Source organism: Buteo buteo, chromosome 12 (genome assembly GCF_964188355.1).
Source record: "Buteo buteo chromosome 12, bButBut1.hap1.1, whole genome shotgun sequence".
Lineage (NCBI taxonomy): Eukaryota > Metazoa > Chordata > Aves > Accipitriformes > Accipitridae > Buteo > Buteo buteo.
The window spans coordinates 6,866,889-6,937,370 of NC_134182.1; the positions used below are offsets into that span (position 1 = coordinate 6,866,889).

Sequence of the window (70,482 nt, forward strand, 5' to 3'; positions counted from 1 at the left end):
AACAGCTTTACTCCACACAACCCTGGCAGACAGCATTCATTACTAGAGCTGAGTAAGTTATGAATAATGTGATTTATTCTATAATTTTTGGCTCTCTGTTTAAGATGCCAAAGCAGATAATACATCTCTATTAATCCTCTTTCGAAATCTTCAGACAAATTTACTGCTGTGTTCAGAGCTCACTCAGAAACTCCTGAAAGAAGTTAGCAGCAAATAAGCTCTGTAGGGGTCTTAGCATAGAGGTGAAATCTGTTCACTGCCTACATATTTTCTTCTATGTAACTCAATCATTATCTGCAAGAGCTATCAAAAAGTACACCATATAACTAATTTCCAGACTGGTCCATCAGAATCCAAGTTTCAGGTGAAAAATTAAAACCAAGTTTTTATAGAACATAATTTCAGCAGTAAATTTCTTCACAGGAACTTCCATCAGCAATTGGAGGAGTGAATATAAAAAAAAAATAATTAGTAAGTTTCAGATGTGTGCTCCTGTCCAAGTACTGCTTTTATGAAGTATTGTAACAAACAAAAATGGTACAAAAGTGTCTTTTTGATTGGAGTGTACAAACTGAAACTGATCACACATGGACTAAGCTCTCAAACATGCTGGAGGGTGTGACTGAAACAGAAAGGTAGTCAACCAAAAAGTGAACACCTACAAACCAAGAAACCAGATAACAGAGTGTAAATGGGTTTAAAAAAAACAAGGAGAAAAAAACCCCACACCAAACCCAGAACACACCAAAAAAAAAAAAAACCAAACCACCACACCCCACCACTTATACCATACTAACAAAACATGAAAATCAGAAATGCTTCCAAATTCGGCATTAAGTCGAGTAAAAAAGGAATCTAAACAGCAACAAAACTGCTTTTTCTTAGCACTGTAGCTTAGTTAGGGAGCTCAGTCCAGCTCCAGACTCTACCCGGTAATATACTCACCAAACCTGCTTTCACATGGAGCAGACAGAAATTTTACACTCTTAAAAAAACCCTCACATATACACTACTTCAGCCAAGGTAGTATCCCCAGTGTTCCCTAGATCTGCTCTAAGTGTTTAGGCCACATATTGAAGAGGAAAAAAAGAAGGGAAGGCCGATGATTTTTTAATCAAATACAACCCACATGTAATATTTAAAAATCAAGACTAAAAGCAGGCATCATTTAATGTATTTTAATAGCAAACTTACAGGAACAGCACAGAAGACAGACAACATTAAAAACATGTACTTGCATGTAGGACAACTCAGTTAGAAAAGTATAGTGAATGGATGGAATCTACTGTATGATAAAAATGCTACAAACACCATTTAGTTGCCATTGATAAGAAATTTACTTGTTTAAAAAAATCCAAATGCTGGCATTGTCCAGAAAAATTTGACAGGTTTATTTATAATTTTTTTTATAAAGTTGAATTGTTGAAACTTGTTCACTGAAACATTTTTTTGACCGCATTGATGTTTTATGTCCCCTCGTTTATATTAAAAATCCACACACAAATGAAAATGGAAAAGAACTTGCCAATACCCAATTCTGTCCCCTATTTTTCCATTTGCAACCATATACTTAGGTACCTTTTAACCCCATGGAAAAAATATCTAACGTTCATTACTACCAATAACAGGAAGAAGATTTTGCTTCGAGAATGACAAACCCATCATAGTGAAGTTTAGGCACGCTCTCCACGTATGCGGCGTGCTAGCTGGATATCTTTTGGCATGATTGTGACACGTTTGGCATGGATAGCACACAGGTTGGTATCTTCAAACAGGCCAACCAAGTAGGCTTCACTTGCCTCCTAGTGTAGAAGAAAAGAGTTAAGAACACTTTCACTCTCTGAGCACTGGGAAAAAAAAAAAAAATAATTCAAAGTACAATGTAACATGGCATTAAGTTTAGGCTTCTATCTTTATTACTCACAAACATAAAAAGCTTTAGATTCTCAAAAAATAAAAGCCTCAATTTTCTTATAAACCACCAAATAATCTACATCAAATTTGCGTACTACTGCCATTTGGTGAAAACATCCTCCAGAACACAACTGAACGAATACTCTGGCAGGACTCTCACAAGATACGGGGTTATCTTATCAAAAGGTTAGTACGTTTAGAAACTTCTCTTTTCAAAGGCCAGGTTACACGATTTGAGTGACTCGTCTGCTGCCTCTTCCAGACCAAGAGCTACTGAGCATCAGGTGAAATTGGCAGGTGCTAGAGAAAAGCAGAGCAGATGTTCCTCCACAACGCAGAGTTTGGGCACACAGCTCCTTGCCACAGGATACCGAAGAGGTGGCTTAATTCAAGAGTTAACAGAAAAAAGGTACTGAGAATTATTAGAAATAAGAGAACAACTCCTTTAGCTCAGGAACTCCTTGAATCACCAAAAATGGGACAGCAGTCAGAGAATTCCCATCAGACACTTCTAGTCCTACACCTTCTTCCTGCCTACTTGGGGCACACAGCACAACCCCTCACTACCACAGAATGTTCTCACCTCAGATCTATGAAAATCACGGGGTCAGCACTTTGGAGTGATAGGACAAGCCCTGTCCTGGGAAAACCACAGCCCTGACCACAGTGTTTTCCCTGTTCCTGAACGACTGCAGACAGGATTCTGGGTTAGACAGATGCTCAGTTGGACCTAATTATTCTTCTGGCTCACGTTAAGTTAGCTGCTCTTAAGCCCTGCACAGCCATGGTAACTGTTTACACATTTTTGGGTTGACACAGAATTCTAACACCTAATAATCTCCTAGGAAGCATCTCAGCATGCCGGCATCAGACCAGCACGCGGACCAGGCCACAGCACACAGCTGGGGTGAGAAGGCAGGAATGATGGGGCTCGCTTATAGAAAGGAGGTTGAGGTCCCCCTTTCTAGAATACAGACAAGAGAACAGCTTGTGTGAACCATTTCATTACCAGGAACCACAAAATCAACTTACTAAGTTCAAAGTTCCTCTTTGAAAACATAGATTATCTAACAAGAAGAAAGAAAAATATTTACTACAGCAGATGAGGACTGTATTAACTCATTTCATATGCAGTAGGACATGGGTACCCCTAACACAGTTTTGCTAAATCACTACATGAAAAGTTAAGACACCTCACCAAATAAGCCATGCTGACGCAAACAACGTGGTACTAAAGGGGTTAAAAGTTTGGGGCTTTTTTCTTTTTTTTTTTTTGCAAACATGCAAGCAGGAAGCACTAGGAATAGTACGTGAACAAGTTCTATACCAACAACTCCTTAATGCAAAACCAAGAACGTTCAAACCAGCCTTCTGAAAATGTACTAACTACTGACCAAATTTTAATAAGCAGTTCCTGCTAAAGAGACACATAGGTAAACCTCAGAATTTAACAACCACCACATTCACTTACAGCAGTAAAGACAGAACAACAACTAAAAGCAAAAGCAGCAACTTTGCAAATGCACACAGTCACCTTTTGAAGCTAAGCATGTGCTCAAGTTTAGAGGATCTCATGGCATATGGCTTGGACCTTATCAAGTGGAAGTCATTAACTAGAAAAAGACCATTTTGCCTGCATATCAGATATTCTACAGTTACAGAGAGGTTCTGGAACAATGGTTCAACAGCTAAAAGAACAGCAAAGACCTGTCTTTAATTGGGAGTGTCTTTCTAGCATAAGAGGGAAATGTTCCCATGACAAGAACAGAGTCTTGGAGGGGACCTAACTTAGATACCGGAATTTGGGCCAGAAAAAGCAATTGGTATTTCACCCTCAATATACTCTAAATAAGTTATTTAACCAATATATTAAAAAAAAAGTGTTTAGCACCAACTACATCATACGGAAGCACTTATTTCCCTAACCATGTTTAGATGTGGCTCATCAAGCTGTTTTTCTATAAAGAGCCTTTTTTCTATAAAGAGCCTTTGAGGATACCAAGACCTCCATTTAGACACACGAGAACAAGCTTTATACGATGCTTTCCTCTCAGACCACATAGCTTTCAGAGGCAAAGCCTCTAACACAGCTCAAGGATAGAGGAAACAGATTTATCTTAAGGGTCTTAATAAGATGCACTGTCCTGCCAAGTGCAACTACTTGAGGGGTGGGGGCTGTTAAAAAAAACCAAACAACAAAAAACAAAAAAAGCAACACCCCCCCTCCCCAAACCACACTTGGAGCCTTTGTAAGGAGCTGCTGACCTGTCACTGCGTTATTTTAGCCTATGGTATCTATAGGGCATCACCAGGTCCACTCGGAGGAAGGGAAGGCTATGGGGCACATCTCCCCATATCAGCCCCGCCTCCCCAGGAGGGGCCACGCCCACCGCAGCAGCCCACCAATCAGGCACAGCTGGGGCTAACCCTAGAAACAGCCTGGCCAATGGGGGCGGGAGGCGGGGCCCTCCCGTACCTTCAGTCTCCAGGTTTTGGGGTTTTTTTAGGGAGTGTGGGGGTCTCGCCTTCCCCCAGGACCCCCCCCCCCCCCCCCCCGCAGGGTGCTCCCTCCCCTGGGCGAGGCTCACCTGCAAAGCACCGATGGCAGCGCTCTGGAAGCGCAGATCTGTTTTGAAGTCCTGAGCAATTTCACGCACCAGGCGCTGGAAGGGAAGTTTGCGGATCAAAAGTTCGGTCGACTTTTGATAGCGCCTGATTTCACGGAGAGCCACGGTACCCGGCCTTTTAATTTTAAGGAATAATAAAAAAAAAAAGAATAAAGAATTAGTATTCAAAACATGTTCTACACCACCTTAAGAATACGGGTTCATCTACTAAACTAAGCACCACATGCATTCTGTTTCCACTAGAAGAGCCCCAGCGTTTACAATACAAAACCAGTTTCACTGGCAAAGGGTCCCTGGTTTCTCACTATCGATCTGTGCAAACTTCCGCTGGCCCCAGCAGGGATCCCTCAGGCCCCAATTTCACCAAGGGGAGAGGTGGACAGCACACATCAGCTAACCGATGCTAACACATCTCGGGGTGGACGTGGCAAACCGCAACGCTGCCTTGAGTTTGGTGGTTCGGCTGTAACGCAGGTGCCCTCCTAGCCGTCGGCCTGACAGCAAGCACAGTTTTAGGGGGTTCTTCCCCAGGACGCTGTCAGTATTCACAGAACTAACAGAATTTGTATTCTGTGTTGTATTATCAGTACAAAGTATCTGGCGTACTTCCCGGTGTTAGTTTTGGTGTCAGAAGGACAAATTCAGCTTAACGATGCACTTTTGCAGACTCAAAGTCCATCGGTGAAATTAATACCACGTTTATTTCTGTGGAAACTTGGTATTTTTTCCTACTCCAGCTTTACTACCTTCCTCCCAGTCGAATACTTCTGCCTCACACCTGCAGCAAGAAGACTTTTAGATTTTAAACCCGCTTCACCTTCCCAGTCCACTTTTTCCCCGTGGAACACGTACACCCAGCCCGTGAGCTGTTACTGTTCCGCAGCAAGCAAGGACGGGAAAACTCCATCACTAGAGGACCGTCCAAAAGATCCGCCGCCCGTTCCAGCCTATATCCTCGCGCCAATATAGAGACAAACGCCTCTATTCGGGACGACCAAGCGCAGGGCAGGACCGTTCGGGGAGGCCCCGCGCATCCGTGGGCAGGTCGCGCCCTCGCGTGGCAGATCACCGCCCCTGCACGGCCGCCACCGCCGGCACGGCGCGGAGGACGGATCTAGACCTTCACAAGTCAATTAAGATACGCCGGTAACAATAAAACTTCGCGGCGGCGCGACCCTGCTGCAGCATTTCAATAACCAGAAGTAAAAAATAAAATTAAATTTAAAAAAAAAAACAAAACAAAACAAAACGCAGAGGCGCGTTCGCTGTAAGGCGGGCTGGGTTTTTTTTTTGTTTGGTTTTTTTTTTTTTTTTTAGGCACCGGTACCAAAACGCCCGAAAAGGGGCTAATGATAAACCCCGGGTCGATGCCTGCGCTGGACACTTACGGTAAATTTTTTTTTTTTTTTTTTTTTTTTTTTTGCGGCAGGCGGGGACCCACGCGTGCGGCCCCGGGGAACGGGCGGAGAGGGAGCGCAGCGCGGCGGGGAGAAACCCCCCCCCGGCCCCGCGGGGAGGGGCGGTTTGGGGGTGGGGGGGGAGGTTGCGCTCCCGGTACCGGCCCGTCGCCGCCTCTGCGCGGCGCTGCGCGTACCTGTAACGGTGCGGCTTCTTCACCCCGCCAGTAGAGGGCGCGCTCTTGCGGGCGGCTTTGGTGGCGAGCTGCTTGCGGGGCGCCTTGCCGCCGGTGGACTTGCGGGCGGTCTGCTTGGTGCGGGCCATGCTCCTGCCGACGTCGCTGCCTTACACCTGCCGGAGGGGAGGGAAGAGGGGTCGGCCGACCCGTTCGGCGCACGCCCCCGCCGACACCTGCCCGCCCACCCCGCACCGGACCCCCCTCCGCGGGCGGGAGGGCGGCCCCGCTGCCCCGCGCAAGGAGTCCCCTGCCCGCGGCCGCTGAACGGCGGGGCGAGCCGTTAGCCTCGGAGCCCGCGGCCGCCTAACGCCTCCGATCGCCAACGGAAAAAAAAAAAAAATTTAAAAAAATAAAAATAAAAAATTCGAAATTAAACGCCTGCCCATAGCGAAATATTAAAATACAGGGGTTTTGCCCACGAATTCAATAGTGAGGCGGCGGCGACTGAAGCCGAGCAAGCCGCCCGCCAAGCAGGCGCGGAGAAGCGGCTGCCGCCTCCCCCCGCCTCCCTCCGCCGGCCGCCCGTCACCTGCGAAGTGTTTGCAAAATAACCGCCCGGCAAACATCGGGGGGCTGGCAGCCGACCCGCCGCTTCCACCCGACGAAAACCTCCTCCGAAACTGCGGAGCGGCTGAAAGCGGAGGAACGGCCCCCGCCAGCCCTCCGCCGGGCAGCCCGGCCCTCGCCGCCGCCCGCCTGCGCTCCCCGACCCACGGCAACGGCAGGCAAATCGGCATTGACGGCGCAAAAGGGAAAGGGTCCGGATAAAGTGCGAGAAAGCAACAAACTTTTTTTTTTTTTGGGGGGGGTGGTGGTGGTGGTTTTTGGGTGCCGTCTTTCTCTTTCTGTGTAACTGCTTCCCCAAAGCTGCCTGGCTCCCAAGCGCCTCTCACAGGCAAACTCATCTCCCAGACCCAGAACAAAATGGAAACAATCACGAAATGCAGCCCTAGTCCTTTTGCAAAGGAGGAAAAAATAAATTGCAAAAAATTACGCCGAAAAAATCGCAAGGAACTCCAAACCATGTGGGTGCAGATGAAGGGGGAGGCAGCGGAAAAGTTTGCGCTCGAAAACCAAAAAATCGCTTTGGGTTTGGGTCGTTCCTTCGGCGGATTTCTTTCCCTTTTTATTGTTTTTTATGCAATAGGAAAAAAAATATGGTCGGTGACCAGAGAAAAGAGACAAGATGGTGAAGCTGAGCAACAACTGTGGGGAGCAGGGGAAGGAAGGCAGGAGAGTTACCCTGGGCTGGCGAGCGGCTCCTCTTTGCGGCCGCTTCCCAGCCCCGATCCGGGGGGATGTCGGGCTGAGGAGGCAGCTAAGGGGCCGGGGAGGCTGCTGGTGGGGGTCTGGAGCGGGGGCGAGGGGAGCAGAGGGGGGCAACGACCGCGCGAAGCGGGGCCGGGGGGTGCCGGCGGAAGGGAGCCGCTCCGGCTGCGCCGGGAAAGGCGGCGCGGGGAAGGGAGGACCCGAACCGCCGCCGCCTCCCGAGACCCCCAAAAGTTTTGTGGGGAGGGTCGGGGGGAGGGCGGCGGGGTGCCGCCGGGGGGCGGCGGGGCGCTTTGGGGGGTGGGGGGGGCGGCGGGCGCGGCGCCAGACTTACCCCGTCCGCTGGGCGAGCGCGGCTGCCGTGCGGGAGGGAGGGGAGGGCGGGCGGGCGGGCGGGCGCGAGGAGGAGCCGAGGCTGCTGCTGCTGCTGCTGCCGCTGCTGCTGCTGCTGCTGGCGGCGGCGGCGGCTCGGAGCACAATTGAAAGATGGCTGACTCGGGAGGGCCGGCCCGCCGCTCGGCCACGCCCCCGCCCGCTTCTCCCCGCCCCGGTCCCGCCCGCCCGCCAATGGAGCACAATGGAGGGAAGGCGCGGCCCCGCCCGCGGCTCCGCCCCCCTCCCTCGGCGCCGTGTGTACAAACACAAAAGACACGCCGCGCGCGCGAGGGGGATTCCCTCCCCCCGCCTTCCCCCCCCACACACACACACACGCACCGCACCGGGCCGGGGGCGCGCGAGGCCACGGCGGGGCCAACGGCCGCTCAACGCCGCGGGCGGGAGCCGAGCCGAGCCGAGCCGAGCCGGGCGGCCTCCCCCCCCCCCACGCCCCGCGCCGACCCCGGGCCCAGCAGCGCCCTCCCGCCCCGCAGCCCCCAGCGGCTGGCACGCCCGGTCCCCGCGCCGGTCGTACCCGCCGGGTGGGCGGCAGGCATAGCAGGGGGGCCCGCAAAGCAAGCCCCAAGGGGAGCAGGGCACGGGGCTGCCCGCAGCCGGCGGGGAGGTGGGCCAGCGCTGCCGGGAGAGCTAGGCCTAGCTCTTGCCCCCACCAAAGTACAAGGCACCTCGTCACCCCCCCACAGTCCGTCTTACTGGTTTGGGGCGGGTGGCTTTGGGTTTTGGGGTTGTTTCTTCTTTACGCAGAAGCAACGCCAAAATTCTCCCAGTAAGCAGGCCCGCCAGAGCTAACCTGGCGAGGATCTGCCATGCTGTATTCCTCGTTCTGCAAAATAAGAGCCGAGCGGTGGTGGGGGGGGGGGTGCCGGGGTCACTTCTGACTTGGAAACCAGCTGCAGACACGGTGGTTCACGAGGAAAATCGGAGGTTTGGGAAGGAAGAGGAGTCTCGTTCCCTGTATCGGTGCTGTCAAACTCTTGCAAGTTTGAAATGCAGTTGTTAGAAAGGCAACTAAGTTTAGCACTGTCATCGCCGACAGATCCCATCCAGTTGTATTAGCTGCCATGTTGTTTAATGAGAAAATTCACTCTTACTTTAGTTTCTGTTAATGTCAGAAACGAAATGCCCTATGGGAAAGTAACCTCTACTCCAATATGACTGAACAGTCACTTGCAATTTTCTTAACTACATTTCAACGCCAGAGTCAAATTCTGTACTCATGCAAACCGGTGCCACCATCTTGTCTGCCACTTAGGCATAAGAAGGAGCTGTATTTGATTTGCAAAGTTTTTATTATGGATGATGATGCAATGCAGTTCTGTGCAGAGACATCCAAGCTACCTCCAGCAGCAGAAGCAGTTTAGCCATGCGAGCAGGGCAATTTGCTTGGGGCTAATCAAACCTGATGAGGAAAAGAGCGTTATCGTGGGCAGAACCCCCTGCTAAAATAGATACAGGCTGCTTTGGTGCTCAGATAAACACAACAGGCTGCTGTGCTACGCAGACTGGCGTAGACATACACCTCTGACCCTATGGTGAGTTTATGACAGGTGGCTGCCAGGAAAAAGAAACTACAAAGGATTTTAGTTATACTTACAGAAGAACTAGTGGAGTAATTTACCTGCCGATGGTATTTTATGAGAGGACAGCACCTCACCGGGCAGCCAGAAAGAGAACTCAAAGCCGTGCGGTATTACACGGTGGAGTATTCGCAAACGCTCCGTAAACTCCACAAGCCGGGCACGGGAATTGGCAGCAATTCCCAGCGTAACCCACGCACCCGGTAACGAGCCGCTGGCCGAGTGAAAAGCCGGCAGCGCTGCTTCCCAGCCGCAAGCAGCTGCCCGGAGATTAATAATTGACGGGTTACCCCTGTCAGCTCCAGCTCCGAAAGCGCTCGGACGCCAGGAGGGAGCCACCCCGCTCTCGCCGCTCCCCGGCGACTCCCCACGTCCGCTCTCACGCAGCCGGGAGCTGTCCCCGCCGCGCCCACCGGCCGCGGCCCTTCCCCGGCTGCCCCGGCGGGACCGAGCCCCGAGGTGACCTGCGGCGAACCGGGGGGAGGGGAGGGGCGGGAGCTGCGCTCCGCCCCGCCCCCCTGACGCTGACGGACGCGGCTGGCAGCCAGACGCGCTCCGCTCCAGCGCCCGCCCGGCTGGCTCGCCGCCGCTATTGGCGGAAGCGCCCTGGAATTCCATGACGTCGCGGCGGGGGCGGGGCGGGGCGCGGGGGGCTGTCCCCGGCGCTCGGGCCCCCTTCCCCCGCGGGGAGCCCGGCCCGGCGGCGGGGCCCACAGCGAGCGGAGGCGGTCTCCGCCGGGAAACGGGGGACCGGGCAGGTCTCTCTGTCTGTCTCCCCCCACTAGGGCCCCGCCGCCGGTAGTTCTGACCCATTTGAAATGCTCGAGAAATACCGCAGGCAGCGCCGCGGTGCTCTACTGCCCGTTACCTGCCTGCACGGAGACCCACGGAAAGCCCAGATAGGGAAAAACTGTTCTAATATCATCAGCTTTTCCACCCGCCTTCCATCCTTGCCGATTAACGCCATTAAAAACCTCTTTTCCGGGGCTATGGGAACAGGCACGACCCCGCGGCAGCCCTTCAAGCTTTACCACAAATGCTGTTTGTGTGCCAACAGGACGCCACAGAAAGAGCTGGCCCAACGCTAAAAAGACTCCAGACCTTCTTCTTCTTCCACTGGCAGGGCCGATAAGCATGGCTCCTCCTTTCCGAAGGCCTTTATCTCTGCAGACCACAGGGATCTTCCACCCTTCGGCGTCTGCGAGCGGCCGTGAAGAAATCTAGCCTAATGAGATTCCACCGGTTTAACCGACAATAACATGCCAACGACAACTGCAGTACTTCATCCTCACCCAGCGTAACCACTGCTGCTGCCAACATGTCCAGGCTGCTACGGGAAATAAGATTAGGATGGAAAACAGCTGGTCCAGATTGGAGCCAAAGAAGGCTCAAGTGATGCTGGATAGAAAAGAGGAACGCTCGAATCGGAAGTTACCCGAGATGTTTTTAGCACCTTTCACAGAAAGCACACAGCCCTCATTCAGCAAAAAAGAGGCAGATTTCCACCGCTCACACTCATTTTGGCTGTCCAAGTAGCACGCATTTTCCAAAATACTCTCTTTCACCTTCACCTTGTTGGGAAACACTCTCTCTCGTCTTGCCCAGGAGACTCTGGGCAGAGGAAGGCAGGCATTTTTCATATTGGGCTGGATTATTTGCAACTCACTGTATCAAGCTAAAAATACTGTTCCAAACTTGTTACTGGGAAAAAAAGAGTTGCTTTGGAGCAAATGCTTCAAGCTCAAGTCCTCTGAATAGCTCCTAGCCAGCTCCAAACGCCAGCATAAGGCACTGGCTCTGTTGGCCAAAGAGCCATCGGATCAACCCCAGTAACATCACAGACTGCATGAAGATCTATAAACAACTGCAGCAGCTATTGCAACAGCACAGATTACAAGCCCCAGAACAAAACACAGCAGAGCAGATGAAGTGTGCCTTTTCTGAGGTTAGCCAGACAAAGGAGAATAAGTGAGTCTGGAGTATGCAACATTGCAGGTATCTTTCAGAAACATTTGAAGAAGGTTTTCCACTACAAGAGACATTCACAGTTTTTCACCAAACTTCAAATGGTCTCCAATCAAAGAAGTAGTACTTCCTTCTTACCCCCCCACAAAGCACAAGCTAAAAATCCAAATTACTTAAGTCTAGTTCCAACTCAACAAATAGAGAGAGGTCCCCTCCTATTACCCAGGGAAAGTTGGGGGTGTTACTCATTTTACGCAAAAAGCTACTCAGACATTTGGGTGAGGGAAGGAGTATAAAAGACTAGCTTTATTTATCTACAACACTCGACTCCTACTTCCACGTATCTCCTCCCAGACCCAATTCTCTCTTCCTGTTCTCCTTCAGATCCATCTCTCTTCTCTCACTCACCAAACCTCCAACCACCCTTTGCACTCAAGCTCTGCGTCCTCGCTCCTATTCCCTGTCCCAGCTCTCAGCCATTTTATGATTTCATATTCCCTACACACCCTCCTTGATTCAATGTATTTGCTCAGGCAGTTTCATTTTTCACCACCTTTCTCCTTGACCCTATCCCCATCTTTCATTGTCTTGATTTTCCACCTTCCCTGAGTTTTTCAGCCAATCCCAGCCCCATGCCTGCTTGGTTTCCTTCTGCAGCTCCCAGGCTGGACAGCCTTTCCTAGCCAATTCCAATCTCCATCCTTAACAGTCCAGTCCAGTGTCATTTCATCCTCACTCCAGTCCTGGCTAGCCTGCCACCCAGTTTCTGGCTGCAGCTGCTATACGGTTACAACTTCTCCTGGAAATGAAAGAAAAATCTAAGTACAAAATGCTGGCAAGTTTTTAAACTATGTTCCTCTTAAGATGTATTTTGGTAGAATGAAAACATTTGTAACCTTAACTTTGTATTAATGGTATATTTTGGTGTGGATTTAAATGTATTCCTAAATAATCATCTCCATAAAAGATGAAAATAAACAATTTCCAATGTTTTTACTAGAATGTTACTAAGGGTAGGAATCATTGGCACTTAGAAAGGAAAGTACAAGTCATTTAAAACCTCAACATTATTTACAATAATTTTGTCTCTGTGTAAATAATTTTCTTTTATTATTTATTTTGAAGTTTTCTATGTCATGAATTCAGAGGCCACAGAAGTTATAGCACTGTAATAGCAGCCACTGTAATGCATAGTGCTTTGATAGGCTGGATTGCCTATTATTCCTGTGGTGGTTTAACCCCAGCCAGCAACTAAGTACCACGCAGCTGCTCACTCATTTCCCTCCCACCCAGTGGGATGGGGGAGAGAATCAGGGGAAAAAAGTAAAACTCGTGGGTTGAGATAAGAACAGTTTAAGAGAACAGAAAGGAAGAAAATAATAATGGTAATAACAACAATAACAAAATTACAATAATAATAATAATAAAAGGATTGGAATATACAACACAAGTGATGCACAATGCAATTGCTCACCACTCGCTGACTGATGCCCAGTTAGCTCCTAAGCAGTGATCTGCCCCACCTGGCCAACTCCCCCCAGTTTACATACTGGGCATGACGTCACACGGTATGGAATACCCCTTTGGCCAGTTTGGGTCAGCTCTCCTGGCTGTGTCCCCTCCCAACTTCTTGTGCCCCTCCAGCCTTCTTGCTGGCTGGGCATGAGAAGCTGAAAAATCCTTGACTTAGTCTAAACACTACTTAGCGACAACTGAAAATATCAGTGTGTTATCAACATTCTTCTCATACTGAACCCAAAACGTAACACTATACCAGCTACTAGAAAGAAAATTAACTCTATCCCAGCCAAAACCAGGACAACACCACATAGCATAAATAATAAAAATGGTAGGTACGTGCACTCTCTGTCAATATATAGGCAAAAAATACACCCGTCAAAACTAGCAGCTGTATAGTACACTTATGTTTAGAGATTGGCACCTACTGCAAATACAGATAAGAAGTTGTGTAATAGTAGTAGACACAGCTTTTTCCTCCCTTTCATCTATTTTCATTGGATCTTTTAATCATGTATTTTGCCTTTTGCAGTTCTCTAAAATATTTCACATATATTAGACTTTATGGCCCCTCTGTTCAAAGAAAGCACTTAAACGTGTTTACTTTTAAGCACCTCTCAGGCTCCATTGACTTCAATGGAAGATACATAGTCTTAAATTTACACACGTGCTAGTGTCTCCCTGAAGATTGATCCCTAAGAAAAGTAACCCTGTTTAAACAATAAGGAAAGAGTACACGTGCCACATGAAAAAATTCTTGGAATTCCTTGGTTCTTCAGAAGAGCTTAAGAGACAGCTACTTTAAAATGAAAAATTATCAGTCCAGTCAAAGGTGGTACTTCTCACATTTTGAGCATCATGTATGCGCAGGGGATTCAGAACAATCTATTCTGGAGACAAACTGCATTTTTCAAATGTCTCATAACCCAACAGCGGTAAATCTGTTTGGGTTTTCTTCCTCCAACTTTTTTTTTTTTGTTTTTTGTTTTTTTAAATTTACACTGTTTCAATGAAAAGTTTCTCCCAAAAGGAAGTCCAAGGACAAAGTTCTAAAAGAGTGAAAATAAGCCTACAATAGCTCAGAGAATAAAATTCAGGACTCCTCGATTTTGCTTTTCTTTTTGGATCATCACTAATTTTTAGCAGGCCTGATGAGTTTGACTCGGCCTCCACCGTACCTGCCTGCTTTTATATATGGACTCCTGGCTCTAATTCTCTATGTATCATCCAGGATTCTCTTATTATAATCTCATTTGTATTGCCTATTTTTAACATACATGCACTGCTGGAACTCATCTCTCATCCTTCTAATGAGGTCCTACAGAACATGAAAGACTAAATAACATTACATAAAATAGCGCTAATTCTTTCTTTTCCATGGTCTAGTGAGTTTCTTCTGGTGGAAAGAGTGCCACACAAAAAACCTGTAAGAGCGCCCTGTTATGACATCCCAAAGTTCCACTCCTATTCCTATCTTGTTTGCTTATTTGTTTACTTATAATAGCCTTTTAAATATGCTTAATATTTTAGTATCTTTTTTATTAAAAAAAAAAGAAGTCCATTGCCTTTTAAAGACTGGAAGTTAAAAATATCTTTAATTGCCTGATACTCAGCTAAGAACAGTTCCAGGTACATAAGATGCCTTGTAGCTGTAACCACAGTCTCCATGTTTTCTTATCAGCTTTGTAGGGCTTGCATACAACAGTTCATTATCTTAAGGTGGAAACAGGACTTGAAATATTACACCAGAAAAGCAGTATTCCTATTATACTGACACTATATAAATCTTAAACAGAAACAGAGGTAGCTTTTTAAACAGCTGTACTCTATTTTATATTATGTTTTCATTTTGCATGACTCACGTGCTTAATATTGGATAATTATATTCTTATTTGCTTCAATGTAAGGGGATGATAAAGGAAAGTAACAATAAAAATAGCACTACCTGTTTACACAGTCACGGACCTCCCCTCGTCAAGAGAACTTCAGCTTCTTAGTGACTTCTCCAAGGTTATGCCTTTTCTTCTTCCATTTCTCAGGACGGTATTATGCTATTTTTCTTAAACAGATACTACCAGTTTGGAGTGCACTACAGGGTTAACTGAAACAGAAACTGAGTCCTAGCACAAGATAGGGAACAGGGTACAACAGATAATTGTGAGGTTATTGTACAGCCGTGTCAAAGACTGGAAATTGTATGATATGACAAGGAGTATCTGTGATTTTTAGATAAAATACGATCAAATGTCATAATGTATTTCAGAGACATGCTGCGAAATTTAATTCTAAAAACATGTCTTAAGGCATTGGGTGAAAGGTCTGGTAGACAAATAAAAAGAAAAGGGTGTTTATTCCTGTAATGATAATACAAGATTTTGAAATTTACCGTACCTGCTTGAGTTAGTTCGCATTGACAGACACATTTCAAGTGGGCTTTTGCAAGTTTTTCTGCAGTATAGGGAAGAGCAATTGTTCTGGGGAATATTTCTTCCTAAAGTTACAGTACAATAAAATTATTAAACTCATTTTAGCTTTCTTGGTTCTTCACACATGACTAAGTTATCATAACAACCTTTTCTGTCTTTTTGAAGCATTGTATTGTATGGTGGAAGGAACTGGATAGCCCGTGGACTTCATCCTAATGGAGACTACTGTAAAATCTTTTATTTCCAGTACTTCTGTGTTGATAGATTCATTAAAGCTGCCAAGGAGAAACAACCAGCGAAAGCTCTAATTGGTTCCCAAATAAGATCCCTACTACTACAGTGATTTACTCGGCGCTCCTCTTGTAGAGAATTTCAGCAAGCTGATTTGCCCCAAGACTCACACATGCTGGAAAATAAACCCCTGCAGGCTTGCATTAGGGAGGGTTAAAAAAAAGGCTCACTGTTTTCCACCACCCATTAGGCTCACATTGGCCTCATTTTGCAGCGCTGTTCTTGTAAAGGATGTCTTTTTATACACTAATGCAGTATCTAGCCCATGCTGACACTGTCTTGAAAGGCTCTATGAGCTACTATACTTGACAGAACTGAAAGAGTAATATTATTTATTTCATTTCCTTGCTCAGTGGGGTAATCTCATGAGATATGAGTCTCTTCTTCATGAGGACCCTGGGGATAGCAGTCAGAGTGAAACTCAGCCATACTTTTAGTACAATGCAAACAGCACAGACCACAGCACTCAGGCTCCAACAGCAAAAGGCAGACCAAAATATCAGGTATGGTGCCCAGTATTGTAATTTATTTGGAACAACATTCTGTAGACTGGTTACTTTCAAATAGATCTGCTTCCTCCTTGTAAAAGCACAAGAGTAAGGTTGTCTTGAAATGGCATTGCTGCTTCACAAGCCTCATTTGTGAAAGTCAGCTGAGGAAGGGTCTCAAAAATGAAAATATTATTCTGAGGCCTGACCCTAACAGACTTGTGTTCTGCCATATTCCATCTTTCTTAACAAGTACTCTCAAATCTCAAAACCCACCTTCTGGAGAACTAGTCTCCTGAGAGCAGAAAAGGGAAAGAGAAGATGGAGTGGCAGACAGTATATCTTAAAGTGACAGCAAGGAAAATCAATTAAGTTATTTTCAGTCTTACAAGACTACAGAGTTTGGGGTTTTTTTTAAAGAAATGGAAGCTTCCTATTTTCCCAACATTCTTTGTAAGTCACACACTGTTAGACTGTACTGTACCACATTTTTAGATCGTTTTTCTTCTTTTTTCCTCCCCCTCTTCTCAAATTTGCATCTCATAAGGCATCTCAATGTGAAAACTGCAGTTGCTCTTAAGAACAGTGCTTAATATGAGCGCCGCTCATTAGTTTCCTAATGCTTAGAAACTTACGTAACACAATTCACTTTCAAGCCTTCTAAAGAATAACTAATTTGCCCTAACTACTCATTGTTGAGTATCTACAATCCCAGCAGAGAATAAAAGGATTCATAGGTATTTACCACTTCTGAAAATCAGGCCTAGTATACTTTTGACTACATACCCAGATGTGGGCACCCCGACAAGAGTCTATTTTTAAGAAAACCTGTAAAAATGCCCACATGCCCGCCTTCACATCACAAAGACGACAGTGCTCGAGCCAGAATTAGAAGTTCCTGGCTCCCAAACACGCTCTGACCACACCATCTCTTGTGACAGCGAAGAGAGCAGGAAGCAAGGGTGCAAAGGAACGATGTGGCAATTAGGTAGTTCCTTCTGATCAACGGTGCCTGCCAAGCCTCGCTCTCTTTGTGGGTACTGCAAAGCCGCTGTCATGGGGCCCACCTGATTCAAAGGAGTCCAGTGATCCTTGGTGTGTGAGAAGAATTTGTCAGGCAGCACTGGTTCTTCATAGATGACTTGTATGTCTCAGTTGCTAACAAAAATTCCCTCTTTAAGTTTTACAGTGAGTTTGGGGAGTTTTAGTAAAAGCCCTAAATCCCTGCAGACAGGTGACAACATCAAAATCTCATCTTCTGTTTCTGAATTCTAAAGAAAGTGTCAGGCAGTTGTGCTTGCAGAGACAAGCTTGATCCCCTAACAGCTCAAACCCCATCAAAACAAACAAACAAACAAGCAGCAGAAGGTAAATGAGAACGCACAAATTTAGCATGTGCTAACATTGCATGATTCTGGCAAACCTTATGTTCTGTGGGGACTTGCTACAACTTTTGCATGCTAAGTCCTGGCACTACTACTCAAAGTGTACAAGTGATGTTAAAATACAAGCCACAATCTAGGCAACTAAAGTGGAGAACATCAGGTGGGTTTGACGTGGACTGCACAGCATGGATCTCAAGGCAGAGGCAGAGAAGCAGCACCACTTGAAATCTCTGCAACAAAGAACTTCGGGAGAGGTTGCCAAGCCTCTTTGCCCTGGGCTACGAGGTTTTCAAGTACAGCTCCCATGCTGGCACTCTGTCCCACACCCAACAGAGGGGCTGTGCTTAGGTAGGATAAATCCTCACTGCGAGAGGGAGTAATTTATCAAATGCTACTGAAGTTGACATTAAACACTTCATTACATCTTGAAGTTAGACCTTTCAGCCTAACCCTGACCCACAATGGACAGCTAGCATTCCTGGGAGCCACTGTCACTTCCCACCTGCAAAAAGCACACAGCGCCTTTCTCCCTTGGCTCGCTGAAGAACGAGCTGGCAGTCCTAAATTTTGGTATGTGGCTCAGAGGCCCACGAAGATCGGTCACGCCACATCTACAATTTAAGATTGTGCAATATTTAAGATTCTTGGTTACGAGAACCACAGGATCACTTGCAGAGCCTTTCACAGGTAAAGGGCCGCCCACACAAATGATGCAGTGAACACACTTCGGTGCCATGCCTCGTTCTGCAGAGTCAGACGTGGTTCCAGTGGCATGAAGGCTTCTCCTGACAAACTGTTCCTGTAACTTCCCGCTACGGAAGAATGACGGGGAGGAAAAAACAACCATCATCAACAAGATTTTCACATCAGCTGTGACTTTCACACACTGGCAAGACTTCTTCATAGCCCTGCTTTGAGAAACAAGCAATCTGACATACTCTGACACCGACATCACTTCTAGGCCAGAGCCCAAGTTAGACAGGAACATGAAGGAACAAATGCACAGTTGTATCATTGTCATGTTGCTAATATTCAAATATAACCATGTGAGGACATGATTTTTCCAGGCCTTACATACATATGACTTAATAAAGATCCTCAAGGGGCATAGCACACTGTATTACAAATTCCTCATAGATGACACATAATTACCTCTATTTTGGAAAGGATTAGAAGAAACACTGGAGGGGAGTCCAAAATACACCAGTGACATTCCTTAAACACCATACTAACAATTTAATTTCAATTGCATGGGTGCGAAAAGATGTTTGTGCTGGTTTGGGCTGGGATAGAGTTAATTTTCTTCACAGTAGCTAGTATGAGGCTATGTTTTGGATTTATGCTGAAAACAGTGCTGATAACACAGGGATGTTTTTGTTCCTGCTGAGCAGTGCTTACCCAGAGCCAAGACCTTTTCTGCTTCTCCCCCACCCCACCAGCGAGGAGGCTGGGGGGGCACAAGGAGTTGGGAGGGGACACAGCCGGGACAGCTGACCCCAACTGACCACAGGGATATCCCAGACTATACGATGTCGTGCTCAGCACATAAAGCTGGGGGAAGAAGTAGTAAGGGGGGGACATTCAGAGTGATGGCGTTTGTCTTCCCAAGTCACGGTTAGGCGTGATGGAGCCCTGCTTTCCTGGAGATGGCTGAACACCTGCCTGCCCAGGGGAAGTGGGGAAGGAATTCCTGGTTTTGCTTTGCTTGCGCGCACGGCTTTTGCTTTACCTATTAAACTGTCTTTATCTCAACCCATGGGTTTTCTCACTTTTACTGTTCCGATTCTCTCCCCCATTCCACTGCGCGGGGGGGAGTGAGCGAGCGGCTGCGTGGGGCTTAGCTGCCGGCTGGGGTTAGACCATGACAGTTACGTATAAACAAAATGGCAAACTATTCCAATATCAAGCCAACAAGAAGCTATGTATGTCTGTAGTGTTATAATGTCACTATTCTCCAACTCGAACTTACTGTTTAAAACAAAAAAACCCCAAGCATTTTCCCTAAATATTATTTGTATGATTTCTTTTAAAGAGAAACAAATAAAAACCTGCATCCATTATTAGCCATTTGTAGGTCCTCTTTAAAGTAGCAGAACATTCCCTACATGAGGAGATAAATATTACTATTCCAAGAATGCTGTCTGAATGTAAGTGGGGCTTATAATGATCCAGTCAAAAGGAAGCCATGCAAACTCAGCACCCGAAGAATGAGGCCACTGCAGACTGGATCCTTAACTTCACACATTTCTCCTTCAAGCCAATGGAGCTTTCAAAATTTACACTAGCTGAGAATCTGACTCATAACATTTTATCAAAGGGACAAACGATCAGTGACATGATCTGCTTTAAACAGGATTTACGAACACCCACAACGTGTCACAGACTGCTACCCACGTGTTATCTCTGCTGAACATAACGCAAAAGGAGGGTTTACCCGCTTCAGGCTCTCTGCTTTAAATTTCTGTCTTTTTAGACCTGTCCTGTGTGCTTTCCCTTCTGTTGCTGTCCTCCTTTCTCCTTCAGTTTCTTTGAAGAATCTCCCCAGGTAAACTGAAAGCAAGCAAATGTGGGTGGGGTAACGTAATTTGGGAGCTCCTCCCAACTACTGGAAATGCAACTTCAGTTTTAGCAAGGAACATTTCCAAATCAACTTTCATCTCAGTTGAAAAACAAGTGAGGATACCTAATCTTTTTCTTTTTTTCTCCTTCAGCTGATCATTTCAAGAAGAATATAACTAACTATGGTCTAGGAGCTTCAAATTATTGCAGTGTTACAACAAGATGAAAAGCTTACATTGCAAGGGCATGCAATGTTTACTCCTGCTTCTTAAAAACTCTAAGGCATAGGGGTCTGACAGATAACAGAGATCTACCACGTACATAATACACATCTCATACCATATGCTCGCTCTGAGCTTTGGATTTTTGTGACGTTGCCAAACATTCAGATGCCAATTAAGAAACTAGAATCCAGTCCTTACACAGAGATTAAGTAATTCAGCACAGTGTCTCTGCAAGCTATAATTAAAAGCAGTTAGCTTCATTACAGGGAGAGCAAAAGTAGAGAGGCAGATACTTATTTTTGGTATTGTTTTCCTATAAAATATACTGTACACTACAACTAACCCATTTACCGCTCTCCAGCTGCATTCAGTTCAAATTAATCAGAACAGACCAAATCTAAGCACTATGGCTAGCACATCAGAGGAGACACAAGGTTAAGGACATCTTAGAATCCTAAGTATTAACTTCTACAGTATTACCTGGTTGTCTAATTAGACAATTCATCTCAAATATTGCTGCCAAATTTAAAATTATTATTAACAGTAACAAGGCCAACTGTGCTGACGATACCTATGGCCAAACAAAAAGGGACCTTAGTTTCTCAGGTGCAATACATACGTATGTGCAGAGCATTCTCCTTCCCTGAAAGGACTCACAGTTTAAACATCCTTGCATAGGATGGTGACAAAGATATTAAGCACAACAAAGGGACTAATGTGAGGGCAAAACCAGTTTTACAGCTATTTTTAAATCTTGATTATGTCTAAGTATCTGCATTATTGCTGACTATGGGCTATGAGAAGAATAAAATACAGTTATTCACCTCAAACTTGCTAGGAGATTGATATCTAGGCATTCACTGTGAGACAGTGAGTATATTTAACAGTAGCCATTGTATTAATACAAGGGTATTATAAGTAACATAACATTTGTATTTCTGCCCCACTTGCTCCCAACCCAGTATCAGGTATCTTAACACACTGTCTCTACCCATTGCGCTGATAACACAGAAACTGAAGCAGATGACTATTGACATTTGGCAGGAAGCTGCACTTGCAAATATCAACTTAGATTCATTACGGTTAATTACATTTTTGTCAAACAGTATGATGTCATAGTATCTGAAGTAAAAAATGTTCCCTCATGTCATATAGCATCTTAATTATTGTCCTAAGAACATGCACACAAAGGTTTCTTTTCATTCTGTCCTGATTCTCCATGCAAAAATAATATGAAAGCGTGTAACGCATTTCAGCCTTGCAAATACATTATCTGCAACTTACACTTTGGGATACCATTAAAATGTGAAAGAAAATATATCCAGATGAGCCAGTCTCCATATATGCAATAGTACATGATCGACTGTCTAGCAGACGGAAAACCCACACTTAAGACATGTTTTCAAATTCAAAGTGGCTTTGGTGGACAAAATTTACCTTTGTTAATATCTGTTTACACTTAGAGTATTCTAATAGGAACATACACATCTGTTTCATATTTTAAGGGGTATCTTTCATCCTTTCTCTTGCTTGTGTCTAGGAACAATTTTAGAAGTGAGAAGCACTGAATTCTTACCAGAGCAACTTTTGACCCATTCTTTGTTAATCTGGGTACCTTGTGAACAACTGGTTTTGTGTTCTTCACTCCCACAGGCATCTTTCATGTGCAGATTAGAAGTCAAGGGCCAATGGGTACCTTACACCTTCTCTCAGTACAGAGTCTTGCATAATGTGATCTTGGTCTTGACAGACCGTTATTAAGCACTATAAAGCACTGCTACTACTATTAAAATGGAACTACTGGAGCAAACAACAAGGGTGAATGAATGAATGAATGAATAGCAGCATTATGACAGTTACACATCTGATGGTTCCAGATAGAGATGTTCTAAAAACTCTCTTCCACATTAAATCAAATAATAGATTTTAAGCAGAAAATAGTCTAGTCTAACACACTGCATATTATAGGCCACAGAACCACACCCAATAACTCAGGCATCACACGCATGGATATCAGAATGAAATAAGAAAAGGATAGGTAGTCTCATCTCTTAAATTATGTCAAGATAGCAGGAAGTTTTAAAGTCTAGTCTTGGTCCTTCCACTGTCTTGAGAAAGCAGTATAACCAGTTTGCCTGAGTGTCACTGTTTAAAAAGTTGGAGTACTTACTTATCCCACAAGGGTTCTGTCAGGTTTAATTAATGATGTCTGTAAAATCCCTTCTAAATGAAAAGTGGCAAGCATGATTTATTAATTAAGTCTAAAACACCACTGCAGAATCAGAGACTGATCATTGTTTTATCAAGAGAATAACATTTCTAATAAAATACATTTCAAATGGGAAATTATAATAGCAGCCTTTTTGACTTATTTAAACTTTTTTGTGAGAGGCAAAGCAATAGATTTTTGATGAGTTCTAGGAATAGAAGTGTAATCAAGAACAAGAGAGACAGGAACGCTCACCCACCGACATTCATGTGGCACTAAACGGCATTGCATAAATCATGAGAATGGGGGCTACATACCTAGCACTGCTGTAGGACCAAGCTGACAGAAGAATACTCCGCTGCCTATTAGATGTCACTTGCTCGTAGCCTGGCTATGTGCAAGGATCTGCGCAAGTCCCCTAGATATAGCCACCCACAACCCACCACGGCATTAGTAGCCCAAAACTACCCATAAGATGGCAACATGTGATCTACAAAGGGCCTGATTTATGGCAGTATGACGCTACCGCTGTCAGCTCTCACGCTCACAGGCGTACCAACAGCTACAGCCCGTATCCGCAGGCAGAATCCAGGTGTCAGTTATGAATGACAGCTGTCAGTTATGAATGACAGCTGTCATTGATGCACACCTCCTCTCGGGGTGCAGCGGACCCTCTGTTTTGGTCCTCTTCTCCCTACGACGGCAGCTGTGTTAGCTAAGGCGCTCCTCACTGGGAAATTAGAATTCAGTCGGTGCTCGCTAGGGCCAGGAATCCACCGGCACAGATAGAAGAGTAGTTCGAAACATTCAGAAAAAGTTGTGGATCGAAGGAGCCGTGAGTGACACCGGTTCAGCACACCCACTGGACGGTCGGTCCCGCAGCCCAACTCTTTCCTGGACCATAACTCCGCCTGCACCGGCGAGCTCCACACCCTCAGCGCCGGTGGCCAGAGTTTCAGAGGAGGAAATGAATCATGCCCTCGGAATGCAACTGAAATCCTGCAGATCCGAGAAAATACTTATTCATGTGCATTTGTATACGTGCATACCTCATACGTTGCCAGTTACATCTCGATCAGATATCGCATATGAATAAGAATATCCCAGATCTAGTGGTATTGAACATTAGGTGGCATTCCAAACATAGGGCATGTGATTATAAGTGAAACAAGCGGTACCACATGACTTAAAATATAACCTCAACTGAATTTGGGCCCAATCCAGCACAAAATAACCACCGCTTTTCCAGGCTACACAGACATCAGGTTTGAATGGTCACACTGCAGCAACATGACACATAATTTGGAAATATCAACTTGTTATAGAAAGACAGTAAGGGATTGTCTAGACTGGGTCAAAACGCCGTGCAGAAACATTTTAGCTAAAATTAATACAGCGTAAGAAAGGGTGAGCCAAGTTTGATTTGTGAGTTGGCCATGGCAAGCCCATGGGAAGATCTCCTCAATTAAATTATTACTAATTTGTTTACATTTGCCTGTGAAGTTCCCAATTCTGGGTCACATCACCTCTCTGCCTCTTTGTTTCCCAGCCTCCTCCTTTTTTACCACATCGACTTAAGACGATCAGGCACGAGAGCCACCTCTCCATGCTCACGCAGACCTGGCCAAGCAGCACGGCTCTTCCACAAGCAAAAAGGTTGAGACGGCCACAGCACCAAACTTTCCGGAACAGCCAAGCACCTCAGACATAAGCCCCATCTTTTTAAAGCAGCATCGATGCCTAAGACCTGGATTTAGCCGCAGGCTCCCACACAGGCGCCAGTCTCGCTTGCTAACTGGGGATTTTCAGTGTGTCAGGTGCATCCCTGGCAGGGGACCCCCCCTTGGGCAGGGGCAGAGCTGAAGCGGCAGACGATGCCACGAGCAACGGTCCTTGCCCATGCTGCTACTCCACAAAAAGGCACTGCAGGTAACGTCGTTATTTGGAAGTAAGGTGACAAGCGTATCGTGCTGCAGATCTCGGGGCAGCCCAACCACGTCTTCACTAGTGTTTGCAACAGTTCCCACCAGAGACAGCTGATCGTGACCTACCTTCAAATATCCTCTAGCTGGGTGGTTATGTTGAAGACATGGAGGAGATTTGAAGCCACCAAAGAATGCAGTAGTTACACAGCCTGGATTGCCATCACACCTCTGTACGCGTCCTTTCCTGGAGAGGTAGAGGTGTGCATTTTCTTCTAACCAATTCTTCAATCTCCTGCTTACGGGTAGTTACCGCATGTCATGAAGAGCCAAGTGTGGCCTCCTGCTCCAGCTCAACTTTCACCCTGATATAAAAAATACGTTATGTGACTATGTAACCAAATCTGCCCCAAACATCAGAGTTTGGGGCCTCTCCCCATCCATATGCTAAAATGCATGTAGGAATAAACAGGACAAAGAAGCCATAGAGATGGAGTCCATCGTCCTGCAAGTCCTTACATGAAATTTGCACCATATTTGATTGGACAATTAACAGCCGCACATTTCCATTACACTTGCAGTGCTTCGCCACGGCAGCGCTGCCCCTTCCCAGCCACCTGAGGTGGCATGAGTATTTCCATTCTCATGCTGCTGCTGCCGCCACCGCTACTAAAACAGCAGGGAAGACGAGCTTGTTCGGAGCTGTGGTCCATTTTGCCTGCCGTTACGTCCTGACAGAGTCGATGTGACAGGTTGTAAAAAGCCTTTACAACCTGGTAGGCTGCACATAGCGGTCTGAATGAGAATTATAGGGCTGCCTCGTGTAAAAAAGGTAAAGGACAGAAACTGCTTCCCAGGATGGTTTCTTTTATTGCTTATGCTTGGAGACAGGGATGCTCCAGACAAACAGTGCTCAAGGCCATTTCCTAAAACAAGACACCAGGGCACACATGGAAACGGATTCTCTTTTAGCCTTACATGTATAAAATGATAAATTGGGTCCCTAAGGGCTGAAACGTCAGACCGACTCCAGAGTTTCAAATATAAAAAAACCACAGGTTACCTTTCAGGTGTAAAACTGGTCCCTAAAACGACTGAAACACCACAGTGACTCCAAAATATCAGAAATACAGGTTGCCTTAAAGTCCGGGTTGAGCTTCCAGCACTTAAAAAAACCACCAAAACCACAAAAAAGCCCCCAAACCCATCAACTAGGAAAACTTTTAAAACTCTAATTAGGGGGAAAGCAGCTAACAGCAATTAACAGCCTATTCAAAGCACCCCTCGCCCGCACCGCCAAACTGGGGCGGGGCTGAGGCGGGGCGGCGGCGGGGGCGGGGCGGCGGCGGGGGGCGGGGCGCGGAGGGAGGCGGAGCCTCCCTCCGCGCCCCGCCCCCGCCCCCGCCCCGCCCCCGCCCCGCGTCACCTGACCGTGCGCCGCTTCCGTCACAGGCGCATGCGTAGTAGCCGTTGGCGTCGCCGTGGAGCAATGGCGGTGTTGGTGCGGGAGCCGTTGGCTTCGCGGGCGCGGCCGTGGCCGCTGCCCCCCGGCGGTGGTTCGGTGCGCGGCCTCCTCCGCGATCGGGCTCGGGCGCTGGTGAGTGAAAGGTGGTGAGGGAGAAACCGGTGGCGTCCCCGCCTCAGGCCTCGGGGCGGGGGGGATGGTGGTCCCGGTACCGGAGGGGGGCTAGCAGGCCTCATGTCTGCCCTCGCCCCTGTCCCGTTCGCCGTCAGGGCACTGAGGGGGCTGTCGCATGTCGCGACCGCGGGCACGCTACTTCTCGTTGCTGTCGCTTAGCTGAGAAGGAGGGTTGGCTGTAAGAGAATCCTGTAGTCTCTTACATATCTTTTATATATATATATATGAGATCAATCTTAAATTCTTTACAGCTCAAAAAATGCGGCGTCTGTTTTTAATACGGCGTTTGAGCGTTTAGTGTAAGTTTTCCCGTAGCATGGCTTTTCCCTATCCGTGTTTACAAGCTGATTTGGACTGTGTTTAATTCTTTGGTAAACAGGAACTAAAAGCACCACAGAGAATGTTTATGCTTTTAAGATCGTCTGATTTTTGCTTGCCTTCTGTTCCTGTAGGAAGGAGGGAAACATAACTCCTTAATGATCTTTTTTGTCAGAATGTTTCATTTTAAGTCGATTATACGACTCAATTTTGCTGTTTTTTTTAGAATATTCCTGAAGAAAGCTTGTATGTGAAATGTAACGGACGACTGGTTAATGATGAAGATGTGTTGCAGAATGGAGCCGTTTATAGTCTGGAACCAAGACTTTGTGGTGGAAAAGGAGGTTTGTTGCCTAACTGCTTGTTACCAATTTAAAAACTTTTGTTATACCATAGTCTATACTGATAGCAGCAGTCCTAATCTGTTAGCAGATCTCTTGTAATGTGGATGACTGTGATATAACGTCTCTGAGCTGAAACCAAGATCGACATGCGAAGCTGAGAGTTGACCAGGGAAGCTGCAGTTGAGCTAACAGCTTTGCTGGTGTACCTCTTCGCACCCCTGCTCAGCTTAGCTCTATTAGTAGAAATCTGTGACATGCATCAGAGTGACTTCAGAGTTAAAATTGTGTTTAAAAGCACCTGGCTTCTTTGGCTCCTAAGTTTCATTTGTGGTCACTTAGGACAAATATTCCAGGTACAAATAGTCTGTGATTTGAGTATGTTATGTGACCTAACTCATTTTGTCTTCACTTATTTGATAAAGCATGTAAATGCCAAGATCTCAGTAGCCTAGGAACTAAAAAATTCAGTCTAAGCTAGGCTCCTTATATTGACAAAATATTTTAACTGTGTTGCTGAAGGTGTATATTAATCGTATAAAATGATGCAGCCCCTGACAATGTGGACATTCCCTAAAATGGAATATGATGGGTGAAACAAGTTTAGCAGAGTATTTGAGTGTAACTGGAGTCAGTATGTTTGCTTTTTTAATCCTTTTTTCTAGCTGTTGCGCTAAAATCCTGAACAGTTGTGCAGCCTTGCATCAGACTGCAGCTCATCTTACTTTGCCTTCTTCGTTTTAGATAGAACTGGAAATAAATATTGTTGTGATAGCTTATGAGGTATTTTAGTTTCTTTAAGAGTCCTAAAAGTGGTACACGTGGTAGAAGTTCATAGTATAGGATGCTTCTTCCTCACCTATTGTCCACCAGCTTCGGTTATCCTGGGATGACACAGGATACGCATTCTGTGATTCACTCTCTGTTACTGATGTGCCATTGGGGTCAGTTTAAAATTGTTCTGTAACAATTTTGTCTGATTTCTAAAGTGTTCCTTATGTTTTGACTTCATGACTTAAAATCCTGATAAAAACAGGGAAACAAACACAGGTCAGAACTATTGAGATTTACTGTGTAATCTCAAGGGAATAGAGATTATGCAGGTTTAGAAGAGAACTGAGCATTTTATTATCAGACCTAATTTAGCACCTGCAACCTTAGTGAATACATTGCTGTTGATTTTGGGGAACATAACCTGGCTAGGTGTAGCAGCTAGGCCTGCGTTCTTCACAGTGTAAAATTCAGTGGCATGTTTCATGAGTTACAGAAGTTCTCCTCACTAATGGCAGCACTTTGTTTTATTAGCTGAACACAGTACTTTTTCTGCCTCATGATACAGTAGGCTGTCTGGATTGGTTGCTGTTTGTAACACTCCTTAAAGGTACTTTTGGGGCACTGAAAAGTATAGATTTGTCCAGCTTCTACTTAAAAAACCAGTGCTTGGCACTTTCAAATTGCTTAAAGGATTATATTAATGTTAATCCACATTGTGTTTCTTTGAGGTAGTTAAACAAGTGTCTTTCACCAGCTGGGGACAAAATAAGATGGGACTGAGTGAGACAAATGAGCAATCTTGCCTATGAGTAATTAGTGACTGAGGAGTGTGTAGAAATCTATTTTGGGGGGCTCTCCAGCATAACATTGTACATCATGATCATCTTGATGAAGCGGCTAAGGTTGTCTCCTAAAAAATTTATTTTGTTTTTTGTTAGAGTTTTTGAAAAAGGAATTTAAGTTTGGCAGGGGCTTGGGGGAGAGGAATATCCTGGCTAAATTAGAAAGGACCCAAAATGTTATCTTGAGAGAAAAAAGGTTTCAAACCATTTCACTGGGGGAGTCCAGAAATAGGCTTTCATGTTAGAAGTGCTGCACAGGTTCTAGTAAATCTGGAGTTCATCTGGTGTGATATCAGGAGCACAAAAACGAGATGAGTGGTAAGTGCTGGATACCTTTTTTTCACTTAGTGTTTCAGCATTTCACCCAATGACAATTGTCCAACATGTTGCAACTTTCAACTTACACTTTATTTCAGTTGCATCAAGGGAGAGAAAAGTGTTGAACTCACTGTATTCTTTTTCCATAATTAATTCTTTTGTTGTGTACTAGCTCATCTTCATTTGTTTCTGTTTAGCTAATTCTGATTACTTTTTTCCTCAGGGTTTGGGTCTATGCTGCGAGCACTTGGTGCTCAGATTGAAAAGACAACAAATAGAGAGGCTTGCCGAGATCTTAGTGGAAGGAGACTTCGAGATGTCAATCACGAAAAAGCGTAAGGCATTTTTTTAGAAGCTAGAATTATAAAATAAACTGAACTGTAGTTCACTGTTAACAAAAGAGGTCAAATGACAGGCTGTTGTAGCAATGAAATTTTATTTTGAATACTAAAAAGAGCACAAGTGAAATCTTAAGCACAGATGGACTGGAAGCCAACAGCATTCTTCTGACTTTAATTCTATTATTGCAAAATAGGTGTGATTGTACTGCAGCCTGCTTCTGAGAGACTGTTCTGTGCCTCTTAGATTTCTCATCTGGAATTCTCACAGTTCTCTCTGAAGCTGCAAGACCGTGGTATTGGGGATATGTGGCCTTACTGCTGTTTCTGGCTTCCAAAATAAACTTTACTCTGTTCTCTGTAGCAGAATGCCTATATGTTCCTTCAGTAATTCCCCTGGGTGTTGCTAGTTGTCTTTTCCCATTGTCTCCTGTCCTAGCAGGTGGTAGAAGCATTGAGTAATTGCAAAGCAACAAACTGATATTACATTAAATGCTGGAAACACTCTCATTTTCATGGTTCTGTCACCTGCAGGATGGCTGAATGGGTGAAGCAGCAAGCAGAACGGGAAGCAGAAAAAGAGCAAAGGCGCTTGGAAAGGCTGCAGCGGAAACTTGCGGAGCCAAAGCACTTTTTCACAAATCCAGACTACCAGCAGCAGTGTCATGAAATGGCTGAGCGACTGGAAGATTCAGTCCTTAAAGGTATTGCAGTTTAACCTCACCTTCTTTCCTCAAAAAATAAAGCAAACTAAAAGTCCCTATAGCATCACTCTGGTATGGAAATTTAAAAAAAAAAAAGGTGCTGACAGTAACTCTTTCAATGGAATGAAATTTAAATTCCAGTAAAATTTGTTGGACTTCTTTTTTCCTTTTTGGCTACTGGTTTTCTTAAATTGCTTTGGAACAATGTAACACAGATACAAGTGATGCTTCATCTTGCTGTGCTATAGTGTCATCATAATAAAAACAAAATTCTGTGAAGGTAGTGTTGCTAGTTCAGCTGTAAGAATTATGTAATCAGTTTCAGTGAAATGATAATATATAAATAGGTCTTACTAGAAATAGAATCTAACTACAAAATACCTTGTTTCACTTCCTGTTTTTTGTAGTTAGTTACCCATGCAGGGTTCCCTTGCTGGCAGCTTGATAGTGAAACTTGAGGTTGAATGGGATGTAGAAACAGAGTTCAGTTCAAGAATCCAATTTTAAGATTGATTCCGTGCCTTAGTAGAGCCGTGTAAGAAAGCTTTTGCTGTTACTGAGTTTATCTTGAAGTTTTGAGTTTATGTAAATGTGCACCAATAGTGATTATTTTCAGCTAGTGTTTTAAATTGCATCTGAAATTAAAAGTTAAGTAGAATTTACAACATATGTGAATTGTGTACTGATGAAGTAGACTTTTAACTTTGTTTTGAAGGATTGCAGGCCACTTCAAGCAAAATGGTGTCACCAGAAAGTGGCAGTAGTCGGAAGCGTCCAGGTGAACCTGGAAAGAATGGAACAAAATCTCGAAAAAGAAAATGTTTTTGGTAAGTATTATGACTCTCTTGAGTATTAAGTATTAAGCCTTGAACAGGATGACAGGTTAGGTGCATACAAGCAAGCAACATCTTATCAGAGATGTAGACTTAAATAGTAAAATTAAATTGAACTGATTAAATTGGAGAACTGAAAGTAAATCTTTCTGCATTCATTTAATTCTGTCCCAGCTGAGCAGAGGATCTTTATTTGCAAAAACAGGCACCTTTGCCTGCCCTCCCCACTAATACAGTTACATTCTGTATAACTCTCATGTCTTTTTTTTTTTCATTAATGAATTAAATATACAATGAACTAAAGAAAGATTATTATTTTTTCCTGGCATTTTTCACCTAATGTGACATGAAAGAGAAGTCTTAATGATTCCAGCAGTGTTTGGAATAGCAATAGGTAGCACACATTTCTGTATTAGGAATGCTGTAAAAAGATACCTGTTTTCCGGGGATGTTGGGTCCTGTTCAGTTTTAGCAACTCTTCCATTTACTAAACTATCCTAAGTAGCTGCTACAGTAGTTCACTGCAGCTCCCTGAAGTGAGTTTTGGAAAGAAAGTGTGACAATAAAAATAATTTTTTAAAAAGTGAAAATAGATTAATATTCATTTGTAATGTACTGCTTATGCCAGGCTGGGATTGGAAGGATTGGATGATCCTGACAGTTCAGATTGTGAGGATGACAGTGAAGATGATTCCCCACATGCATCTGATGGAAGTTGTCCGTCAGGCAGCAGATATAATGAAAATGCTGGAAACTCAAATGAATGTTCAAGCAGCTCTCTGGATTTGGTAGATGATAGTCCAACTACCAGTGCAACTGAGAAACCACTGGAGCAGCCAGAAGGTACTGGAAGAGATCTGCAAGGAGAGACACACACAGGTGGGCAGGCTGAAATTTCAGCTGAAGAAAACAGCAAAATGACAAAGCCCCTGAAGGAAGAGGCCCAAGAAAAGAATGAAGTAACCCAAGCTCCGAAAGAAGAGGAGCAAGAAAATATTTCTTCTAAGGCACAGGAAACAAACCAGTCACAGAGCCCAGTAAGTATGAAGCAGTACAAAATGTGATACGTCTTTTTCTTCAGCTGCTTTTACTCAATCAGTTTTCCCTTTGTGGATCACAGAAAAGGGGAGGGGATTTGTATCCGATGACTTCAGCGTGTTAGATGTACATGCTTGAATTAGAATCATGGTCTCCGTAAGCTAAGAGAATCTCCAGAGTTTGATTCAGAGCACAATCCCAACGTTAAAAGGAAAAACAGCTTCCCTGAAGATTCATCGTAGGACTTGTGAAAATGGAATGTAGCAAGTTAATGGAAACTGCAGCCAAAGAAGGCTCTTGGTTGACAGTGTCTCCATAGAGAAAGCTGAATTGTAGTATGGTAGCATTGTCTTGAAAGATGCTAAGTAGAATGGGTCAATGTTGTGGTTTAACCCCAGCCAGCAACTAAGCACCACACAGCCGCTCACTCACTCCCCCCCATCCAGTGGGATGGGGGAGAAAATAGGGAAAAGAAGTAAAACTCGTGGGTTGAGATAAGAATGGTTTAATAGAACAGAAAAGAAGAAACTAATAATGATAATAAAATTACAACAGTAGTAAGAAAAGGATTGGAATGTACAAATGATGCGCAGTGCAATTGCTCACCACCCGCCAACCGACACCCAGCTAGTCCCCGAGTGGTGACTCCCTCCCCCACTTCCCCGTCCCTATACTAAATGGGACATCCCATGGTATGGAATACCCTGTTGGCCAGTTTGGGTCAGCTGCCCTGGCTGTGTCCTGTGCCAACTTCTTGTGCCCCTCCAGCTTTCTCGCTGGCTGGGCATGAGAAGCTGCAAAATCCTTGACTTTAGACTAAACACTACTTAGCAACAACTGAAAACATCAGTGTTATCAACATTCTTCGCATACTGAACTCAAAACATAGCACTGTACCAGCTGCTAGGAAGACAGTTAACTCTATCCCAGCTGAAACCAGGACAGTCAAGGAAGAACTTCATACAATTAAGATTTTAATAGTCTAGAGTTTCTACTAGGATGCAGTTGCCCTTGGCTGTCTAGTATTGTCTTTCCTGAGATCCATGTTTCTCTTGAGGTTTTTTGTTGTTTTTTTTCCTCCTTCTACATAAATAGATACACTCTGGACCCAAAATTCTTCATTGAGGGGAAGAAAGGAAAAAACCCTTTTGTAGGATGAAAGACTCTTACTGATTCTTTTTGACACATTACCAAACACTGTCCAATTTGACTAGTCTTATTTATAACATAATTTGACCTTAATGTTTATAATTGAACTCAGTGTTTAAATTAGAAGTTGTTCCAAGTAGACGCCCCCTGAACCAATCAGCTGATCAGTCTTTCTCAGTTTTTATTATAAAAAGACTTGAGTCTAGTTCATAGAGAACCTCAGTAGTCTGCTGTAAGCTTCGGTTCTTCATTGACCATCTAAAGTCTGAAAGCAGCAGCTCCTTCGCTAGAGAGTGTAAATGATGGGCCTCATCTAAACTGCAAAGGATGGTGGAAGAGTCGTTTTAAAATGGATCATCTGGTACGTCTGTGGTGGAAGCAGGCCTGTACTGTTGCCGTACCATTATCTCTGCTGGCAATTTGGGTTGGTGTCGCAGCCCTCAGCCAGATCAGAAGCAGTGCTGACCATGAGGTTCCTTCTCTGGTGATTGACAGGAGGATGGCTGGGATTCTTCTGCTGAAGAGGCTTTGGATCCATCTTCCAGCCAAGAGGGAGCGTAGCTTTTCCCACTGAATTGATGAAAGCCCAACTAATAATTGGCAGTAAAAGGTGCCAATACTTGTGCTTCATTGCTCCTTGCATAGTATTACTATTAAAACTCTTTAGGGGTAATGAATGTAGGATTATTCTAGCAATAAAACAAAATGTGGCTTTTTTTTCAGGCTAGGGAGTTGCTTGGATTTTGTGCCTTTTTTCAGCTCGAGCAGAAAGTCTACCATCAGCTGCTACTGCCAGTGACTGAATTCTGATAAGTGAAAGTTTAATACAGTTAAATAGAAAAAAGAGCAAGGATGTAATCTGATAAATTAGAACCTTACCATCTACTGTAATATTAGAGCTGGCAAATTTTAAACAGGATGTTTACCATTCTTCACTGTTTACCTTTTGCTCAGTATTTGTGAGACTGTCTATTCCTAGAACAGGAAACTCCACCAATGCTGTGGCAGATTGTTATTACAGCTGGAAATATTTCTATAATAGTCCTTGATGGATTTTTTTAATTTTTTTTTTGTTTTTTTTAAGTAGGATGAGAATAATGAGGCAACCAGTCTTTTTTTGTATGCTTAGCAGGACAAAGGTTCTAATTCTGCTAGCATTAATTGTTTTTGCTGAGTTTATAATGAAGTGGTCTCATTCCCACTGCTGGTATTACTTGCTCTGAAGTCTCTTTGATAACTCCACCATGATACGTACCATAAGACTAATATGTGCTTTTAAGTATTGAACTAAATGGGCTTAGATTTTTGTGTCCTTTTTAGTGTGTTAATGTTTAGTGTTAATGTGTAGTGTGTTAGTAATTCCAGCATTTTAGTTATTCAGGCTTTGCCCATGTTCTTGTGTGGACAAGGCCCTGGGCTTGGACTAGATGATCTATAGACGTCCCTTTCACCCTTGATTATTCTGCAAATATACTAATTTCATTTTAAGATTAAATTTTAATCCCTTTTCTTGTGGCAGGATGAGGTGAGTTTTAGAACTTGCTTTTTGGTTAACCTTACTAAAAAGAGGGTGCTTTTATATCTATTTCTATAATTACAGTGTAACTGCATTAGAAATAACTATTCATCCTCCTTTCTGCTGCTGCTGGGGGTGTACTGGTTATATTCTACATCGGGCTAAAAAGGGGCTGTTAGCTTTGCTGTGCCTCTGGAAGCCAAGGTTGTGCTACTGAACTGCTAGGTGAGATGGTGGGCTCTTTTTAATTCAGTTTTCTTAAGAGTACTTAACTTCTGTGGGGATAAAAACAGTGTCGACTATTTTGTCTCCAGAGGAATAGGATTAAATATTGCCACTTATTTTTTTTTATTTTACTTTTTCGGCATTCCTCTATTGCAGGTAGAATGTGTTAATTGTAGTGGCATAATTTTAAAAGTTCAGCAGTGTTCATAATTTAAAATGACCAGTGCTTCTGTCTTAGAGGCTGTGTATATTGCAAGCCTAAGCACATCTGCAGCTTGTCTGGACATGTAAGAGTGAGCCTTTAACTAGCTAGCAGAGGCACTGTGAGGAGTAGAATTGCAGCAGCACAGTTGGACACCAGGTACAAAGCTCACCTGGGCATTTACCCTGCTCTTGGGTGTGTTACTTCTGCTAAAATCTGCATGTTCTACAATTACGCTGCTAGCTAGCTTCAATTTGCTTGTACATGATGCAGTAATACTTTGCCTGGCTAGCATAAGTACCGCTAATAATGAGAATATCCAACATAATACATATTGAGACATTGCTCAGCTTTATTAAGTAATTAGGAGTTTGAGATAATCCTAATTGAAGGTCTTCTGTAAAATGAAGCATTCTGTCTATACTTGTTTCTCCCCCTCCAATCAGGAAGAAAATAATAATAGTCTGATGGGATGTTTTTCTCTTTGCAGGAGGTGGAACCAATAGACCTACTGGCATTCAACTCTGCTGCTGAAATGGAAGCCCTGGGTTTAGATAAACTGAAGATGGAATTGATGTCATTAGGACTGAAATGTGGAGGCACTTTAAAGGAAAGAGCAGCAAGGCTTTTTTCAGTGAGAGGTCTGTCTAGAGACCAGATCGATCCTGCCTTATTTGCAAAACCCTCTAAAGGGAAAAAAAAGTGATTTTAAAAAAAAATTATTTTGTATCCATGTGCTTTTAATTTTTTCTTACTCTGTTGTCATTCTGTACTGCCACATATAATTCTTTGGCATCCCTGGATAGTTGTTGTTTCTATTCTTGATGCAGTTTGATTAATGTAACACAGAGTAAGTTGCTAGATAGCGAGTTAGTTAATGCATTTAATACGATCAATATTAAAGGAGTGAAACTACTGTCTTTTGATAAGCTTTACAAATGGTTGTAACAAGTCTTAATGCAACAGGTAGAACAAACTCTCTGTATATGGAAAGAAATAACCTGAACATTTTCTGGAAAATGGTTGTATGACACCGTCATCACCTATTTTAAGAAAAATAGCAATTGTTTCTTAGCTTTATATTGAATCTCCTTTAATGTGCATTCCAGTTAGGGCAGTTACAACTATCAAATGAGAAACATTGAACTTATGATCCAGGCTTAAAACCTGAAGTTTCTTTAAATAAAAAGAACATTTTTATATGGATGAGATCAGTATAAATAAAGATGTTGTTCTGTGAGTTTCTTTGGGATGTCAGGTATCGGTATGATACAAATGATTAATGTGTGTAAGTATTTCTTTTAGAAGAAGTTTAATAAGGGTATTTACTTATTTTGCTCTGGAAAAGTATCTGAGCGAGGGAAAAGAGAGAATCACATCCTTAAGAAATTAAACAGAATATGCTTGCTGGCTGCTGAAGGTCTGTCAGATACAGAGTGATCATCTGAAGCTGAATGGGAAATTCAGGCTGTGTTTTTTTAATTCTTTCCCTATGGTAAAAATAATGGAATGGTCTCCCAAGGACTTAAATATCTGCAGTGGTGGTGCTTTATCCTAGAGCAGCATCTGACATCTCAGTGCTGGGAGTTATCCTGTGAGGTGGTGAAGGCCCCTTGCTGGAAAGGCGGCATGTTCGCATGACTGCGGGTGCAGCTGCCACTTCTCTGGTTTGTGAGGCTTTTAAAAAATGTTTAGTTCAGTGCCTCGCATTTCAGATTTACCACCATATGCTGGAGAATATTATGTTTATGATCTGCTTATCTGATTTTCCTGTAGAGATGCTTGAAAAATATTTTATCTCTTGTGTTCTGACATCATACCATCCATTTATCTGTTTTAAAGTTTGGCTCATAAAGTTTTGAATTGCAATACTGGCAGGAAATGGGCTCCAAACGCTAGGAAATCAGTTCACTTGTGTGGTATTTAACATTTCTGACATGAGCAGCTTGTATCTGATACTTCAGTCAGTTTTGCAGTCTTATGACCTCTCTCCTCAGAAGCTGTTTTGTTCATGCTTGGAAGTTTTGGATTGAGGGAGAGTGTCAAAGCTCAAGGATTTGTCCGTGACAGACTCTGCAGGCAAGCTGTTGGGTCAGTGGTGGTGGTGCAGCTGCTCCAGCGTGGTGGTTAACCTGACAGCTTGTCCTTCCCTGACCTTCCCGGGCAAAGTCTTGCTCCCCCACAGGTTTGTGTGTGCGTGTGTCCCTTCCGTGGGGGGGCACACACGACCCACGCCGGCAGGTGTCGCTGCGGGCCTGGGCTGCGGGGCCCTGGCCCCCCCCTCGGACTCCCCTCCAGCCCTGGCAGCCGGCCGGGAGGGAGTTCTTGGGGTGTTCTGCACGGACCCTGGTTTGGAGGAGACGGGGCTCAGCCCTGCTGCAGACAGGTGGGCATGGGGAAGTGCGGAATTTATTTCTGATGCAGCAGCTGCTGTCTAGGCAAGTCAAAAACACTGCATGTACTGTAGTTTTTCTACCCATAAGATAGATTTGAGAGCATTTACCTATTTGCAGGCACATTTGATGTGGTTAAATAAAAGTTCTTGGTATCCTTTCAGCTGAGGGTCCCCAACTTCTAAATTCACATCCACAAGATAAGCTTTGTTAGCATCCCGAGGAGTTATGAAAAGGATGGGCAGGTATTTGCAGTGGTGGTAATTACACCGTGACACACAAACCCAGCACTTGTGGATCTGTTTGACACAGTGTTCTGAAAACATAAATCATGGCACTTGAGGGCTGAATCGTTAAAGCACATTTAAACTGTTCTCTGTTTACCTGCATGTGAGATCCAAAAGTAATGAACGTAGCATTCTGCAGCTTATCATTAGTAAAATCTGGTTTATATGTTGAACATTGACTTAAATGCAGCAAATGATCTAGTAGGTAAGAAGATGTTTGGTGGCAGTAAAGCACTTTGCCTATCTGACAATCTGTAAGAGAGTCTTGGAAAATTAAAAAAGGGGGGGGAGAGGAGAGAGATGTTGAGGCTCTGCACATCATATCTCATGGGGGTTGTGACAGGACAAGTGGACCCTGGGTAGAAAGGAAATGGGGTTTAGTGAATATATTTCATTAGGAAACTGGAATGGAGGGTACCTGGGACGTCACCTCAACATAATGAAGTTTTGCTGGTGTAAATGTGTCAGCTGGGAATGTTACGTACCGGCAGCAGTCCCGCTTGGGTGGCAAGCCTTCAGTGTGCTTACAGCCAGCTCTCATAAACACGGGCGCATCATCTGGGTCAGGAGAGCCTTCAGCTGTCTGAACACGAGCTCCTCTGGAGTAGGGCAAGGATGGTGTGGGCCAAGACAGAACAGGCCAGTTTAATGACGTGTTTTGGCAACAACTCTTGCCTAAGTTATTTCCCCTCACTGTAATTGCAGTCTTGCTTCGGTTGGACTGACGCAGCCATTTCCACGTCTACCCCATGTGTCACCCATTTGCCTTTTGTTGTTGTTGTGGGTGCCTTGTTAAACCCGATCAGTTCCCTGATGGGGCATATGATGTGGCTCTCACAAATTTGTGCCAGCACAACTGAAGTCGCGTTACACAGGGTAGGGAATAAACACTGGCTGGGGAAGGGGAACTGGGATACTTTAAACCAGCAGTAGTGCTGAACGCATTATGGATGAACTGTGTCTTCAGCAGTGCCAGAATTAAAACATACACCCTACATCTGTGTTAGAGGACAACAGATTGTACCTTTAACCAGCTCCACGCTTCGGCACGTTTATTTGGGAATTGTTTAGCTCCTGCTGAGCTAGAGGAACAAGTGCTTGCTCTGGGATGTGCCCATGTGTTGTGGTTCCTAGTTGCACCTTGTACCAGCTGCTAGGAAGACAACGAACTCTATCCCAGCTGAAACCAGGACACCATGGAAAGGGTTAGCCTAGAGCAATGCTGTGTCTGGAGAGCCGTACGGGCACTCGCTGGCGATGCTAGACTTTTAACGTGTCTGTAAGGCATCCTTCAGAAAATAACTGGGTAACAAACAGGACTCGGACTGATCCTTCGACAGAACAGAAACAAGTAGGTGAAATGCTTGAAGCTTTCTTAAGAATTTGGGCAAGAAAATAAAGAAGTCGACAAATACCAGTAAAAAAAAAGAATATAAACTGAAACCTTCCAACATAGTACGGGCCATTTCCATAGGACAGAATGGCCTCAGAATAGAGGTGGTCTTTCTTTTTCCAAGGATTAATGCAGCTTTGGATTTCAAAAGTGTTTCTGGTTGTAAATGCACCGAAACTGTGAACATCTTTCCAGAGAAAAGGTTCATCCTCCCACGCAAACACTTCCCCAACAAGCACGTGGTATGACTTACAGAATTCTTTTCAACTGTCATTTTAAATGCATTTCAAATATCTAGAAGATCTAGAGCACTGTCTTGTGCTTCTTTTGCATTTCAGAGTTACTGACTGAAAAAAATTAGTTAGCGAAAACAGTGGCACAAACCTGAGGGCGGGATTTTCCTCACCTCATACAGATCCATCTATACCCTGGGAAGAAATGTGAGTACATATAATACACAAAAAATAGCAGACAACGGGGCAGGTCAGAGAGAGAAATAACCTGGGGAAGTTTAGAAAGGTCATCACCAGCAGACACAGCGACAGCTGCCAGCCTTCAACCAAAAGGCTCCCTTCCCATTTTCCTCGCCTACGCAGACCTCCACGACACGGACGAGTAAACGAGTTACTAAAAAGCCACTTTGGTGTTTTCACCGAGACGGCACTTTGCTGGAGCGTGCAGGAATTTCTTCCTTTGGTTTCCTGAGTCTGACAGCTTCTGCACTTGCTACTGTAGGTGGCACTGAACTAACGGCGGAGGATGTGTCCAGTTTGTGCAGCACTGAGAAAACCCTCAGCCCTTTGGAGAAAATACCTGACCGGAGGCCCTGGCTCTGTCCCATGGTGCACAGGCATACGGTGCTGCTGCAGAGTGGGGATATTAGGTCACATTTGTGTCATTCTGCCTATTCCAGAAACAGCCAAAATTGATCATTTTGATCCCCGTGAAATTCATTCTTATCCAAGATTTTGCTTTCTGGAAAACATTGACATTTTAAAGGTTTGTTTGTAGCAGTGCCTGTTCTCAGGAAGGTGCTATTTTTAAATCTTAAAGGTTCCTCCAAAACAGTTAACAGGAGATGTTAAAGACCGCACCGCAGTGAGTTAAGCCAGCCACCTCGCAGCCGGCTTTGCTTTCAGTTATAGCTGCGCAGTTAGGGTGGCTTTGCAGATTAACATCCCTAATGGCACCTGAAGGTGGGGAGGTGACAACTCCGCTGACCTCCAGCTGTTGAGGAGGGGCTGGGCAGGCACCGCTGCTTTCCAGCACTGCCAGAGGCCGGGCAGGCGCTGGCTGATCCAGGATGGTTAGTCTGGATTTGGACCCAGCAGCTGTCCCTGCCTGGGAAGCATCCCGGTGGCCTATGTTTTTGCCCATCCTGCTTCTCCCCGCTGCGTTCCCTGTGTGTCTCTAACCAGGCACAAGGAATCAGGGATTTACACAAAACTTGCAGCGCAGGAAGGAGCAAGAAGCTCTTGAAAGACCTACTTGGGATGTACGGAAAGAAGAGCAGGGTTTATAAGGAGCCAGCCAGCTTGTGCAACATCTGCTGGAAATATTACATGTTTTGGTGAAAACATGATGTCTAGTGGTTATATAGATGGTACCTTATGACCTGTGTAGTATTGCATCCAGCATATAGTAACTAGGTGTGACCTCCTAAGGGTGACAGAGTTAATGGACTACTGGGATGGAAGTTGGCAGTCGTGGGAGAGGTAGCGATTATGAACCGATTGCATTCATTTTCAGCAAAGAGAAAACAAACTTTTAGAGGGGATACAGGTACTTAGACTTTCAAAGGGGCGGGTTTATTGTCACTGAGAAAATTAGAAGAAGGAAAAATGTAAACAGAAAACCACAAATAAACATTAGGAGTGCCTTTAAAGCAAAATTACTAAATAGCTTTTTTTTTAAAAAGCCCTGATTCAGCAATTGTCAAAAGGATACTGAGAGCTGTGGTCTGATGACATGACTTTCAGGTGCCCAGTATCTGCAGATAACTATCTCCTGCCATGGTTAAAAACAGTTTCATGGCTGTTCTGTACCTGCTGGTTTAGCTGTAGGAAATCCCAGCACCCACGCAGCTCTGAAGTGCCCTTGTACCCCTGGAGAGCAGGCCAGAATACAGCAGTTGTGATTAGCTTTTTATTCTGTTTTACTCTGAAACGCGCTGACATCGTGCACGCTGCTCTCCTGCACCTGCTCCAGGAATGGACAGAGGACTTCAGGTCCTGGCTGCAAATCCAGCATTTTGCACAGGAGCTAATTTCCCATTAAATTAATGGCAAAAATTGGGAGAAGTTGAGACTGTTAAGAGGCTCCTCTAAAAATATCAAAGTCCTGCGGGATCTCCACCTCCCGCCTTCTGTTTGCTCCGGGTTCCCCTTTCCCAGACTCCAGCTGTTCCCAGCCAAAGCCGGAGGAGCTCCTCTGATTATCACCTTTGCTGGGATGTGGATTGGGCATCTGACTTTCCACTTAGACTGGCAATTAGAAGGCTGCCCTGAAAGGCAAAGTGTCAGACACTCTTGGTAGGAGTTTGTGAAATGCAAAGGGGACAAAAAGAGAGAGGGAGAGGAAATATGGTCTCAGCGGCAGGGTAAAGCTGCAACTTCTCATAGATTTTGAAAGAAAATGGGAGAGCATCCTTGGTTCAAATGAAACCATGGAAGGATCAGAGCAATGTAACTCAGCTAGCAGTGGCATTTAATACAGCTGAAAACTTTTTTTCTCTCTCCTAAAAGGTAATGATAATGGAGAGAGAAAGTGCTGCTCTCCTGCCCAAGCCTGACTCATAAGAAAAGCTTTTGTGAGACCAATAGATTTCCCTACGTCCAGCTCCATTAAATATTGCAGGACGTTATGGATCATGTTGTGAGCAGTGCCGTGAAGGCAGGTCAGAGCTTACGCTCGTGATAAGCTTTAACTCGCACACGCTGCCGCTGTGAACGCTTACACAAGAGCTTAACTTAAAGCGTGGGACTAACACTAACTTAACGTGAACGGCACACACCTCCTTCTTCTTGAGCATCACACGGGTGCTCTGCGCTTTCAGTAGTGCAGGAGGACACCCAATATTTTAACGCTGGTTTTGCATCAAACACCTTTACATTTTTTGAAATCGTTTCTGAGTAGATGTGGTTCATTACGCCACTGCACTGCTCTGCCTTTTTTGTTTTACAGCACAGCATAAATGTTAATGCTGAACCACGCTGCTGCCAGGTACGTAAGATGTTCTGCCTTTCCTCAGAGACTCTGGTGCCGCTCAGATGGAAAGGATAACATGACAGCTTGACAGCCTTTGCATGCATTACAAGTTGTACCGATATAAAAGCAGCAAGGTAGCACACAGAAGGTATCACAGTAAATGCAGCCCGTATTGAAGATGACAGGCTGGGAGATAATTTCCTGCAGCATGGGCTGATGTCTGAAAAAGCCCCAGGTGTGGCAGTATTTCATCCACAGCCTTCTGCCTAGAAGTCTGCGCTGTAGAAATCTCTGCAGCCTTCCCCACATCAGCCTGACCTCCGAGCCCACTGCGTTTTCACTACAAAGCCAGCTAGAGTTTGAGGAGCAATGTCCTGTCCCCCCAAAAGCAAGGAGTCTCAGTCCAAATGTGGGTTAAAAACTAGCCACAGCATCCATTATACAATAGCACGGCTACTTAATTTTCAATTAAGAAGCTTAATTTTTCAGCCACTTCAACAGATGACGGTGCTGCTGCGCACAGAGGTACAGACTGCGGGCACAAAGAGACGGGGACGCGAGGTGCCAGATACGGGTGTCAGCGATGCCCAGCCTGGCACGTAGCCACCCGGGCTATCTATGCTTATAGCTTTCTATAAATCACCTCTTCCCCAGGCCCCCCCGCTCTGTGCTTACCACCGGCCTCACAGCCCCGGACGGGACCACGTGCTGGGCTCGAGGGCTGTGAACGTGGCGGGGCGGTGGGACCGAGGAGGTACATGCCATCACATCTGTGGGGCTCCCCTAGCGATAATTAAGTATCCCCGCTGGTGGCAGGGCTGGCAGGGCTTGACGGCTCACAGCTTTGTGCCCTGTCCCTGCGCTGCAACACCCACAGTTCTCCCCAGAGTAACCCCACCGGGTGTCCTCGGCCACCGCCTCCCCCTCCCCATCTCCCCCGGCTGTCACACACAGACCCACTGCTCGCTTTTATGTACCTTGTGCTCGCAGGACACCAAAGGGAGCCAGATGCAAAGCAAGGGGAGCCGGACACGGTGCAGGATCCTGGTGGAGGGGAGCAGAAGGGGGCTCAGCCCTTGCCCACCCCACCGCTCCCAGCCCCGCATCCCTGCTTGCCACACACTGCTCCCCGCTTCCCGCAGCAGCCTAGACCCCATCGCGCTGGGTGGGATTTCTCCCAGGCCTGGGGGGTGATGTCTGGAGTCTAAGTGCTGGAGAGAAGCCAGAGTTAACGCTCTTCTGTTCTCAGGCCAGAACCAGTTCAAACACTGTCTTCCCCAGGAGTGTGTGTGGATAAATCTTAGGCTTTGTTCTTCAGGGTGGTAGCTGAGCTCATGGCCTTCAGGCTATGCCCTGCCCCGAGCTGGGTGGGGAGGAACTGGGGCTAAATGCCAATGCCATTACGTACTCATGAGAGGGAAACGGCCAGAGATCGATTGGGCTCATCCAGTTCTGATTCCAGTAACCCATGGTGCTGTAGCCCAGTGCCGGTGACCGGTGAGTCTGTGCTTCTGCCTTTTTTTCTCCCCTTAAAGCTCTCCTTTTGCAACAGGCGTTTGCACAAGTGAAAGGTGCCAGCCGACCCACGGGCCACGGTGAGGGCAGGGATGCCGGGGTGACCTCAGACCTGGGGTCCTGCGGGGCAGCAGGGACATTTGACATCTCAGCCTTCCTGGTGAATGACCCAAAGCCACCGCAGAGACCAACGGGTCCCTCTTCGCAGCTGGTCCATGGCCCACGGCCACCCTGTCTAGCCAGACAAACTCATTTCCAAGCCTTCCCACCAGTAGTGGGTTCAGCCAGAGCCCCAGGGACCACATCCCACAGAGGAACAGCAGCGACCACTTCATCCCCAGAGCCACCGGTATCTCAGTAGGTTATAAACTGCGGAGAGGAGTCTGACACAAAGTGTGGTAATCACTATCATTAGTGACACCCTGCCCAGCAGTTCAGTACAGTTCAAAAAGGGATTAAACCACATTATCATCGCATTTCTCCAGGGGATGTGTTTGTTGGTCCGATGTCCATAAGGAAGGGTCAGGGTTAAAACGCTTCACCTGGGAAGGGAGAGGGTGGGAGGCAGCTCATCTCTTTCTGCGCCACAGCTCCAGTTGATTGCCTGCAGGTTCTGGCACTGCACTGCTGCAGCTCACACCAAGAGCATCACCTCTTGCCTGTCAGGTATGTTTCTAGGTTTTCTCTTTAAGAAAGCGTTGGCTCGAACTCCGCAGCAGCTCAGGGAGAAGTGCTGGCGGTGTGCGCTCTGCCTCACCTGCCCATTCAGCCCAGTCCCAGTCCCTGCCTGAGTAGGCAAGCTTTACCAGAAGCAGGCAGGATCACGCAGGTAACTGAGAAGAGCTGTTACTGCGTGTATGTTTATAGGAGCTGGGCACTGGGGTACCTTCAGAAACAGGACAGATTTTTTTCTCTCCACTTTTAGACCTAAGAATAAACATAAGCAAACACATGGCTACTTTAATAATTGTATTTTATTGTTGCCTTGAGTTTGAAAGCACGCAAAACTTGGAAAATATTCCTAAATTGAAATAACTGTAATACACAACCAGAAAAATAAGGGTCTGATTCTACAAACTGTTACTCACGTGAGCAAACCTAAGTCCTAATATTCCCATTGACTTCAGGACTCTAAATTCTGCCTAAAACTGTGCTAAGCCCATGGAGCAGGGGCCAAAAATATAATCCTTTGACTTCCAGATAATGTTTTATGTATGTGCATATATGTATATATGCATACGATACATATGCACGTATATATGTTCCCTTGAGCTCTAAACATAGACAATACTTTATGTACATATATGTATGTATGTAGACGGTATGTATATATCCAATATGTATGTAGACAATACATACATATATTCATATACTATATATATGTACATGTGTGTATGCTTGTGTGAATACAATATATACATGTAAGTGCTTCTGCTCTCCAGTTCACCATAAACATGACTTAGACAGACAAGGACTAAAACCAGGAGTCTAAGAATGAAAAGCTGAACCCACCCATTACTTCTTCACCTGGTGATGATCGCTCCTCCTTTGCCTGTAGCTGTTTGCAACACTCCGGGATGGGGACCAAAATAAATTGGACACAGCTCCATCAAATTCAGTGAAGTTTGGCTAGCATCAAGGGGGCCCTGAGAAGCGTTAGGCTCCATAGGTACCCCTCACATAGGTATATGTGAAGATGGATGCTGCTCTGAGCCCGTCTATACAGACAGTGCCTTCAATTGCACCCTCTCTGCAGGGCAGTGGGGCGCGTGGGAGCTTTATCGCCGGCCCCACGGCTGGGGACCGGGGTGGCTCTGAGCAGGGCTGCGGGGAACCGGGGGACTGGGTGACCACCCTGGCTGGCCGCCCGCGTCTCACACCAGCGCCATGCTGTCCGTCACGCAGCTGCACTTCTCGACGATCATGTTGGGAAACTCGGCCGCTTCGATCTCCGTGCGGTTGCCCCTCTTGACGAGGTACATCATGGGGAGCGGGGAGCTCTCCGCCACGGCGCAGGTGCGCTCCCCGTAGCCGAAGCGCCGCAGCGGGCTGGGGGGCTGCAGGCAGCCCCCCGAGCACCGGTAAGCCTGGTACCCTGCCGGCTCGATGATCCAGTACTGCGTCCAGGAGAGCTCGCGGAAGTTGACATAGTGTTTCTGCCGGCAGCAAGTGGACTTCCCCATCACCGCCTCCTCCTTGCAGTCCCCGGGACCCCTGCGCGCCAAGGGAGAAACAAGAACCGGTGCCGTAACTGGAAAGCGGGAAGGTGGGAGAAATAATCCCCCCTGTTAATAGCACGGGCGGGCCCTGAGACATGAAATGTGGGCCATGCTTGGGTTTCGTTTGAATATTCGGACAACATGTATGGGGAGACGAGAGGTGTGACTGAGCGAGCAGCAACTTTCTGTTCACAGCAGTTTACTCACGAGGGCAAGAGCTGCACGCCCTGCGTTGGCAGGCACGGTACAATAATTCAAGGGCAAAGCTACACCAGAGACAGTACTGATACAGGTTTACGTACCCATAGTCTTCCAAGTCGAGGGTGTAAAGCACCAGTTCGGGTTTGCCTAGGGCTTTATCCTTGGGGTCCTGAGAAGTGAAACGCACAGCTTTGGCCATTTCCGAGGCATGGCTGCCTACCCTTTCCCCTTCAATCCAGACCTCCAGGAACATTGGCTCCCGCCTCTTGTTTCGCAGCCAGTAATGCACGGCCTGTGTCACATCAAAGTTCTTCCAGCCTGACTCGCGTATAGGAACCAGCCTGTGCGATAAGGACTTGGCATTAGAAAAAAGCCCATCAGATAAAGCCCAGGCTAGCAGCCCTGTTATTGCAGCAGAATTATTTGCTTCCCGTAGATTGTCACATGCCTTGATTACACGATAATTTTTGCTGAGCGCTCTGGGCGAGCACCCATGGTAATTAACTCACACCTCAAAAAGAAGCATGCAAATCTAACAGACACTGAAGGGCTAAATAAAACCCTTTGTGCATGCTCATGTCAAGGCATTCATTCATGCTCACACAGAAATACGGCAGTGCAGGACTATACGCAGCCTCAGCATTAGTGACGACAGCTTGGTAAACACCACTACTCCCACCTGCTCCTGTCCTAGCTGCATTAAGGCCACAAGTTTCTACCTATGCACAAAATTGGTTTGATGTCTAATTCTGTCTTCAAGGATTGTAAAACTACCACAGAGCTCAAAGCTACAGAATCAGAGGCTTTTTGCATAATTTACTTGTTTATATCAGCTACTGAAATGGCCAATGGAAAGAATGCCAGCAGCCCGTAACCCATGTGAGTTAGACAGTGAGGGAGAAGTGAACCAGGTGGAGGGTTTCAGAGGGGAAGACCTAGCAGTACGCAGCATCGTTTGACAGAGAAATAGATTATTTCGATGAATCATCATATATTGCAGTCTTAACCTAATATCCGCTCTTACGAACTCATTCTGGGTCTAGAGGCTATAGAGCCTGATTCTACAGATGTAACCCCATCAGACTGACCAGAGGCACAAACACATGACACCCGGAACCCGGCCCAGAGGACCCATACCCTGTAACTAGAGTCCTGCCTTCAGGAGAGGGTCCCTTTCTTACCTGGAGTCTATCAGGGAGGTCCTGTTGGTCCCATCGTGCTGCCGTTGCACCCAGTACACGCTGACTCTGGCGTTGGAGACAGGCCTGTGAGACTGCTTGGCAGGCAGGTTTGCTCTGTCCAGAGGCTTTTTGAAGAGCTTCAGTTCAGCCATCGTCACTTCGCTGTTTTTAGGTATTCTGCCCTCCATGTCAAAGATCAGGTTCTGGCGCGTGGTGGTGTCAGAGTAGAGGACTTCTCCTGCCATGCCAGTGCACGTTGGGAACAAAAAAGACAGCCTGCCATTGCCATCCTGGTGAGCAAAGCCCCCACACTTCGTCCACAATTATCATCACAACACACACTCCTTCCATGCTCCCACATCGAGCCCTTGTGGCAGAGACAGCCACTAAACACACCTTTTCTAATGCATACTTGAATCAATGTCTTGCAAATGCCCTAATTCTTCTCCTACGTCTGAGTCTCTGCAACCTGGAGGAAAGAAGTCTCCTATATAATTTGACCCCAAATTGAGCAAACCCTGAAAGGTGCACATCTCTTTGTGCCAGCCCTGGGTGTGAAAGCAGGAAACTGCACCACTTGCAATGAAAAAGTGTTTTCGTTTGCTGCCCAGGGTGCTGTGTATGTCTTTTGAAAGTGAAACAAGCTCTAAGTGTCCTTGTACAGACACCATTGTGCCTGTACAGCTGATTTCCTCCTTGATACTTTTTCCCAGACCAAAAAAAAAAGAAGAGGAGGGGGAGAGTGAAACATCCTCAAAGAGGTATGATTCCTACTAGAGGACTTTCTGGAGTTTTGACCCAAAATCTGCAAGGTCTGCACTGTCTGCTGACGTTTGGTGGGTTTTTTACATCGTTTTTCTACCTGCCCAAAACGTTGCCTGGGTACCAAGGCTTTTCTATTCTATTCTATTCTATTCTATTCTATTCTATTCTATTCTATTCTATTCTATTCTATTCATCAAGCACCAGCAGCAGCCTGCTCTTTGCCACGACTATGGGACCCCCTCTCCAGGTGCAAGGAGTTACAAGTGTGTGTTAATCTTTAAGATGCTGTTACACGCGCTTCTTCTACCCAGCTCAGGTTGGCAGCCAGACCCAAACCTCATTCCCCCCGTGGGTTTGCCTCTGCCCGTCCTGCGGCTGGGTGGGCGAGCGTGGGCAGCTTCCCCTGGCAGCGGCACAGGGCTTTGTGAGCTCCCGCCAGCGACGGCCGAAATGTTACCTGCGTTGCCAGGGATCCCTCTGAGGATGCCGGCCAGGCTCGGCAAAGCTCGGCGCTTCACCCTGTGGCGCTTCAGCATGGAGATGTATTTGTTCTTTACGTGGTCTGGGACAACCAGGTCCACCAAGTCTCTCATATGAAGTTTAGGGACCTCAGAGAGCCCCAGCCGCTTCAGCAACACCTCCTTGAACCCTTCCTGGGTAAACGCTCTGACCGTGATGACCAGGCAGAGCACGCAGAGCATCCGGGCGAACCTCGCATCCATCCTCCTCCGTCGGCGACGCAGCCGCCTGCCCGGCAGAGATGAAGGGGGGATCTCCCCGGGGCTGCTCTCGGCAGAGATGTGGTGGCAGGCTGCCTGAGCGGGACCGAGTTTTATAGCCAGCCTTGTCCCACTGGCACAACAAATTCCACAAGTGGGGATGAAGCAGAGGACTTAAAAGGATCACTCCCCCGTCGGTAGACACATGCCAGTTTAACACCTTCATCTACTACAAAGTTAATACAAGAAGGTTTAGGGGACCTTCCAATTCCTTCACGGGGAATAAGTTTCCATCCTTTTTTAACTCCCTGTAAACTTTTGCCCAGAAAACGCCTGAGTGATCAGTGTCTCGTGTTCAGCCTCGGTCAGGGAGGAAACACAACTGCAGAGTACATTGCTTTATGTACCGCACCATATGATTCTTAAAGGAAGCAGCAATCTTTACCGCAGGGGACTTGCTACCTAAAATAGCCAATATCAGTCAGGAGAATAATGCTTTAGCTGGAAGTTCATCTTTATGGCAAGCATTAAAAAATCATTTAAAATCTTTTTTTAGGGGGTAGGTACCGCTTTGATCTCTGAATATTTGTATCAAGCGTGTGAATCAGGGCAGTGAATCACAGCAGTTGAATGGTTTATGGCCTTTTACGCTGCTTCTGAATCACAGAAGGTGGAAGATGCACAGGCCTGACATTTTAGAAAAATGTCCCATCACTCTTTATGGATTCCTGTGGGCTTCATAATACTTGTGCTTAAAAGAAGGCGGCTTTATATAAAGGCAGATCCCCTTTCAGTGAACATGAGAAACCACTCTGCTTTTCCACAGCGTGGATGAAGAATATTGGTATTTTGAAAGCTGTTAACAACCACAACAGAGAGCTGTCTCTGGAGAGAGAAGCCGACCTGGAGGCTGGAGGGGGGGGGAATTGGATGTTTGCCTTGAAGTCAACCTTTAAACTTGAAGTTCACCTCCTTTGCTTCCCTGGCCTTTGCTGGCATAAGATGCGGAAGTCTATTTTTGAAACCAATCCCAGGAGAAGTGAATTGAAAAAAATAAATGTGATCAGTAAAAGCGTGAAGGAGTGTGGCACTTGGGGCAGATTCTCATCCTCTTCAGCAGTAACATGCCTGAGCATACATACAAATGACTTCAGCATCAAAAGTCCTTTGGATTTCATATGTCTCTGTAAATTATTTAAAATTGGTCCAGTTTCATGTCTCTGTAAATGATTTAAAATTGGTCCAGTTTCATCCAATGTCCAGGCTGAATGGTGTGCCCTGAGAAAAGTCTGACTGGAGGACCCGACGCAATGAACTTGTACAAAAGCACCCCGTTGTGGTTCATCCCTCATTAAAACAAGTGTCGGCTGAGGCAGCCTGTTTGTGCACAGAGGAAGGCAACAAAGCCATCTGAAAGAGCCTAACTAAACACTTCTGTTACTGCTCATTTGGTCTTTATACCCTTTTAAGAAACTTGTCTCCTTAAACATCATAAAGCATCTGTTAGATGTTAAGGGGGCACCTTATTTAGCTGAATTGAGTTTTAAGGCTAAAATGGAAACAAAGACTACAAACTAAGCTTGTGCATGGCCCAAGGCAGTACATTCTTTAATCTTTCCCTTTGTGTAGCGTCTTTCTCTGAATGAATCAATAATTTCTGTTATATTCATTCCCAAGACACAAATAGCAGTGAAAAATATCCACTTCATTTGACCGCCTCAACTTCAACTCAGGTCAAAAGCTCCTGCTCTTGTGAATAAGAGGAGGGAAGGGGTTCTTTGCTGAAATCTTGCTGACCCTCTCAGCCTCTTAGGAAGGTGCTGTACACCCGGCTGTTCCCTCTGGACTGCCTCTCCAGCTAAAGGGAACATTACTGGTTCTCATGGGATGGGACAAATGCAGTCACACGAGGAACCGCTTTGGAGGCTTGGGCAACAAACTGCATCTAAGCAATGTTCAGGTGGCTGACAAAGTTTCCTTCAGATATGTTCTATAAGTGTGGGCTAATTCAGTTCCAGCAGTGAATTTCTTATGTTTATACAGTGACAGTCACCTAGATAAAACTGCAGTTCACGGATTTGTAATGGTCTCTCTCACATGCCAGAAGACCTGATCCTGTAAACCTTTATCCATCCAATTAGTCTTCGCTTCGGAGAGTGGTCCTACTGTGTAGTGAGGGCTCTTCAAAAAACCATGATAACATGAAATGAAAATGAGTGATTGCTCCAGCAGCACCCGGCTTTCCTGGATTCAGATGTGATTTCTCCTGTGGCTGATGTCTAACCTACCAGGACTCTTCACTGTCCAATGTGTATTGGAAGGTGATTTATGGGCTTCACACGTAAAATAAAATTATTGACCAAACACGGTTGAAACTCAGCTAAGAGGAAAACAGAGGATGTGGATTGTAGGCTTTTCACAGGAGAGTGATTATCTGGTGCAATTGGAGGATTTGCCATTCCCTCTTTGTCATGCAAACAAGAAAAAGTCAGGAATTTTATAATAGCTCTTTTTGTGTAATGTGTATTAGAACCTGCATGGCACATTAAAAATGTCAAACAGAGGATTTAAAGAGGCTGCAAGGGATGAAGTATGAGCAACTCACAGTTTTAATAAAAGCCAGTACTTAGCAAAGAGAGAATCTCTGTATTTAAGCTTTTAATTTGGTTACAAACGGTTCTCTAAGGCATTTGCTGGGCATATCTATGCAATGATTTTTGGTAAATAAATCCAATGGATTCAAAGAGAAAGTGTGAAAGGCTTAGCCTAATTATGTAGCTATTATCCTGGGAAGCAAAAATGTTTCAAATGTATTTGCAGTATGTCAGTGAGGATCTGAATATTTAGTTTTGCAAGATTTGAATTTCCATGGACATAATTATTTTGTGTTACAGTTTGGCCCATATTAGAACAGCCTTTGCTTGAGTGATATGAAAGGCAGTAGTTTTTGCGTGCTCCAAGAAATGCCCTGATTTTTGCAACAGGCATAGCGTACAGAAATGAGAGCACATCTTTATGTAGACTTTGGTCTGTTTTCCCCCAAAGTCAAGGTCTTTTGAATCTAGGAGTGTGGAAGTAAAAATAGTGTGGTTAAGATGCAGGTATAAACTTGCCAAGTTAAAAAAGAATTCAAGTAGAAGTTCTATTTCATATTCTTTTTCAGTCTTAACCACACCGAGTTTTACATGGCTAACAAAACACTGCAGAATAGACTGGTCATGTGAAGTGCTGGGTTAGAGGTTTCAAAAGCAGAAATAAAGATGCATGAAGGCATGCCCTTCTCGTGCTGCCTCACCAACACACCCCAACAGCCACCAGCTGGTGCTTCAAACTTAATATTCCCACCAGCATTTTAAACCCAGGCTACACACCTTTAAGTGGGATTTCACAGGCATCTTTAGCACAGTCTGTGCTGGTGGTGGAACCCCTGTTCCTCTGCAGGGACCGTCCCTGTGTCAAACAAGTCCAGACAGCGAGTGAGGAGGTCACCAAGCCTACCGCTGGAAAGCCACCCCACTGCCAGCAGACAGCAGCCCCCTTTCAGTCAAACTGGGTCTATGCCTAATTTCTAAGTAGTGACCGAGGCAAAAAGCATTTCCTTTTCCCATCCCTCAAGCTGTGCAGCGCAAGAGCGAGGTGTCACCAAGAGCAGGAGTCGGCATTCGCCTGGCTCGTGGCTTAGTCTGTCCTCGGTGCAAGCACGGCTGGAGGTGCAACACAGCGCAACACTTGTCCCCCTGCCAGAAAGACAGCCCTGTATGTTGATGTTGCCTTTACATAAGGAGAGAAGGGCAATGCATGCCTCACTCCGTCCGCCCTGTGTGGCTCCAGGGACGACGCAAAATGACGAGTGGTAATTCCTCAGTAAGACTATCATTCCACAGAGGCAAGACCTTTGAGAAATTTGAGAAATTCTTCTGGCACAAAGAACAAGTGAGCAGGCCACAGCGTTCTTATCCCATTTGTTTGCCACTTTAGCTCCAAACACCACCGGCCTAGTCTAGAAATGCTCTGATTTGTGCTATTCTTGTTAGAAAATGGCTTAGAAAATGGCATATGCCTGCTGAAAGATACTGGGAAAATATCTTGCCAGAGTGGTGGCTTTCCATCCTCCTCTACTTTGAGAGACAGCTGCTCTTTCTTTAGGGCATGAATAACTTGCTCAGTGTACAGAGCCAGAATAACAGCACCCAGGACTTCTGTGGGGCTGGTATAGCTCGCTGGAGTTTGCATGTGTCCTCCCCACGGCCTCAGCCTGCTCTGCAAGAGTCTGGCATGGAAAAGTTCCATAAGATATGGCCTGATAACACAAGACATCCAGCTCTTAGCTGGCTCCCAGGGCCAGACTTTTAAAGAGCAGAGCCACTCAGTGCAGAGTGTTGATATGCACTAAATGCTTTCTGCTGCTTCTGATTTGGTCCAGAAATTTGGCCGTGTTAATTTTTGTGCCAAAAGGCTTTTTGGTCTATTAGGTATTGCCTGACTTACCTGTCCTTTCCATGCATCCCCCACCCCAGTGAGCATAAAATCATAAAATGGACTTTACATCCGTATTGTGAACTCTAGCTAATACGACTCTGGGAAATATAACTTTGTCTCCCATGTCTGAGCCAAACCATGTTTATCGTGACTTGATAGTGCACAAATATCACGCCAGAGACACTGCAACCACAGCCTCAGTCCCTAATGTTTACTCTGCCTGACAGCTAAGGAGCCAGTTTCAGTAGCAAGTTTTGTGATGCAAACAATCACTTACTTGAGCTATACAGAAATTATCCAATTCATTTAATCTTGGCAAGGCCATGAGCCTGCTTTTCCTCATCACCAGTCTAGGCCAGACTGAACTGGCCATCTCGAATGGAAATATCTTACAGATCACATGTCCTGTTGGGTTCCTTTCACAAATGCTGGTGGTGAAGCCGCAGGCAGCAATCGGGGATAATGTTCCCTTATGTGTTTATCCCACAGTGTATCCAGTAGACTAAAAACCCCAATTTATTTGAGAGAGATATTGCAAACTTGGTTTGATCTTGAGCTCAGTTCATGTAACTTCTGGTGCTGTGTATCTTAGATTGCGTCAACTTAAGCACGCCTTCCATAGGCAGGCTTCTGCTTTTACTCACAGGCTTGTTTTGGTCAAACGGCCCAGACAAAAGGCTGCCTGTTTGAAGAGGAATGGATAAAATGTCCAAAGTCCCACCATGTCCTTGGTCAGCTGATGTCAGCTGGCTTGCTCGCGGGGTTTGTGTTGGCAGCATTTGCAAAGTGCCAGTGTTCTGGCAGAAAAGAGATCTCCAAGATATTTTTTTTTTTACAGAAAAGCAAACACAACTGTTTAAATACAGCCTTTTCTGTCCCCTCAGCAGTCTCCTCCCCACCACCCTAGTCTGTGCCTTGTTTGTAGCTGGGGAAGCAGGATTTGTTACCACTCCGATGGCTACAGAAAAGGCTGCTAGGAAAAACGCTGACATTTAGCAAATGCTGTTGAATCAGATAAATAAGCATATGGCCCTAAATTGCTTGCTTTACACCACAGTCCACTTCATTAAGGAATGTGCCCATTACTGAGAAATAGCTGTATTTTGTAGGAGCACCACTAAATTTTCTAATAATAGCCCATTTATCTATCTAGTTAAAATGCTGTCTTTTTTTTTTTTTTTCCTCTTTGCAGCTGCGTGTTTACACTGTAAAAGTTTATCAGCTTTTTTTAAGAGTATGTTTTTCCTGCCTTAGTGATGCAAGTGAGAGCCCACCTCCAGGCCAGGCAGGGCTGGCGAGGCTCTGGGAGGCCGCACAGGCTCTCCCTGCCCTCGGCGGTGCTTGTTGCCAAGTTGGGCTTTAACCAACATGCTCCAGAGAACGTCAGCGTGAGGGCTCAGTGTGCGACCCCCTCAGCTGCCTGCCCCAGAGCACGTCCGTCTGTCCGTCCGAAGGGAACCTGCGTGCGACAGAGGCGTCAGGCACGCCGGAGCAAAATGTGACAGCGGAAGGCTTTAATGGACATGGTGCTATCAAGAGAGGTGGGCTCCAGGTTGACACAGCTTTCCGGCTGAACAGCTCAATGGACTTCTGAAAGTTTGGTGCACGACCACCAACATGAGCTGGCAGTGTGCCCAGGTGGCCAAGAAGGCCAACGGCATCCTGGCTTGTATCAGAAATGGTGTGGCCAGCAGGAGCAGGGAGGTGATCGTCCCCTGTACTGGGCACTGGTGAGGCCGCACCTCGAGTCCTGTGTTCAGTTTTGGGCCCCTCACTACAAGACATGGAGGTGCTGGACCGTGTCCAGAGAAGGGCAACCAAGTTGGTGAGGGGCCTGGAGCATAAGTCTTATGAGGAGCGGCTGAGGCAACTGGGGTTGTTTAGTCTGGAGAAAAGGAGGCTGAGGGGAGACCTCATCGCTCTCTACAACTACCCCTTGCAGATTCTGTGCCAAGTTTCCGCAGCAAGCGGCCTTCCAGTAATTGAGAAGTGCCCCCGTTTTCCTGTCATGCTAATACACTTGGAATACTATTCATATTGCATCTCTGGCAGTGAGTAGCCTGGCTTAATTACGGATTGTATTTCCTCCAGTTAGTTTCAGCTCTTTTGCTTCACTGAACAGACTTTCCTCTTCTGCTAAGAAAAAGAGAAAACGGATCACTTTTTCCCAACTCAGATAGATAAAGAAAGAATAACACTATATTCTAGCAGCTGTAATTTATTTCTATTACCAGCAGAAGCTGCAAAGGCACAAAGATTATGAACTACATGTTAATGGAAGTTGAATAATTTGCATTACTAACTTCACTAGAAGAACTTTTTCTTCTGCTGGCCAAAAAATAAAGATGAAAGGCCACGATGAGTGAGATCTGAAAGGAACTTCTTCTGCTAAGCATTGTGAGCTGTCATGCAAAATAGTAATTTGTTAGTGTAGTGCAAAAAAAAGAAAAAGGGCCGCTCCTTGCACAGAAAATTACAAAAACCAGTGCAAGATTGTAGAAGACAAAATCAAGTCATAACATGCACAGACATGACAAGATAGAGTCGATAAATACTTTAGACTTCTCTAATTTGGTACATCAGATGGTGTGTGGAGTAACTGCCCAAAGGCTTCCATTAGTCCTCACTGAGATATTTAAAATTAACTTTGGCAGTGCCTTAGCAGATACATTGATTGGAAAAAAGATACCTGCAACAGCAGGAAAATGAGCTAAACTACTTATATAGTTGTTTTCCATCTGTAACATCTGCTGCTAAAGTGACTTTGGGGCTATTGTGTGTCAGTAGGTTTTACACCATGGAACCTAGATGTATTCAGTTTCAAAATAATTACTTGCACATGGCTTTTTTCCTTGATGTTAACAGCATGCTAGTGCTGTGATCAAAAAGGTAATGAAGTGGAATTCTGAATGGGTCCAGCAACAACACCAGACCTGCCTGCCTGAGCTCTGGGTGAGCTGGGCTGATACTGGGGATGTCTGAGAGGCTTCCAGGGGAGCCAGGAGATTCAAGAGGTACCAAACAATCTCCTTGGAAATGACGATCTGGATCAGACTACAATCCCTCATCCCGATGCTTACTGTTCCTTCTCTTTAAACAGAAAGAGCCTGGCCTAACTGGCTGTAAACGTTGCATTGAACTTTGCAGGCATCTTTTCTTTGTCTTCAGAGTTCTGTCATCTTTTTTGAGAATCGTCTTAAAGGGCTATACAGTATTTGAAATGCATTTTAAAAGATTTTAGATCTGTTAATACAATTTCAAGTCATTAACATTAACTCATTTTTTAAAGCGTAGTGAGCTGTTTACTATTTATGCTGATTTATTATTTATCCTGTTCATTCCATTCCCTTTCTGTCTAGATTGGGTACCTCGTTACACCTTCGAGAACTGTATAATAAGAAATATCAAAATAGCCCCCCTAATTTTCTTTTGCCTTCAAACAATGCTGCAATGTTCAGAAAGGAGGGTGTGTGGATAGACTGCTTCTACTCAAGCAGTTACTACAAAGCTGTTTTCACTTAAATGTTTATATTATTGTTGTATTGCTTTTTTAACTTTTTTGGTATGTTATTACTTTTTAATGAAAAAGACTTCAGTGGAAAGAACTGGAGAAAATACAGTTCCTTGTATATTTGTCTACAAAACAGAACACAAAGGGGTATTTTACTTCATGGCACAGGTTAAATTATGTAATTTCCTGCCACATACCCATATCCATGTAAACAAGGGGTATAAAGTCTTGGTTTAAACATGGCCCTTGTAAAGAGTAAAATAAAGCTGTGTGACCTGACTAGTTTTAATCCTTTTAGCATTCATACTACAGGACCCTGGGAGATGCATCATGGTCATTTGATTTTAAAAGGGAATCCAGCCACACTTGGCCAGGTCACTTGAAGCGTGAAACACAAACTTCAGTTGTTTTTGGTTTTTTTTCTTTTCTTACCTCGCCATTTGCTTACTCAGAAGCATTAATCCAGGAATGGCCAACATTTCCACATAGCAACCAAATGCATTTCTGAACTTTAATTTTGGATTCAACATGAGATTCTGCAGGAAATGCCATGCATTTGAAGCTGGTATCTGTCAGCTTTCCAGGCTGAATAACTACAGTAAAGACATGGTGTCTAAAATTTGTTTTATTTATGCAGCATGGCTGTTAGCTTCAGCAGTTGCCAGTACAGAATGCAGGGTCTTTTGACAAAATCATACACGTGGAGAAGAATTTCAAAGGCGCAAAAAGGAATTCAGAGTCCATTTTTCATTGATTTGAGCAAAACTTGGGTGCCTAGTCCCTCTTCTCTGCTTTGATTCTAAAATAGAGCAAGGAGTATTTTACCTCTGTGACAGCAAAACTAGAAATAAATTACTACAATCAGAGCAGAGACATAGATGACCCCGGAATTAACTTGAGATACTTACTCAGTTTGACCAGATCTGTTAGAACACCTCAAAGGCAGACTACAGGAAAACAGTATTTTCAATGAAGTTCAGGTTCTGGAAATCCAATAGAAGGGATTTGAAAAGCACGATGTGCAGCAGACTTGGAAGACTGGCTCTTAAAACTCTTCAGAGGCTGCACTGCTTGATTTGTTCTCAGTCCCTTGTGGTAGGAAAGCTTACCTCTGGACTTCACAATGTTCCCAGGTTGGTAAACTCTTAAACACATGCTGTCCCAAATAAGAAAATGCTCCAATTCATAGTGGAACATGAAAATATACTATTGCCTGGGCTTGCCTTGAAACTGATCCAGAAACCGCAGCAATCATGGAACACAGCTCTCTTGTTTCCTAAGGAAAGTGGATGGGAACTGGTTTCTTAACACAATTTCATGTCCTCTCAGAAATGCTCTCACTGTGATAATTTGAATAATAAGTTCAAGGTCTTACATTGGCATATGAAACCCTTCTAATCTTCACAGGAACTACAGTGCAAAGGAACTACAATCAACCTGGCTCGCTGTTCCCCAGAGGAGTTGGCAATTTGGGGCCTTAAACCTCAGGTCTGCTCATCTCAGGGCAACGCATGCAGCAGTACCAGCTTATACCTGGTCTCTCAGCTGTGCCCGTACAGTCCCAGGAACTGATCCAGACAGGGTGTAAAAGAAAAGGTGCCCCGTGTTATGAGGGCACCAATTGTTTGCCTAGGTGCTCCCACACTACATGGACCACTCCAGAAACTCCCACAAAGTGGCTGTGCCACTTTACAGGACCAGCTTTTAACTCCTCCCAAATTAATTCTGATCACTCACTTCATTATAATCTGGTATATAATCTGAATATATAAACATCTGCTTTACTGAATCTGAATATATAAACATCTGCTTTATTGAAACTGTACAGAATGGGAGAGCTGGAAAGGGAGAACAGGAAGGGAGAGCTGAAAAGATTTGGGCTCTCTTCCCAGTTCTGTCCCTGAGTCAGGATAATGACCTTGAGCAAATTGCCTTGGCCAAAATTTTCAAGTCTGTATTTAGATACCAAAATAAATAACCTGATTTTCAAAGGTGCCAGCCAACCACAGCTTCTATCAACAAAACCCTAATCACCAATAGACTCTAACAATTACTGTACATAAAATATCTTAGTAAAACAAGAGATATCCCTCTTGCCATCTGTTACTGCTTACTTACAGGGAAGAAAGTTCTCCATTGACCCATAGATCACCCATGTGTTTAAGTTCAGCTTGCAGTGACTACATTACTTTCTCTTTTCACACAGATCTGGCCACACTCTCACTCATGAGGCAATGATGTCCAACATGCCAAGTACAGCTGGAAGAGGTGCAAGGGAATACCTTTATACCCTTTGCATACATTTGAGAGGAGAAAGATGGAACAGAAAGAAAAGAAAGTGATTCAGCAAAAATAAAATCATCACAGAAAAGGAAATATAAGAAAGGATGAATGGGAGGAGGAAATAAACTACTACAGAAAGGAATGAAAGAGTGGATAGGGAGGGATGAGAATGGGAAAGTCAGAAGGTATGGTGATAATATGTCCAACAGGTGATCACACTTTAAGGAATGGCCAGTATTTAAGCAACTCTTCTTCCCTAAAGTGGAGATGCCAAAAAGCGTCCAGCGAGGACCCACATGCCCGCAGTGTGTCTCGAGTGGCAGTCATGCACTTGGAACAGGTTGGATGCTGCTGCACCCCACCATTTCCAGTCACACTCCAGTAAAGCCAGGCCCTGGGTGCGGGATCTTCCTTGCTGGAAAAAGCCACACTGCCGTTGGTCATGGCTGTTTCCCATTGCAATAGCTCTTCACGGCTTCCTCCTTAAGCCACTTTGCATCCTATCACCAATTTGCCCTGGACACTTGCACCTCGCGTACCCAGCACCTGACCCCCTGCTTAGGCTCACCAGGATCATCCTGCTGTCATTAGTGGCCCCCCGCGCTCGCCCGCTGTGGCATGTATCTGCAAAGAAGCCAGGTCACTGCTGCAGTGGACAATGTAACAGGGACCTTCTCGGCTCTTTGCAAAGGCAAAATCTGGATTCAACAGATTAGGCCAATTTCTAAAGGCTGAGACACACAAATCTACAGAAACAATTCTTGGTGCAAGCTCCTAGGTAGAACACAGAAGCTAATAAAGTGTAACTCTTAGTTCTGCTGCTTCGGGTTTGCTTTGAGTTAACCAGAGATTAGAATAAAATCAAAGCTCTTTGAAATCCTCACAGTCTGCACTCTGATTATTTTTCATCTGTAAATCCAGAAGTGGGAAGGGAGAATTTTTGCCCAAGGCAAAAAAGATTACTCCATTTAAAAGTCCTTTAAAAATCATTTAATCCAGATTTCTATTCAAATATATTCCTATTTTTTAAAAATATACTTATTTAAAGTATAACCAACCACCTATATTAAGGCTTAAGATTTTGACACTTGAAAAATACTGTAAATTACATTTATAAATGTTCAAGCAGCCTGTTTGATGCTGACATTTTAAGGGAAGTCAAGCCACTGAACCAGGAAGGGTCATCACCAAGGCCTTGGAACCCAGTTCTTAAGTCTAAAGGCTGGGTATCTCACTGGACTCTTTGCAGATAGAGAGCGGATAAAGCAGACAAAGTAGTTTAATGACTAGTTTGCTCAAAGTTGTCAAACTGAGTAGTATTTGGGGAAAAAAAAAAAAAGAAAAACTAGTTTTCCTCCTCCAATCTATTCTGATCAAAACCAGGATTTGAGAGGTTGGTTAACAAAGATTTACTTTCAAGCCAAGGTTCCAGCAAACCCTCCTGACTTGACCATCCAGTGGTGTAGAGTGCAAAATCTCCTGGAGCGTTTTGTGGCTCTTACACAGGCAGTCACCCAGCTTTCTGCTCCAGGGAAAGCAGAACCTGAGGGAAGGATGCTCATGTCTGTCCAGGTCTCACCCCAGTACTGTTGCAACAAGAGTTACTATGTACGGTCAGGACAGCTATGGAGAACAGAGGCTCTTGAGGACACTAGAGTTCTTTGCTAAAACTCATGTATACTATACCTGAGAACAGGAAAACATTACAAGCTGTAAGTGGTTTGATATTTTACACTGGTGACAAATACACCTGCTCCCTGATTCACCTAAACCCAATGGGTCATGTGGCCAGGTGCTGTCCTCGTCAGTGGGAGAGACCAGGTTGTGACAGATGGTTTCTCCGTCTCCCTCTCTCTCTTGGGGAGCTCCCTTAATTATAGTTAGTGCTATGCCACCTACGCATTAACTCCCTTCAGCTTCTATACACACAGGGTTAACGCACGGATAGGCATTTAGATAATATGTATATTCAGAAAACAATGAAGTCATCCATGTTTCAGGTCACCTCATCCTACTTTTGTACCCAAGTGTGTCACATCAACAGCGGTTGCATTTTGACAATAATAGACCTAAAAATCCTATATATCAGTAAAAGATTCTCCACCGCTCCAACTATCTGCAAAACAGAGGTTTAAAACCTCACACTGCACACTGGTGAGCGATGAGGAGGTCCATGCAATGCCCCCAGGTAAGGCATAGGCCTGTCTTAGCCCAGGCAGTCCTACGGCAAGGTTCGGCAGTTGCTGCGGCTGGGTTTGGCAGTGTTTATAGCTGGGATATCGGTACAGAAGCCTCAGAGCACTCACAGGGACGCCTCTTTAGACATAGCCAGGATGATCAAAAACAATGAGCTCAGTGCACAAAGTAGGGACAATAATTCACCATTTCATAAATCAAGTTTAAATGCAAAATATGTTGTAATAAGCTTACTTTTTTCATCTGTACTTTTCAGTATTGCTATTTTTAGATGACAGTTACCTGTGCATTTTAATAAAATTCCAGTTTTCATCCAAATACAACTTCACAAAGATCATGAGATAAATTAATCATGCTCAAGCATCAATACCAATGCCCTGTTTACCATTTCCTATCTGACACAAAATGTAAAAGAAAAGCAAGGCAAATTTCTATCATATATTGCTAGATAAATTTGTTTAAATATTTTGTATAATAGTCAATTCTCTTGATTAATAGAAATACATTCCAACTTTAATATAAGGCTATTTCTACCTTGAAAATCAGTATATTACCTATGAATGAGAAGCACCACTACAAAAATAATTAATAAGTAGGGAGAGAAACCAAGTGTAAATTGTTAATTTAAATCAGCACTTGCTGCTTATTTGTATTATGATTAGAGTTCATTTAAATCTGTCTATCTGTCTAGATTTTTCTGTTTGTTTGTTTTTATTATACACATATTAATGCTCAGGCCTTTCAAAGGAAGACTCCATAATGCCCACGCTAAGCCCTTTGGTATACTGAGGCTTGCAAACAGATTGCTAGAAGAAGGCGAAGATTAAAAGACAGCAAAGGGCTGCCAGGCTAGAAGCCTGAATTAAATCTATTAAGATATATTTGAATAGGCAGATAAGTAAGGAACAGCAAGCTGGGCTGATGAGTTTCTTCAGAGAGAAGAAACCACGGCGAGAGTTGCCACGCATGGTAAAGAATCAGGCCACCTGCTACTCACGACCAGAGACTATTGATGTTCTGTTGGGAGTTCACCCATCAGGGGAAGTCCTGCTGTGATAAATCAAACTAAAGTGACAGTGGAGTTCTTCAGCCATAAGGTCATTTAAGAAAGTAAGGGAAGAATCACACATGTAAGTGTAAATACCCCGCACACTTGTTCAACTCGGTGCTAAAGAGCTGCTGAAGTGAATATGGAGCATGCAAAATACGAGAAAGATTGAAGAATTTTAAATTCTGTTGACCTGCTCCCTAGGTCCTGAGGCTCGGTTTCCATCTGCTCTAGCAACATAATTAAACGTTTGCTAACTAATGACAGTATGCGGCTTTTGTCACCAAAAGAACAGACAGTGGTAAACAAAACCCTATTTACAAGAGGTAGGGAGGAGGGAAATGTGACTCTGCTGTTGAAATTAGAGATAAACAAAATCACACCACTTAGCTAAAGAGCCTGTCTAGACAGAGGAAGAAAAAAAACAAATGGCAAAAGCTTGATGTTATTCTTGTGAGAAAGAGAGGGAAAAATGATTTTGTAGCTGGGCAAAAGTCTTCAGAATGAAGAATGTCAAGACTACAATGTCAAGATCACTGAATATCACCTATTTTACGCTACAGAGTGAGATAGTCTAGCCAGAGCAAGGCCTTCTTAATTTTGAAAAATAAGGCAAGAATTAGAAGTACAAACAGCTTAGGAAATCAGTGAGAAAAGCAAGCAAACAGATTTTGGTCCTAGAAGTATAAGAGCTGCAAGCATACACTGAGGCTTCACCTACATGGTAGGTCTACTCTGCTGCAGCTACATCAGTGAAATTGAATTTAAAAGAAAATGATTATAACTATTCCACTTTGAATTCCTGTTTTGAAATAAACTGTCCACAGGAAGAGTTATTCCAGAAAAGCCAGGATGGAATAATTACTCTACTACACTCATGCCAAACAACTTTCCCACCAACATAGCCCTAAGTAGAAGAGAGTGCGTTTTAAACATAATTAACATCATTCAACAACAGTGGAATTTCTTTATTCCAGCAGTGAATCTGAACGACTCTGCTTTGAGCTGAGAACTTTTATGCCATTTTCTAACTAACATAATCGTTACGGCCAATTTAAAATCACAGATTATCAACAACGCAGCTGCTAGATAAACTATGAAATTCTATCTTGAAATGTCTCTCAGTGCAGATAACTGGGACTTTTCCCTTTTTGTGGGATGGAGTGGGGGAAGGCACATAGTACATGTACAGCCAAATGCTGCTCTCCACTGAGCAGGCATTCCTGAAACAATGATTTGACAGAGCAAAGCAATTGTGGATTAATAAAGTGGCAGGGAGCAGGATAGCAGGTATGCATGCAGGGCCCTAAAGTAATACACGCATTTTGAATACATAGGGACATCAGGAGTTGAAGATGGGGAGGCAGGAGCAGAACTGTCAACTGGAGGAGATGCTGGCTTCTTGGCAGCTAGGATGCTCATTTCTTTTAAACATAAAAGTCAACATATGACTGAGATTTTGGTCAGCGTAACATCAGATTGAACCTTTGGTTGTTTTTAGAGTGGGTCGCTGTTCTGAAACATCACTGCTGCTTCATCCACGAGACTGCAGGTAGGGGGCAAATCTTTGAAGGCAAGCGGTCTCCCTGCCTCCTTCTGAACAGTTAGATTTTCATCATTATCATAATTTTCTTCTTCCTCAGATGCCTGCTGCTTTTTGAGGTCAGTCATGCCAATCAGGGGCAAAAGATGAAGACACAGGAGGATAATGATTGTTGGCAATGCTGGGTATCAAATGGCTGCTGAAGGAAAGGGCAGAGAAGAGGTGGACGGCAGGGCCTTGCCGTACCGCATTTCTGGGATGTTGGCTGGAAGCAATTAACTCCCGTAAAGGATAGGATGTCCTTGTGGATGGCTGGGAATCGGTCTCATCCCAAATCTCTCATAAACACTTGAAGTTAAACTCTCTAGGTCTCATTTTTTCCAATTTACAACATTTGAATGCTATTTCTCTCTTTATAGGTGTGTGGAGACAAGGGGCCTTGACTATTTCACGGAACATTCATTTTACTACTATTACTTAATTTATTTCAGAGTTACCTGTCTTGGTGTATGGCCTGCTCCACTTGTACTTGCACGCTTGCCCACTTTACTAGATTGGAAATTGTGAAATTTCTCTTGAAATCTCACGTATCTTATTCCCTTTTTGCTATAAAAAGTTCTGTTTGGATGTGGTTGGGTTTTTTTTTTTTATGTTAATGGATACTGTGCGTCAGAGGCACACAAGGGTTTCCTCCAAACCAGAGCACTGTCGTCCACGCTGATCTAAGATTAAAACCGAGAAATCACCAAGTAGTTAGGAAGTCCTTCATTCTTCGCCAGCGATTTTGTCTTTAGGATCCAGCACAAAATTTTTGTAGATAAACTATGGACTAAAATAACTCTTGTAAACCATTACAGATACAATTTCAACGATACTGCATGAGGGGAAAGCCTGGCTCATGATGCTTCGGAGGCAGTTCTGGCACACCCTGCCCTCCGACTCAGCAGCCCGTCTGGGAATAGCACCAGCTCCCAGCACAGCTCCGACTGCCTCCTGTAAGAGAAAACAAACCCCCGCTGAATGAAAGCGGGTGACTGCAGCTCCCGACCGCCATGTCACATTAGCGGCAGGTGGAAAGGGGCAGCAGGGCAAGAAAAAACGACACCAACTTCCCCTCGGGTTGTTTTCACTACGGGCTGCCTTCCCCGAGGGAAGCACTTCAGGGTCTGGAAAAGGCGGCGAGAGAGGCGAGGGGCAGTAATAGCCCCACGGAAAAAGCCGGCCGCCTTTGGGGCTGCGCTGCCCCGGGAGGGAAGGAAGGAGGCGGGAAACCAATGGCCGCCGCCCCGGCTTCTAACCGCCGGGCCCGGCCCGGCTCGGGCACGCATGCGCGGCTCCCGGGACTTGTTGCTGGGGTTGTAACTTCGGGGCCGGGACGGTGGCTTCGGCGCCGCGCCCCGTGTGGTGACGAGACGAGACGGGAGAAAGGAGAGGAGAGGCCGCCCCGGTGCAGGTAAGGGAGGGCGGGAGCGGGACTGCCGGCGCTCTGTGGGGACGGGACGGGGCTGCGTGAGGCGGCCTGGGGGCAGGTCCGGCGGCGGGTTGCTGAGAGGGTGAGGTGAGCCCTGAGGGGCGGCTGCCGGGCGGGGCCGGGCTGCCCGCGGGGGCCGGGGCCGGCCGCCTCCCGCTCCTCTCCGCCCGGCCGTGTTTCCTCGGGGCCTCCTCCCCGCTCTCCCGTCAGCGGCCGCAGCGGGACCCCGGTCCTCCGCGGGCTCGGGGCGGGGAACGGGCGGCCGGGGCAGCCCTGAGGGCGTCCCCTCCCTGTGGAGGGGCGGCGCAGGGCGAGGGGCTGACCCCCACCACGTCCTCCTCGCCCAGAGGCGAGCGCGGAGCCGAGGGGCTGACTGCCTGCACTCCCTCCCTGAGGAGCCCTGGGGTTTGCCGGTGTGCCGCCAGCCCCGATTCCACGCCCCTCCGAGGGTCGGGGACACTGTCAGGGTGCCAGCCAAAAAAAAGGGGCGACGGTTTCTCCTCCCCAGAGCCCGTACGGCTGCTGGCGTTCCCTGGAAGGAAGGGTCGCGACGTGCCGCTGCTTGCGGGCCCGTTTGGTCGCTGCAGCGCAACTCCACCCGTGGGAGGTCTTGCCCTTATCTTCCTGACAGCTGGCTGGTTTAAAAATAATGGCTTTCAAAAAATTGGAAGCGGCACCTGATAAGGTCCAGTGCGTTACTTAAAATTTAGCGTGTGGTCTCTGCAGTTGTTGTGGTGAAGGTTTCCAAAGTATGTTCAAAAATTCTGTCTCTCTTCCGTCAGCCCTAAATTTCAATCCTTAGAAAGCAAGGACAGATTCATGGTACAACTGTGTGTGTATTTTTTTTTCTTCCTGTGAAGAAACACGACAGTTGGGACGACGTTTCTTCTCTCCTGTGTCACACAGTCCAACATTTAGTAAATGCTGTTTTGGGAGAAGTATTCTCCATGCTGTTTTTCCACTGTTTAAAGGGAGAGCTTGTAGTTATTCATATCCTCGTTTTGGTTTTGTTTTGTTTTCAGCATCCAGGATAGTGCTGTCATCAGAGACCTGTGCATTCCTCTTACAGAGGCATGATATCCCAAAAATAGTGTCCCTGGACCTGGGTGATGAGGACCTACAATATTTGCCTTCAAAGGATAGAGTTTTGTGGGGTATGCTTTCTTTATGAATTTATCAGTCAGAAGTGTGTTCTGCATGAAGCATGCTTTTGTGTAAAGTACATGGGAATCATCAAGTTAATAAGATCCGAGAAGAGAAATGTTTGAAGTCGAAAGCCCCCAAATAAGTGAGCAATTGCTTGCACTGATAAAAAGACCTTTGTATCAATAGTCAAATCTTGTGCATTCTTGTATGTTACTACTCTTATCTGAGCAGGTCAGTTGACTAAAATGAGGTAGATGGCTGTTCTCATAGAAAATTAGAAATACTCTTTGTTCTTTCTTGTTCATGATAAACTGTAATTACTATGCTGTTCTTTTAGCTGAATTCTAAGAAAAAAGGAGAATCACACAATATTTTAAGAACAGAGAGGAGCATGTGTATTTGTGTAGTAGTTCTTTTCTGTGGAATTAGTGGTGAATTTGTTAATAATCTCAAGGTCTTGACATTTGAATAGAAAGTTCACAAGCTGGTATGTTCACACATGCTCATCAACTAGGAGCAAAATCTTCAAACTGCTATTGTTGGAATATCTAATGCCCCATGTTCCTCCTAGAATCAGAATCCAGGCTGGAATAAGTAGTTCAATGTTATAGATTAGAAGATAGAGAAGTTTAGTTTGTGTGGGTCTTTTGTAGTCTTCCTTGGATGCCTGTAGAGGACATGGTTGGTTACATGTCTGGAATCCTTGCTTGGGCACTGCTACTAACTGAGCCCGTCAGTTATTGCAGAATATTTTACAGGGAAAGATTGTCAAATATGACTTCGCTTCCAAAGTGGTTTCCTGGTTGACTCTTCCTGCACTTTTTGTACTTTTAATGTTAGCACATCTCACAAATACCAAGGCAAGCTTTTCACATGGTTGTCTCACTTTTTCTTTTCTTTTTGTTTTTTAAGGGAAAACCAAAATGAACCCTTTCTTTTTTCTGGGTTTTGGACATTCTCATCTAGTCTACTTCTGGAATAGAAGTCTACCTTTCAACTCAACAAATGAGACATACTGCTACAGCACTGCCCAGGGCAGCACGGTGCTCCAAGGAGTAACTTTTGGTGGAATCCCAACTGTCCTGCTGCTTGATGTAACCTTCTTTTTTGTAAGCCCAGTTTCTGTTTCTTGTATTGAAAATCCTTCTGGCCTTTTCAAAAGTTAGATTGTTCAGAATTCAGTTATTTATCAGGTAGGGATTTGTTTCTGAGAATCTTCAGAATAATAAATGTGCTAAGGCCATCCTGGGAACATCAAAGCACTTTTCAAGTATTGATAAAGGTTCACGTACGTGTGGGACGACAGTGTCGCTGTATGTTGGATGTGTAGATGTAGAGAGAGTGCAATATTATAGGGTCTGCATGTGGAGTCATGGTGGGCTTTGTAGAGGTAGCTCAAATTTCTATGTTTTGTCTTAACTGCAAGAACACCTTTTCCTTACTCTGGGTTTAAGTACTGGGTACCTTTTCAGGAAGGGGACGCTGTTGCTAACATGATTGTTTTTCAGAAGGAAATACAATATGGAAAATCTGTCCTTTCACAGATTTTTTAAAAATTAGATTTCCTGAAGCCATTGAGGAAATAATGTACTGATCAGCTCAGTCCTGACCAAAGGAGGAGTACGATTAATTGTTGGTCTGGAGGCTCCAAAACTGGAGCTGGTCTGGAGGCCTGAGACTCCAATAAAACTTATAGTTCTTTCTGTTAAGTTAGGCCTAGGTGGTCTTAAGCCACCAGAAAAAGAGCTGTAGATCTGAAATTGGCCTGATAAGTGAGGTTTCTGGTAGTAAAATGAGACTAAAGGGATCACATAGTTCCTGAGTTCTACAAAGCCACTGTGTGTAAGGTCTGAGCAGGTAGTTCTGTAGGAACGTAGAGGATGTTCCTAAAATTTATGTAGTGGCATTCTTTGCTATTGATTTGGTGTATGCAGCGTGCTATCATAAATTCATTTTCCAAGGGTGTACACTATTTATTGATTGCACAGCATTTAATAAGATTTAGTTAGAGTGTTTGGGGGTGTTGTCTTTTTTTTTTTTTTTTTTTTAAAGCTGTGATTGGATTTTAAGATACTGAGTCTCTGCTTTTGAGTTCCTTGCTGTTGAACCCTCCTCTCAAACATCATTAGGTAGAGAGTTAGATGTAGAAGAGATGTAGAAGGCTCCTCTCCAAGTACTGCAATTTATTGAGCAACTCCTGTATTCCTACATTCATGACATGTTTACAGCAGATCCCTTTAGTAACTGTAAGTTGATGGGTTTCTAAATATTATTTGTAGGCTGGTTTCCTAAGGAAGTGAGTTTTATATATTGCACAGTCTTCCCATTTTTGTCTGGCAGTTCCTCCTAATAACCACAGAATACGTTAGCTAATTTCAACCAAAGTTGTTAAAGACTCTAGGGAACTTGATATCTTGAAATTCCTGATTGCATGAAGTTTAATGGCCAGATGAATGAGAAAGATCTAGATTTATATTCCATGTTGCGAGGAAGGCTATTATAAGAAGGTTTAATTAATTGTGAAATGCAGAAATTAGCCATGTAATCTTGACACATAGATAATCTCGACATGTATTCTGGCTGGCCAGTTGGTATTTGCATAGATCCAAATAAGTTACATCACTAGCACCACTTTCCAGCCAAACAAGTATGGGATGTAGGAGGAGCTAGAAGGTGAGGGCGTATGCTACGTATGCATGGAAATAGGCCTTGTTACTTCTGCTTCATTGCTTCGTACAGAGCAACTTGTTTCTTTAAAAGAAAATGAAATGCATCTATGAAATACATAGTGAATTTTTTTGTTTGTTTTCTTAGCCTCATTCAAAAAGTGAAAATACAAAAAGTAAAAAATACATTGCAGAATGTAAAGGGAACTAGGCCTTAAGCCTCATTGTTTCTAAGACTATTCGTGTTACACATATAACTAATGATGGAGATTGCTTTAGATGTGATTAATAGAATGCAGGTGCTTATAAAACAATATGCATAAGCTGCTTATTTGTCCCATGTGTAGCCCTCACCATGGCTGGCTTAAAATCCAGTCAAGCTGAATCATCAGAAGAAGGATCATACATCTTAGATCTAAGACATAAGAATAAGAGTGATTAACTGTAGAGTAAGATGAATTAATAGAATAACCTGAGTTATTTTCAGAAATTGAAAGGTGATCTTTGATGTGTAAGAAGATAAGTGACTGTGGTGATCGGAGACCTTCTGCCTATGACCATTAACTTCAGAAGAACTGGGACAAGACAAGTTGAGACAGGAAAATGTATTGGACTTTTGAAACCACTGGAGAATAGAGAACTGAGAGTTCATGGAAGAACACCTAGAACTTCTTTTGACAAATTATCAGTTGCATATTGTTTTGGAAATCGTATATATATAGAGAGAAGGTGTTTTTGAGTAGTCTTTTGCCATTCACTGCAGTGGTGGCTTAACTCTGAGCTGTTAATAAAGCAAACCTAGAGAAACCCATGTTTGAAAATCCTTTAACACAGAAATCAAATATAAGTTTCTGGGCTTTATAGGTTATAATAATACATTACTTTTGCTGAGGATAAAAAGAATTCTCATACTTGAGAAAATAGTTGAGCCCCTACAGCCTGTTTACACGACTGTTTAAAAATAAAATAAAATAAAATGTCAAGTCTTCCATCATAGTTCTGGTCATTAAGTAATGAATAATAATAAAGGTGTATTTATGAAAGTTTTGACTTCCTCTCAAGTACTACTTGCTACTTTTCCTGTCAAAAACCTTCATGCACTTGCAGTTTATAAGTATTTTTGCATGCAGTTCTCCTTCTTTTTAAATTAGAGCAGGAAGGCAGGTGTTCTGGTCCTGTGGTTCCAGACAGGTTGGTTTGTAGCGTGGCCACCACTGGGTTGGTTAACATATGAGAGTTGTTTTAGGAACTAGGACAGCATTTTTTGACAGTTTCTATACACCTAAGAGTAATTATTATGAAGTGGAAAAATAAATATTCAAATATCTTTGTTTTTATTTTCTAGATTTTAATATTACTGTTTTCCATTATAAGAAAGAGATTCTGGGACTACGGTCGTGTTGCTCTGGTGTCAGAAGCTGAAAGGTAAAGATATGCAGACTGATTTGTTGAAACCATTTGGGGAATGTGGAAGTAAGTTCACTAAATAGGGCTTAAATTAAGTGCATTTGTATCAGTTGTGTTTGTAATCGCATGCACGTATTTGTTAAAAATGTCTTCATGCTGCTTTGTGTGAAATATGTCCCACTCACAAAGTTCCTCTTTGCAGTGTCAGT

At 44.7% G+C, this 70,482-nt stretch overlaps 4 protein-coding genes across 12 annotated transcripts in view; 2 read left to right on the plus strand and 2 right to left on the minus strand.

The window, feature by feature from the left end:
• Positions 1 to 1,163: 1,163 nt before the first annotated feature.
• Positions 1,164 to 7,934, minus strand: H3-3A (H3.3 histone A). The gene is made up of 4 exons (XM_075042527.1): positions 7,781 to 7,934; positions 6,136 to 6,290; positions 4,503 to 4,656; positions 1,164 to 1,802 (listed from the first exon to the last, which is right to left on the minus strand). The coding sequence occupies exons 2-4, from the start codon at positions 6,261 to 6,263 to the stop codon at positions 1,674 to 1,676; spliced, it is 411 nt and encodes a 136-aa protein (XP_074898628.1). The 5' UTR covers positions 6,264 to 6,290; positions 7,781 to 7,934; the 3' UTR covers positions 1,164 to 1,673.
• Positions 7,935 to 25,849: 17,915 nt separating this feature from the next.
• On the plus strand, positions 25,850 to 35,868 carry SDE2 (SDE2 telomere maintenance homolog). The gene is made up of 7 exons (XM_075042529.1): positions 25,850 to 26,003; positions 26,590 to 26,707; positions 28,862 to 28,973; positions 29,511 to 29,680; positions 30,396 to 30,507; positions 31,142 to 31,550; positions 35,134 to 35,868. Exons 1-7 carry the CDS (start codon positions 25,863 to 25,865, stop codon positions 35,347 to 35,349), a joined length of 1,278 nt encoding a protein of 425 aa, XP_074898630.1. The 5' UTR covers positions 25,850 to 25,862; the 3' UTR covers positions 35,350 to 35,868.
• A 9,444-nt stretch (positions 35,869 to 45,312) lies between these two features.
• LEFTY1 (left-right determination factor 1) lies at positions 45,313 to 48,526 on the minus strand. Its single transcript, XM_075042013.1, has 4 exons — positions 48,262 to 48,526; positions 47,040 to 47,277; positions 45,960 to 46,199; positions 45,313 to 45,652 (listed from the first exon to the last, which is right to left on the minus strand). The coding sequence occupies exons 1-4, from the start codon at positions 48,524 to 48,526 to the stop codon at positions 45,313 to 45,315; spliced, it is 1,083 nt and encodes a 360-aa protein (XP_074898114.1).
• A 16,381-nt stretch (positions 48,527 to 64,907) lies between these two features.
• The window catches only part of TMEM63A (transmembrane protein 63A), a 50,256-nt gene continuing 44,681 nt past the window's right edge, over positions 64,908 to 70,482 (plus strand). For all 9 annotated transcript variants that reach the window (XM_075042534.1, XM_075042535.1, XM_075042531.1 and 6 more), the window contains exons 1-4: positions 64,908 to 65,036; positions 66,077 to 66,208; positions 67,113 to 67,309; positions 70,212 to 70,291. In XM_075042534.1, coding sequence (XP_074898635.1) covers positions 67,124 to 67,309; positions 70,212 to 70,291 — 266 coding nt within the window. In that variant the 5' untranslated portion in view covers positions 64,908 to 65,036; positions 66,077 to 66,208; positions 67,113 to 67,123. The remainder of the gene's footprint in view (positions 65,037 to 66,076; positions 66,209 to 67,112; positions 67,310 to 70,211; positions 70,292 to 70,482) is intronic.

Excerpts from the sequence above, each read along its gene's own strand:
- SDE2 (XM_075042529.1), top strand. The coding sequence starts at position 25,863 with ATGCGTAGTAGCCGTTGGCGTCGCCGTGGAGCAATGGCGGTGTTGGTG. Across the intron at positions 28,974-29,510 it reads GATGTCAATCACGAAAAAGC|GATGGCTGAATGGGTGAAGC; the intron begins GTAAGGCATTTT and ends TGTCACCTGCAG. Across the intron at positions 30,508-31,141 it reads CGAAAAAGAAAATGTTTTTG|GCTGGGATTGGAAGGATTGG; the intron begins GTAAGTATTATG and ends TGCTTATGCCAG.
- H3-3A (XM_075042527.1), bottom strand. The coding sequence starts at position 6,263 with ATGGCCCGCACCAAGCAGACCGCCCGCAAGTCCACCGGCGGCAAGGCG. Across the intron at positions 4,657-6,135 it reads AAGAAGCCGCACCGTTACAG|GCCGGGTACCGTGGCTCTCC; the intron begins GTACGCGCAGCG and ends TAAAATTAAAAG. Across the intron at positions 1,803-4,502 it reads CTGCCATCGGTGCTTTGCAG|GAGGCAAGTGAAGCCTACTT; the intron begins GTGAGCCTCGCC and ends CTTCTACACTAG.
- LEFTY1 (XM_075042013.1), bottom strand. The coding sequence starts at position 48,526 with ATGGATGCGAGGTTCGCCCGGATGCTCTGCGTGCTCTGCCTGGTCATC. Across the intron at positions 47,278-48,261 it reads AGGGATCCCTGGCAACGCAG|GAGAAGTCCTCTACTCTGAC; the intron begins GTAACATTTCGG and ends CTGGCATGGCAG. Across the intron at positions 45,653-45,959 it reads CTCGACTTGGAAGACTATGG|GGGTCCCGGGGACTGCAAGG; the intron begins GTACGTAAACCT and ends CTTGGCGCGCAG.